The following is a 72,089-nucleotide window of genomic DNA, read 5'->3' on the forward strand; positions in this document are numbered from 1 at the left end:
GCGCGGTTCCGGACTGCGCGCCTAGAACCGCTAGACCACTGCGGTGAGGTTTGTCGACGACATTATAATTCTGTTAGAGGCAGCGAGGCACTAGGAAGAGCAACTGAACGGAATGGACAATGTCTTGAAAAGAGGATATAAGATGAACATCAACAAAAGCAAAACGACTATAATGGGATGTGGTCAAATAAAATTAGGTGATGCTGAGGGAATTAGATTAGGAAATGAGATGCTAAAAGTAGTTGATGAGTTTTACTATTTGTGGAGCAAAATAACTGATGATGGTCCAAGTGGGGAGGATACAAAATGTAGACTGGCAATGGTAAGAAAAGCATTTCGGAAGAAGAGGAATTTGTTAAAAGCGAGTATAGATTTAAGTGTCAGGAAGTCCTTTCTGAAAGTATTTCTATGGAGTGTAGCCATGTATGGAAGTGAAACATGGACGATAAACAATTTAGACAAGAAGAGAATAGAAGCTTTTCAAATTGCTGGAGATTAGATGGGTAGATCACGTAACTAATGAGGGGGTACTGAATAGAATTGGGGAGAAAAGAAATTAGTGGTACAACCTGACTAGAAGAAGGGATCAGTTGGCAGGACACATCACCAATTTAGTACTGGAGGGAAGTGTGGGAGTTAAAATCACAGAGGGAGACCAAGAGATGAATACAGTGAGCACATTAAGAAGGATGTAGGTTGTAGTAATTACTCGGTGATAAAGAGATTTGCACAGGACAGAGTAACATGGAGAAATGGATCAAAGCACTCTTTAGACTGAAGACCACAACAACAACAACATAAGGTTTCTTTCTTAGGAAGTTTCCCAATAGGACACCTGCTCTACTAACATTTTCCAAGTATGTTATCAAAAAAATACCACAGAAGTCAAAATGTTATCTGCTGTAATCATTTGTAAGGTTGTAAACGTGATCATACTTTGACAAGAATCTAGTACTACATCTTCATTTCTTAGAGAAAATTGACACTGCCTGATTTCACCAAATAACTTCTGTTATTTGATTAAAGTTTGTTTTAATTGGACCTGAATTGAAAAAAAAACTCGATGTCGCCCCTTATCGATTCAAAGTATTTTTTTCATCTACACATCGTTCTTGTCCTAAGGTTACATGATTGCTTACTGTTGGAGAAAAAAGAAAAACAGTTTCTGAAAGTAGATGTTTGGCAAATCGTCCCATGCATAAGGAAACGACGATTTCGCCGGTAAGCAGTAATTTCCTCAAAGCAACAATGGAGTGAACATGGTAATTTAGAACTGACTACGACTTTCAACCCTGGCATTTCGTGCAGTATTGCTTTCCTCATCTGAGAATCTGTACACGTCCATCCGTTACGTAATGATGCCACTGATGCTTCAGCCGATGAGTACTTTGGTGTCATAACGAGTTTTGACGTAAACTGGAAGCAGTTGAGTGCCTAGTGGGAAAAAGATACATACTCACGCTTATCTGCCTGAAACATTTTCGTGTATTGTCCATCAATAGGGAAGAGTTTTAACGTTGAATGTGCACATAACATCTGTTTACATATCTTATTTTGTCATTAGTGGTCTTCCGAAATTCGGCAGTGTTTCTCGAATGTGCTCTTCTCTGAATGACTAAATACAAAAACATAAATATTTCACTAATACATCGACGGACGTGTGACACCTCGTTTCCATTAAATGATTGTGTGTTAATGTGAACCTGCTACTCAGCCAATGGAATTAGCTCTTTAAAAATTGTCTAGATACAACCACTGACAATTAATCGTTTGTTTCTATTGCAATTTATGTGCTCTTTTATTTCTTTTATCTCGCAGCAAGTCATCAATCTAATCATGTGTTTTTTTGTATGTATGTTAATGAAAAGATTCACTGCACTTACCAATGGGTAAAACACGTAGCCGGCCGGAGTGGCCGTGCGGTTCTAGGCGCTGCAGTCTGGAGCCGAGCGGCCGCTATGGTCGCAGGTTCGAATCCTGCCTCGGGCATGGATGTGTGTGATGTCCTTAGGTTAGTTAGGTTTAAGTAGTTCTAAGTTCTAGGCGAATGATGACCTCAGAAGTTAAGTCGCACAGTGCTCAGAGCCATTTGAACCATTTTGAAACACGTAACTAATTGGGTTAACAATGCATCGTGCTGCAATAAGGCGCGTCGAACTATTTTATCTTACTGGAAATAATGCTGAAGTCAATTAGGACGATTTTTTGAGGCATTAGTATTCTGACTGATTTGATGCGGCCCGCCAATGATTCCTCTCCTGTGCAAACCTCTTCATCTCAGAGTAGGACTTGCAACCTACGCAGTCAGATATTTGCTGTATGTATTCCAGTCTCTGCCTTCCTCTACAGTCTTTGAACTCTACAGGACCCTCTAGTACCATGGAAGACATTCCTTGATGTCTTAACAGATGCCCTATCATTCTGTCCCTTCTCCTTATCAGTATTTCCCTCTCAGATTCTGCGACAGATCCTCCTCATTCCTGAACTTATCAGTCCACCTAGTTTTCAACATTCGCTTGTACCGCCATATCTCAAATGCTTCGATTCTCTTCTGTTCTGGTTTTCCCACTCAATGTTACACTACCAAACAATGCTGTTCACTAAAAGTACATTCTCAGAAATTACTTCCTCAAATTAAGGTCTATGTTTGAAACTAGCAGATTGCTCTTTGGCACCAATGCACTTTTTGCCAATGCTAGATTGCTTTTGAAGTCGTCCTTACTCCGTCCGTCATTGGTTATTTTTCTGCTAGGTAGCGGAATTCCTTAACATCATCTACTTCGTGACCATCGGTCCTGATGTTCAGTTTCTCGCTGTCCTCATTTCGACTGCTTCTTTTGTCTTTCTTCTTTCCTCGATTAACTAAAAAAAAATAAATGTGTGTCAAATCTTATGGGACTTAACTGGTAAGGTCATCAGTCCCTAAGCTTACACAGTACTTAATCTACATTATCCTAAGGACAAACACACACACCCATGCCCGAGGGAAGACTCGAACCTCCGCCGGGACCAGCCGCACAGTCCATGACTGCAGCGTCTAGACCGCTCGGCTAATCCCGCGCGGCTCCTCGATTAACTCTCAGTCCATATTCTGTAGTCATTAGACTGTTCATCCCATTCAGTAGATCAGGTAAATCTACTTTTCTTTCATTCACGATAGCAATGTCTTCAGCAAAACGTATCATTCATATCCTTTGACCCAGAATTTTAATCCTAGTTGCCTTTTTCTCTGCGTCGAACACTCTTTTCACAAACACATCACAAACTTTACGTTCTTTTGAATACATTGTGGGAGTGAACAGTGATCAATGTGTTACAAATATCTATTATCAAAAATAGTCTTGATCACAATTTATCTATTACGGTGTCTTGATTTTTCTTTTTCTTGCTTCCATTATCAACTACATCAGAATTGCCTCTCTTGTGCGTTAATAATAAGAGTGGACGACGAAGAACGAAATGCTTGGATTGAAAAGGATGTAAGACATTTATGTAATCTTTCGCCCCTACCGCTCAATCTGTACAACGGAGAAGCAATGATTTAAGAAAGGTTCCGGACAGGAGTCCGTTTAGAAGTTGTAGCGAATCCAGTGTTACAATCGGAATTTAAGAGAGCAACACTGTGGAATGTCGGAATTGTGTGGATGATATTTTTCGGAAAATCAGGTGGTATGTCGCCAGACTCATATTCTAACCACCTAAGTCAATAGTCGTTTTGTGGCCACTTCTCCAAATGATTTTAGAAATTCTGATGGTATGTTATCTATCCCTTCCGCCAGGATAGTGTAATGCTCACAACTGCACGATCCCATTATTGGTGACAAGTCGGTAGAAACAGTAACCACCATTAAATATAGAGGAGTAAATGTCCGGAGAGACCATAAGTGAAATGACATCAGAAAACAAACTGTCGGAAAGACAGGTACTATTGGAAGCGTCTTGAGGTAATGTAATTCATTCACGAAAGCAGTGGCTTGTAAAACATTCATTAAATCGATTCTCGGGCACTGTTTGCCACTCTGTGGCCCTTAAAGAGTTCTGTTAGTAGAAGAGGTAGAAAATAGTCAACGAACAGCGGCGCGTTTCGTCAGGGTCCCGTTTAGTCTGCACGTGAGCGTTACGGAGGTGCTAAACAAACTCGAGTGGCAGAAACTACGAGAGAGACGTTGAACATCACGGAAAGGTTTGCTAGTGAAGTTTAGAGAGAGTACGTTTTGGGAAGAGTTTGGGAAGATATTACGTTGTCCCGCAGACGCCACGCGAAAATACCACAACGAGAAATTCGAGCTAATGTGGAGGTTTACTATCAGTCTTCCTATGCGCCATTTGCGAATTGAAGATGAAAGAGAGGGAGTGGAACGGAGTGGTAGGGGGTAGGAGGGACAGTGTGGGGTTACTCGGATCTCCAGGGTGGCCGTCACAGGCATTCTCCTCCACAGTGTGATCTCCTTTATTACCTTAGTACAATGCGCCACACACCTTGCCAGAGAGGGAATTAATAGTGGCCCTGTTACAAGGCTTCGGGTAACACTCGAATATAATATAAACAAATTTACAATTTGTGTTGATCTTCATATCAAAGTCTGAACAGCGAAGCTGCATATATAGTAACGTGTTTGATTATGGATGTTCCATGAGGCACAATAAAAGATTTGTTAGCGGTGAACAAAATGCATTTTCATTACTGTAAGAGAACGGAATGCCAAAGGAAGTTTCCCACTACGATTAACCTAACACATTCATACCTATTCATATGCTACTCCTGTGATTACCTCACTGGAAACCACATTTAATTAATCCATATGCTAAAACACAAACTATATGTGTGTTGTGTGTTTCAGCATATGGATTATTGTATTATTTAAAAGTTGTTGACACTGAAGTATTCTCAGGAGCAGCGTATGATTAAGTATGAATGTGTAACATTAATCGTAGTGGGAAACTTCCTGTGGCATTGCGTTCTCTTACAGTAATAAAAATAGATTTTGTTCACGGCTAACAAATATTTTACTGTGCCTCACGGTACGCCCACAATCATTATTACAGCGCCATCTATCACAAAGCGAAAAAAGTGGTCCTACTGAAACATTCATATTTCTTTAAGTACTCCACGAATATGTAATAAAAATGGGGATTCCTATTTAAAAAAAAAACGCAGTCGATATCCGTTTGACCTATGGCAGCGCCATCTAGCAGGCCAACCATAGCGCCATCCGGTTTCCACTTTCAAGCTAGACAAGTTTCGTTCTTTGTAGTTTTTTTGTTTGATGCTTATTTCGTGAGATATTTGGCCCGGTCACTATAAATGGACCACCATATATATATATATATATATATATATATATATATATATATATATACTCCTGGAAATTGAAATAAGAACACCGTGAATTCATTGTCCCAGGAAGGGGAAACTTTATTGACACATTCCTGGGGTCGGATACATCACACGATCACACTGACAGAACCACAGGCACATAGACACAGGCAACAGAGCATGCACAATGTCGGCACTAGTACAGTGTATATCCACCTTTCGCAGCAATGCAGGCTGCTATTCTCCCATGGAGACGATCGTAGAGATGCTGGATGTAGTCCTGTGGAACGGCTTGCCATGCCATTTCCACCTGGCGCCTCAGTTGGACCAGCGTTCGTGCTGGACGTGCAGACCGCGTGAGACGACGCTTCATCCAGTCCCAAACATGCTCAATGGGGGACAGATCCGGAGATCTTGCTGGCCAGGGTAGTTGACTTACACCTTCTAGAGCACGTTGGGTGGCACGGGATACATGCGGACGTGCATTGTCCTGTTGGAACAGCAAGTTCCCTTGCCGGTCTAGGAATGGTAGAACGATGGGTTCGATGACGGTTTGGATGTACCGTGCACTATTCAGTGTCGCCTCGACGATCACCAGTGGTGTACGGCCAGTGTAGGAGATCGCTCCCCACACCATGATGCCGGGTGTTGGCCCTGTGTGCCTCGGTCGTATGCAGTCCTGATTGTGGCGCTCACCTGCACGGCGCCAAACACGCATACGACCATCATTGGCGCCAAGGCAGAAGCGACTCTCATCGCTGAAGACGACACGTCTCCATTCGTCCCTCCATTCACGCCTGTCGCGACACCACTGGAGGCGGGCTGCACGATGTTGGGGCGTGAGCGGAAGACGGCCTAACAGTGTGCGGGACCGTAGCCCAGCTTCATGGAGACGGTTGCGAATGATCCTCGCGGATACCCCAGGAGCAACAGTGTCCCTAATTTGCTGGGAAGTGGCGGTGCGGTCCCCTACGGCACTGCGTAGGATCCTACGGTCTTGGCGTGCATCCGTGCGTCGCTGCGGTCCGGTCCCAGGTCGACGGGCACGTGCACCTTCCGCCGACCACTGGCGACAACATCGATGTACTGTGGAGACCTCACGCCCCACGTGTTGAGCAATTCGGCGGTACGTCCACCCGGCCTCCCGCATGCCCACTATACGCCCTCGCTCAAAGTCCGTCAACTGCACATACGGTTCACGTCCACGCTGTCGCGGCATGCTACCAGTGTTAAAGACTGCGATGGAGCTCCGTATGCCACGGCAAACTGGCTGACACTGACGGCGGCGGTGCACAAATGCTGCGCAGCTAGCGCCATTCGACGGCCAACACCGCGGTTCCTGGTGTGTCCGCTGTGCCGTGCGTGTGATCATTGCTTGTACAGCCCTCCCGCAGTGTCCGGAGCAAGTATGGTGGGTCTGACACACCGGTGTCAATGTGTTCTTTTTTCCATTTCCAGGAGTATATATATATATATATATATATATATATATATATATATATATGTGTGTGTATATATATATATATATATATATATATATATATATATATATATATATATATATATATATATGTGTGTGTGTGTGTGTGTGTGTGAGAGAAGCTGGACCAGATCACTAAGGCCTAATCCTTGTTTTGAAGAAGACGCAGAAGAACTACAAGATATACTCCTAACCTTCAATGTAAGTCCTTATATTTCCTTTCTCTTCTTTTATATATTAAATCTTATTTCTGACTATGATAATTACTATGTTAATTACTTGTTCCGGTCCCACAGTTAAATTGTCCATTTGAAAAATTTCCTCTTCTCGACGGGCAACAGGTGGGAGAAATTGTCTGCCTGGTCAGCAACGGCTATCTCAAGAAAACCACCTGCGGAATGCCCTGTATCGGTATCGGCCGCAAATTCCTTCCGCAAGAATGGCGTCATAGCATGCCCCAGGAAAATCCCGCGACCTCTTTACCAAAAGTACTCTCCGCCATACAAAAGAAGATGGCTTGCGAAATATAGATCTAGATGCAGATACAGATGCAGATGTAGATGCCATTACGTCATACATTTTTATGATACCTAGACAGAAGCTTGGGGCACCCGTAGCTGACCGGCAGACTGGGAGCCAGGCCTAAGGTCCCTCCCGCAACTTCATTGCCACCCGTGGCCATTGTCTGTCGAGATTTATTCCTTCCTGTCTTCAGGGTCTCCCCATAGACGCATTACAATGGCCTCTCCTAATCAGACCGTTCTTGAAGACGCAAACTGTAGTTGTAGGTTGCCACGCCCGTCCGCGCGTACGGCAGTTGGCGTGCTCGGCCTCTCCTCGCCTCGGCTCGGCTCGGCTGCCAGACTACCCTGACACTGAGAGCTGTGGCTGTAGCCGGCCCGGGGCCGTCCAGGGAGGCGGCGGTCAAGGCCGGGCTGTCGCCGCGCTGAGCTGCGCTGACGCCCTGTCGCGACCGCGCCTAACGAGCTGAGCCGACGAAAAGGCAAGGCGAGGCAAAGGGAGAGAAGGCAAGGCGAGGCAAGGGGAGAGAAGGCAAGGGAAGCCACGCAGCATCCCAGCCCAGCACGAGGCTGCGAGGTCCGCTACTTCCAATTAGAGCATGTCGCTCCCGAGAAACACGCTTCAATTGCCGAGGTCAGCCACCAGTGCAAATCCACATCTCATCCTTTAAACCGTTTTGCAAGGACGGGACGGTGGTGCGGCAGACGGAGTATGGTTTTCCTTACAATTCGGTAACTATACAACATTAAGGACCTAAGTATACAAGGGGCTTTCAGAAAGTCTTAAGTATCACCTTATGAACTGGAGACTTTTCTAGCTTCTTCAGACACGTGAAGAGGTCCCAACGGATAGTTCATCAAGCCCTTACTAGGGAGTTACTAAATACCGGGTGATCAAAAAGTCAGTATAAATTTGAAAACTTAATAAACCACGGAATAATGTAGATAGAGAGGTAAAAATTGACACACATGCTTGGAATGACATGGGTTGTATTAGAATAAAAAAAAAAAAGAAAAAAAGTTCACAAAATGTCCGACAGATGGCGCTGGAGAGCAACTGCTACCGTGACGGGTGAGAGGTACGCCGATATGTTACAGAATCGCATCTTCCCCAGCCTGGATGATAAACACCTGCTGGAAAGTACGATGTTTATGCAGGATGGCGCTCCACTCCATATTGCTAGACGCGTGAAAGATTTCTTGCGCACGTCGTTTGGTGATGATCGTGTGCTGACCCGCCACTTTCGTCATGCTTGGCCTCCCAGGTCCACAGACCTCAGTCCGTGCGATTATTGGCTTTGGGGTTACCTGAAGTCGCAAGTGTATCGTGATTGACTGACATCTCTAGGCATGCTGAAAGACAACATCCGACGCCAATGCCTCTCCATAACTCCGGACATGCTTTACAGTGCTGTTCACAACATTATTCCTCGACTACAGCTATTGTTGAGGAATGATGGTGGACATATTGAGCATTTCCTATAAAGAACACCATCTTTGCTTTGGCTTACTTTGTTATGCTAATTACTGCTATTCTGATCAGATGAAGCGCCATCTGTCGGACAGTTCTTGAACTTTTACATTTTTTTTTTTTGTTCTAATAAACCCCCATGTCATTCCAAGCATGTGTGTCACTTGTACCCGTGTATCTACATTATTCAGTGATTTATTAAGTTTTCATATTTATACTGACTTTTTGATCACCCGGTATACTGACGTGACGAAAGTCATACATACCTCCTAATCCAGTGCCGGACCTCCTTTTTCCCATCATAGTGCAGCAGCTCGGGGTGGCGTGGACTCATCAAGTCGTTGGAAGCCCCCTCCAGAAAAACTGAGCGATGCTGCCCTGCTCCCTCCCCCCCCCTCCCCCCCCCCCACCGCTGCCTCCACTACAACCCCTCTCCTTAACAAAATTCTCAAGATATGGTATCCGGTGACTAATTCCTCAACAAATGAAGAAACGAAGCATTTCCCGAAAGCCTTGATTTTTGAGGTAGAGCGACTCCCGAAGAGCCAAACTGTGAGACTTCTGCAGCCAAAGTCCCAATATACTCTTCAGCCGTTGGGAAAACTGCTACGCGTGTGTTTCTAGATTATAATTGAAACTTTTTGACTGCCCCTCATAGATCTTAAGAGGGTACAGTAGAGTTAAAAACTTAGTTACACCTAGGTATCAAGCCCTTAGAGAAGGCAAGGGCATACAGGAGCCAATATAGTTAACCCAAACAAAGGCTTGCAGCATTCCACCTAACCTTGAGGTTGATGTCAGCTTTAGTTTCTAACTACAGAGAGCTTCACATACCTAGCACCCTTCCTAGAAAAGCGATTGTTTTGCATTATAAACGAACCAGTAAGTGCCAAGAGAATTATAAACCTTACAATAGCCATAAGATGCTTTCGAGTGCCCCCAGTAACGACCACTCTAACACGATTCTGATGAGTGATTGTCGGCACTCTTTTGGTTGAGTTGCGGTGGTGATTAGCCGGTGAACCCCAATGATACAATGATGACCGAGAGAAATATTTTATCAACTGAGCAGTTAACGATCGTGGAGTTACAACGCCTACTCCACTCACTGTCAGCGCCTACCATCATGGTATGAGGGTCTGAGGATGGTTAACAACGGGTCGAAATCGTTTACCATCAAAATAAATGTTTTTGCTGTCGCGACTGTTCGTGTTAATTAAAAAAAAAGGAAAAAAGCATCATGTTGTGGGCCACTCCGGCATTTACTTCTAGCCTCGTGAGGAGCTGCTCGAACAGGCGCCGTGCAATGCTAACGTCAGATTGACTGATGGCTGACCCGACAGTGGGCCACGGCAGCGATGTTAGCAGTGCACTCCGCGTTGCGCTGCGGCTGCATTGTACAGCGTCAGACGCTTGCACTGGTGCGACTCAGGTCCGGCTTGTGTCCACAGCGGGACCGAGGGAAGCCGGACGGTCGCAGCGTGAACGGCAGGTCAACGGCGCTGTGTCACTAAGACCCGCAAGGAGACTCAGTATAGGCGGTGGCTGGCACACACAACGTTCGGATGCACAGCTGTTGGTGCCCAGTGGTCTCGACATCTGGCGTGGACCTGGACTACGCATGAACCTGCCTCAAAATCCGTAGTTATTTAGGCTCTGAAACGTTTCTGATGCACTAACACCACACGCTCAGGTACGTAGCTCACAGCTAGAGTCTTGCCTTAGTGCGGTGACATCGTCCTGCCTGCTGGAGGTATTACTGTGGCGCGGTGTATTTTTCCGCTGTGTCTGGTTCAAAATGGTTCAAATGGCTCTGAGCACTATGGGACTTACCTTCTGAGGTCATCAGTCCCCTAGAACTTAGAACTAAGTAAACCTAACTAACCTAAGGACATCACACACATCCATGCCCGAGGCAGGATTCGAACCTGCGACCGTAGCGGTCGTGCGGTTCCAGACTGTAGCGCCTAGGATCGCTCGGTCACGTTGCGCGGTGTATTTTTCCGCTGTGTCTGGTTAGCCCGTTTCGCAGTCCTTTTGCATAAATGTTATTCTGACCAACATGTCTCCACACTGTGCTTTGTATTGTATTGTGTGTTAACCGGGGACCTAGAAACGACGGAGAGGCTCCGTCACCGCCGCAGACTCAGTGGTCCACAACCCCACGACGAGTACCGCAGTCCACTTCACCCCACACCGACCCAGGGTTACTGTGCGGTTCGGCCCCCGGTGGACTCTTGCGATTGACCAAAACAGGTATATCGTACATTATTTACTGGCTGAGAGACTGCTGTTTCTTTCTTCTTCTAGACTTGTCCATCCAGTAGTCAGATACATAGTTGTTCATCCCAGAAAAGATCAGTCCATTTCCAGTGTCCCAGGTAAGAATTCGCTAACATATCCGAATAATAACTCACCTTCAGAAATTCCTCATTCCGTTTACTGGAAATTGTCGTTTCACACCAAAAAAATAGCGGCACAAAATTTATAGAAACTGCTACACCGATTCTCAATTAAACTTTCACGGTGTCTGCTGAAGATATGCACAATATTCAGAAACCTTCACCGGAGGCAACATATTATCGCCGCGTATAAGAGTTTAAAAGTTGCTTACAATCACCATTTCCCGCGAAGGGGCGAAACTTGAAACATTCTGCAAAAGATAGTGTGTAATTTTCATGTTGCTTTTCAGGAGCCTTGACAAACAAAGAGTTATGTACAAGAAACTGAAGGTGGCGTGGCGAGAAAGGACAGGCAGGGAACTATTGATGTCAGCTTCATTGGGAGTTTGTACGGAATCAGCGGCGAAAAGTGAACGTGTATGCCAGACAGGGATTCGAACCCGGGATCTACTGCTCACTAGGGAGTAGCGTTAACCACTACGTCACCAGGAAACAGTGTTTATCACAACTACGCGGACTCTCTTAGTACGCCCCTCAGGCGACCCACATTCCCACCTAGCGCCTCCAATCCGTCGTCCCCGTCCATATCCTTCTTGCTCGATGCTTTGATATTCCCGCAGAAGGTTGAACATAATAGTGTGATTTGTTCCCCATCGAGGCAAATCAGTTACATGAATGCAAGGACCTGTTCTTTCGGACTTCATGTAAATAAAGGGTTAATAAACGATCTAGATTTTTCCTTAACAGCAGCCTGTGATAGCAGGAAACAAATCTGTGTTTTTATTAGTGTCTATGTCGCGGACTGATAACATTACAGGTGGATACTGTAGAGCGCAGTTACTGTCACAAGCTTTTTGCCAGATTCGGAAACCCGTCCCGCTAATTTCACACTACTGGCCATTAAAATTGCTACACCAGGAAGATGACGTGTTACAGACGCGAAATTTAACCGACAGGAAGAAGATGCTGTGATATGCAAATGATTAGCTTTTCAGAGCATTCACACAAGGTTGGCGCCGGTGGTGACGCCTACAACGTGCTGACATGAGGAAAGCAGTTGACCGGAGTTGCCTGATGAAACGTTGTTGTGATGCCTCGTGTAAGGAGAAGAAATGCGTACCATCACGTTTGCAACTTTGATAAGGGTCCAATTGTAGCCTATCGCGCTTGCGGTTTATCGTATCGCGACATTGCTGCTCGCGTTGGTCGAGATCCAATGACTGACAGCAGAATATGGAATCGGTGGCTTCAGGAGGGTAATACGGAACGCCGTGCTGGATCCCAACGGCCTCGTATCACTAGCAGTCGAGATGACAGGCATCTTGTCCGCATGGCTGTAACGGAACGTACAGCCACGTCTCGACCCCTGAGTCAACAGAGGGAGACGTTTGCTAGACAACAACCATCTTCACGAACAGTTCGACGACGTCTGCCGCAGCATGGACTATCAGCTCGGAGACCATGGTTGCGGTTACCCTTTACGCTACATCACAGACAGGAGCGCCTGCGATGGTGTACTCAACGACGAACCTGGGTGCACGAATGGCAAAACGTCATTTTTCGGGTGAATCCAGGTTCTGTTTAGAGGATCATGATGGTCGCATCCGTGTTTGGCGACATCGCGGTGAACGCACATTGGAAGCATGTATTCGTCATCGCCATACTGGCGTATCACCCGGCGTGTTGGTATGGGGTGCCATTGGTTTCACGTCTCGGTCACCTCTTGTTCGCATTGACGGCACTTTGAACAGTGGACGTTACATTTCAGATGTATTACGACCCGTGGCTCTACCCTTCATTCGATCCCTGCGAAACCCTACATTTCAGCAGGAAAATGCATGACCACATGATGCAGATCCTGTACGGGGCTTTCTGAATACAGAAAATGTTCGACTGCTGCCCTAGGCAGCCCATTCTCCAGATCTCTCACCAATTGAAAACGTTTGGTCAATGGTGAGCGAGCAACTGGCTCGTCACAATACACGTCACTACTCTTGATGAACTGCGGTATCGTATTGAAGCTGCATGGGCAGCTGTACATGTATACGCCATCCAAGCTCTGTTTGACTCAATGCCCAGGCGTATCAAGGCCGTTATGACGGCCAGAGATGGTTGTTCTGGGTACTGATTTCTCACGATCTATGTACCCAAATTGCGTGAAATTGTAGTCACATGGCAGTTCCAGTATAATATATTTGTCCAATGAATACCTGTTTATCATCTGCATTTCTTCTTGGTATAGCAATTTTAACGGACAGTAGTGTACTTTGTAATAGAAGTGTGATACGCTTGTATCAGATAAGCGACGCGGCTGTACGTCGCGGTGACAGGGGTTTGTTCCGGAGGTGTCGGACGGCGAAGGTAGAATCCAGCGGGAACAAGTCAATGCAGCATGCTGCTAGGACCTAATGAAGAGAGGGGTGATGGTGGGGGCGGGAGAGGAGGGGAGCTGTGTCGCTCGTCAGTTTTCATTCCTGTCATTAAGCCCCATACAAGACTGAGTGCGCCCCTCGGCACATCCCAAGAATTTAACCTCATCCACGTCTCTTTTTTTCTTGCCGTCGATGGGGAAGAGGGCTCTGATTTATTGAGTGCCTCGTCTTTTGTGGGTATCGTGTTTCTGTTTAGTATGACACGCAGCGTGGCCTCGGGGGAAGGGGATCTAAGCCGCTATTAAGAGGACTACGGCATGGACACGCGTCACGACTTGTCCCTCTCCGCGGTGCCACCCCTTCCCACCGGAACCCAACCCCCCTGCCAGCGCTCATTTATCTGCCGCGCGGCCGTCACGAAAAGCTGCTCCGAGCCGCCTCTTTAACAGTCGCAGCAGGCCGGAACAGTTTCCACAATGCGTGGGGCGCTTGCTTCACGGCGAGGCGCCAGCCCCGCTTCACGGAAGCGGCGTGCCTGCGTCATTAGGCCCGCCGGGGCGCAGCCGTCGCCGCACAGCGCCTGTGGACGCGATTACGGCGGCGCCTCTGATGGTTCCACAGGGCATCACTTACGGCCCTCTCCAACGTCTCTGAATCCTCTCCGAGCGTGACGGCAACGCATCAGTTCCATTTCTTCAACCAGATATGATTTATTGTAACGACAAAAACTACAATGGTGATACTTGTACGCTTCTTCCAGCACTCTGTTTATTCCGAGAAGAGCCGGGGCACCTCATATACCACGTAACAACCGTGCATCTAGAACTGTGATCAGCATTTTCCGTGGTTGCTACTGGGAGTCAATAGGTGTCTATCGAATTACTCATCTTTTGTATTTGGAGCTCTTGTACTTTTTCCTGTTTGCAGTTAAACCTATTGGACAGAATCTCCGCCTTTTATGCAAAACACTGTTTTTTCTAGTTACCCAAATGTGTTTCGGCATATCTGTGCCATCATCAGTTGGTTTTGGGAGTTTATTGAATAACTGTGAAAAGTGAACATATTTTACACTGTGATTGAGCCAGCAAATGACGCATAAAGAGAATTTTTGTTCTTACCTTGGTTTTACATTTATGGCTTTGCAGGACAATCTGTATGGTGACATGCATTGATAGCTTGTAATCTGCAAACCAAACGATGCAAATGTGAATTTTATCCGCGAGCTAACCAAAACTTTGATTTTTAAAAACGTGATTTTGGCGTGGCAAAAGGTTTTGCGTATATATTTTGTTGTTACTCACGTTTTGTTGTGACGGAACCTCCTTCTTCTGTCACGTTCTGAGGGCACTGCACACACACATTAAACGTACTTTGTGTCTTTTCGGTTTTACAAACGCCTGTTCACTTTTTACAGTTGTTCGGTAAACAAACCCCACTGGTGATGGCACAGAGGTGCCGCAACATGTTTGGATAACAAGGAAAAACAAGAGTATTGCATAGAAAATGTCAAATTTGTTTTTTAATTCCTCTGGGACGAAACTGCTAAGGTCATCGGTGCCTAGGCTAACGCACTATTTAATTTAGCTTAAAATAACTTACGCTAAGGACAACACACACACCCATGCCCGAGGGAGGGCTCGAACCTCGACGGAGGTAGCCGTGCGGACCGTGGCAAGGCGCCCCACACCGCACGGCTATCCCGCGTGGCTTTGCATAAAAGACGGAACCTATATCCAGTAGGTGTCTATCGAGTTTTCATGTTTTATGTCCGATTAGCTTAGTGACCGCTCGTGTAGACTGGATGGACTGCACGCCTTGTTTTTCTTTAATCGAATTTTGATGTTCTTTAAAAATTGCAACGTCTTCCAAACTTCTCACACTAATTAGGGCCGTAGAAGAATGGTCTTTCCGGTATGTACCGGGTACTTCTGACCAAAAAACGATTCTGGTAGCTGGAGTCGGAGGTACGTATTGACCCTGCCTTTTGAGTACTTGTAGTGATATCTAGATAAACAATTTCATCGTCTCGTCAGAAGTCAAATATTAGCTTTCATAATTTATATTTAAAACGGTTTTGAGGCAACAAAATACCTAAAAAACTTTTAATCCACTATTTTACCGTCTTAGGAATTGAATTTCCAAGAAACAATGAAACACGTATTAAATTTCCATCCGAAAATTCGGATACCACAGATGTAGCTTTAAAAATACTTTAGCAGTTCTTTAATATGTATTTAAAAAAGAAAGGAGGAAGAAATCTTTAGTCAGGAATCCAATTTCGCGGGGTTAAATGTCCAGAAATGATCAATCGTATTTCTTTATTTGGGACCAAGAAATGAACTGTCAAATTTTCGTTGTTGTAGCTTCAAAATTACGTTAATAGTGACGTATTTTTAAAAAATGCTTCAAACCCCATTTCCTCTCTTAGGGATGGATTGTCGAAAAACTCGTTTTTAAACGACGTGTAGAGTATAACACCAACACTCTCTCCAAATTTCATTTTCATCCTTAGCGGTTTGCGCTGGGCATTGATGAGTCAGTCAGGACATCTCCTTATGTAGAGAGGTTTAACAGCGCTATGGCTATAGAGAATGAAGAATGCAACCTGATAATGTTTATCGTTTGGTCCCCTTGTTGGGTTCAAAACTGTGCATTCCCTGCGTGTGGTAGGGCGTGTCGAATCAAGCAAAAGTTTTCCAATAACCCCAGGCCACAAATGCCCCATTGTGGAGCTTTGGCCATAAAACGATAGCCAGTCGGAGACCACCAGGCCGCCGTCGCCAGCCGTGGAGAGACTGCTGCTAGGATGTTTGAGGCCGTGACCATCATTCGCAGCGTAGGGTAAGCGGGCGCAAATGTGCGCACGGTGCAAAGATCCGAAACTAGTGTTTTTCCTACTTCTCAGTGTAGTGTGGCAGCCCTGCCTCTTCAGGTGAGAGCTTTCACGATAGAAGAGTCAGGTATGTCGTATTAGTGGCTTGTATTTGCAGCTTCCTTCCTTCCTTCTATAACAAAATCCCAAAGAATTACCAATACCTCATATGTAAGTACACAACTAACTCAAACTTTAAGGTTAGTTGTTAGTGCAACAAATTGCCGTCTATAGCAGCTGACACCAGAGGTTCAGAAATTAGAGCCACGGGGCAAAGACCCTACAAACCAGACGGGTCAAACCTTCACGTGCGTACATTCTTTGGTTTTAATAATGAATACTTACGTTTATTTAAAATACTTAGTGTATCTTAATTTATAGATCTTAGTTTATAGTACACTACTTCATGTGGATCGATTCGTTATTAATGAGAATAGTTCAATTTCATGTTACAGAAACTACGAGAGAAAAACGTACTCCACTCCGTTGTTAGGGGTCGCTAAGAAGCTAACACGAAATGTATATTCCATTAGAAATGCAACTAAAAGACTTGGATGTAATGAATACACATTACGCGGAAGACTTAAACAGGCTACGGAGTTGCATCATTGGGGCGTTTCAACAGAATGTTTTCTGAGACAGAGGAAACTGAATTATCGGAGCACTGTATCAAAAATGGTTGAAATGGCTTATAAAATAAATAAAAATAAAATGGAATAAAATATTAATGATTAATTATTCTGTATGTATGATGATTGGTTGTAATTGGTATTTGCTTATCTGGAACGTGGACGTTTAATTATTCGGTATCAGACGCTTGACAATGGCTATTTGGAAAAGGCAATGTAACTCGTAGTTGACCGTGAAATAAAACTGAAATAATCGGACTTCGTAATTAAATCGTTTCCAAAGACTGCTGTGGTAGGTACGGACTCATGATCTAATCTCAATATTACAATGATTTGCCAGCCATGCCAATACGTCGTACAGAGGTGATTGTCTACTAAACATAAAAAAGTTACACAGTTAGTTAAATCAGATATATTCAATGAAATAGCCTACAGTTCATAATCCTACTTACTTTTATAAATATAAATTCATTACAGAATCGAGTGCCTAGTGTGGTTGCAACTCGCAGTATTCTTCTATAACATGAAAATATGGCGGTGTGCCAGACAATAAAATAAAATACGTGCTTCTCGCACCACTTCTACCTGAGCTCTCCCTTTCTTAAACAGACATAAGAGTAACGTAATTATTCTTTTGTCTTTATCAGCGACACAGCGCTGCAGTTGTGTGCCATAGGCTTTATTTATTAGTCACTGATTATTTATTTAATTAATATTTCGCGTTTCCGCGGAAACTCACGCTCGGCATGCAAATGTGCCTTTATATTGCCCCCTGAATTGCGAGGCGAAAGGACACACCTGCAGGCGAGCAATTCACCTAAAGGCACAAGAAAATCTAAGTTATCTACAACTATTCACATGACTTACATTACACACATTATACACATTATATACAAAATTTGAATGACGCGGGTGCGCCGTAAAAGTTCTTATGTTGGCAGATAGAGTGCGCGCATGCGCAGAAGCGTCTGTGTGACTCCGGCAGTGCCGTTATATCATACAGTTAGATCACGCGGCACAGTAATGCAGTTCATATTGTTCGTGTGCGCGCGTATCTTAGTCGTTGCACAAAGAAAATATTCAACCAAGATTACATATGAAGACTACATTCTATAACAGGTAACTTAGTTTTAAATTTACAATATTTGTTATATCACAATACAACTCAGATTGTTGAATGTTCTTAGTTACATAGTATTGTTTTGAAATACTTCAAAGAAAAATGTCCGTATGTTTCAGGTGCGTCGACCTATTCACATCGTGTCGTTATTACAGTTCATATTCATCTGCTGCACAATAATTTTTTCACAGGTTAGTATCATCGTTGTATAACAACGTGATTAAAACATAAGCGTGTCCATTTCCATTTCCATTATAGTCGTTGTGATGCAGTTCGTTGTGACTAAAAAACATTGTTTATTACAGATCTGACGTGACCCGTTAGTAATTGGTCCACGTGCAGTTCGTTTTTTACATTCCGTGGAAGCTTGGTTGCAGAACCTCGGACGGTACATAGCTGGCGTGGATCCTTGGACAGTCCAGGTAAGAGTGTCCGTCACATTTCGAGAACATTTCATTCCCTGGAGTTCCAACCAAAATTCTTCCACCCGTCGTGTTGTTTTCTGGACAGGCACTTTGTGTCCGTTTAATCCAGTTAACATCTTGAAGTTAGGTACTGTAGTATTGTCACTAGACGATGCACGAATTATGCACTTCACATTTTCAGTTTTTTGCTGAATATAGCTCACCTAAATGTTCGTAGTTATTAATCAAAGAAATGGTTCATCGCGTTTAAATAGGTACGATGCATAATGAATGTCATTAACAGTTTCTTTCACATAGGTTTCTGCGTAGTTGCAGAGTTAGTAATGTTCATTAATGTCCGTGAACAATGGTTCACTATGCAATGTCCTTTTGGCACTCGTTTTGTTCAAATTTCTTTTACATAGTAACAGTTACATTATACATCATTGAAAGAGAAGCAAAAAAAATATAAGTAATCATACATACACACGTCACATATTTTCTTAGCATAAATATAATACAGTTGCACATAAACATGTTTACATCATTATTACATAGCTATGGGTTATTACATTGTGTCACATTTGATTACATGAATTGCAGATAATTACGTCCTCTTTAAGGGTTTTGCTGGGATTTTATCGATGTTTATTTTGTGATGTCATCTGAAATTAAGATAGGTTAGACACAACATTCATTACATCAGTAGGCAAGACCAGGCATTTTCACTACTCAATAAATATTCAAAATAGTAAGAGAGAAAATATTTGATTCCTCGCGTTTTGTGCGTGTGTGTATAGTGTCTGTGTGGCCTTGACTACTGATAGATGCTTTTCGTGTTGAGAGATGTGCGTCTAATCTATTTCTCAAAGTAAAAGTTCGCTTCACAGATGACGTCTGTCGGTTCGTCAGGTGTCACACCAAGTCAGTGATACCTACAGTCACAAATGTTCCGTGAAAAAATTAATATATCATTCACTGCTACGTAAACATAAATTTTATTTTAATATTCCGTCTTCCAGGTGGTGGCGCGCGCTGAAAGAAGAGTTCTTCTGCCTTCAACTGCGTCACTGGAACCATTGAAATGAAAATTTCTATACTACTTACTATCTGTGTTGTAGCAACAGAGTTTTTTGGAGTTGCTTAGCAATGTTTTGATGGATGTGACTTTGACATTATTCCGCATGAAATGCTCTAAGATCTCGGTGTGCGTATAGCCCAATAATTTTGTTAGTTCTACGATGTTGTAACAAATACGCACCAGGATGCGGTATGTTAACAATTATATAAGGTCCTTCATATAGCAGACGCCACTTAGCGTTGCGTCGTTTGAGTGCTACAGATTTATGATGAGTACGAAGTAGTACAAGCATCCCTACCTCGAATTTTTGTTTTCTTTTTATTATGTTTCTGTGATGTTTGTTTCGTATCTGTGCGTGATGTGTCAGCGTAGTCAAAACTTCTTTTATTTTCTGTTCAGGTGTGATTTCCTTGTCTGACAACTTAGGTAATGGTTCTATCCACTGATCGTTCTGTTTGCAATTGAACATGATCTCGTTAGGTGTGTAATTTGTATCGTAAATATTTAAGTTATTGTGTACGTCTTCGAAATGACTTAGGTAGGACACCCAATTAGTATGTTTTGATGAAATATAGGTCCTCATGAATCGGTTTAATTCTCGGAAAAGTCTCTCAGTCGCGTTACATTGTGGACTAAACTTTGAAATAGATATACTTTTAATGTTATTGTCCTTCAAGAAATTTCTCCATTTGTACCCAGAGTAGTATGCTGCATTATCTGACAGAATTGCTTTTGGTTTTCCCACGTGCGTCAGGTAATCACTTGAGAATCTTCGTATTACAGCACTTGCAGTGGCGGATTTTAACTGCTTTTTTAGTTCGAGGACTAGGAAAGTTTCTGATAGCATCTAATTTACTGGGATCAGGACGTATGCCCTGTGAATTAATGATATGTCCTAAATATTTTATCTCACTGCAACCAAACTTTGATTTTCTAAGATTGGCTGTGACTCCAGCTTGTGCAAATTTTTCTAAAATTCTTTGAAGTGTGTCAACGTGTTCATTCCAAGACTGTGTAGCTATCAGTATATCATCAACATAGTGTGTGACTGTCTCAACTAAATCATCGCCAAGCACGGTATCCAGGGCTGTAATGAATACCCCAGAACTGACATTCAGTCCGAAAGGTAGAACACAAAACTGATAGGTTCGCCCCCCGAACATAAATGCAGTATATTTCCGAGAATCAGGAGTGATACTCACCTGCCAAAATGAATTAGCGAGATCTATTGTGGAAAAATACTTTGCATCTAGAAATTTCTGTAATTGCTCTTCTAAATTTTCGGGTTTTGTGTGAACTGGTAACATTATTTCATTAATTGCTCGTGCGTCTAACACTAACCTAATGCTTCCATTTGATTTTTTGACAACAAGTAGAGGACTACAGTAAGGTGAGGTGGATGGTTCAATGACCTCCCAGTCTAACATTTGTTTTAATTCTTGCCACACAGCAGGTCGTTGAGATAACGGTACGTTATATGTCTTGTGGTAGAAGATCTTGTGAGGCTTAACTTCAATCTTGTACGCATATGTGTTGATAACACCTATTCGTTTGGCAAAAACTTGTAAATATTTGGATAACACTTCCTGTAGTTTTATACGTTCATGTGCACTGAGAGCTGTAGCTTCATTTATCTTATGATCAAGCAATGTTTTCAAGTCCATTAGCTCTGTGTCAAATGAGTGTGTGTGCGTGTCTTGAATGTCATTGTCAAGTACTAACTGAACCTTGTACCCTGTACAGTGTTTGTCATGCTTTAGAGTTCTCCTGTCCAAATCAATAATAATTACACTGCCTCTATCATTTAAAATACATTTACCTTTGGAGAAGTCTATAATGCAGTCCTTCTCGCTCATAATATCTATTCCTAATATGCAATTTGTCACAAGGTTTTGTACAACCAGGAATGGCCATTGTACGGTTCCATTACCTATTTTAATGTTTACAAAAACTTGCTTCGTAACCCTACATGACTTATTACCTAGTGCAGTAGTTATTTTACAGTTTTGGGCAGGAAACTCAGGCACAGGTTCCAATTCACACATCTTTTTATAGAAATTAAAAGACAAAACGCTCACAGCTGCACCTGTATCTAGAATAATAGTAGTTGGAATCCCACCTACTACACCAGTGGTAGATGCTAAAACAATTTCATTTGTGTTTGAACGACATTGTGTACTGTCTTGTAAAAGTTCATCTGATATATTGTTATTGTGGTTGTATCTTATAAATAAAACAGGTAATTTTTGTTTAGAATTATTCGGCATATCATTATTCTGATGTTCAACTGTGGTGCCAAATAACTGATTAACATTGAAGTCGCCCCCCAAGAATTCCTCAGCCACGACCTGGGGCATAGAAGTGAGTGTTTCTAGTTTGTTGGATTAGCATTTGTACTAGGTACTGACACAGATTGAGGTTGTGTGTCAGGTGTCATTTTTATTATATTCACATTCGGATATTGCCTATTGTGATCTCCAAACTTTTGCGGTTGTTGTTGCTGTTGCGCATTATAACTTACCTGTCGGTCATAAGGTATGCTCCAATTTTGTCCTGGTGGCTGCTGTGGTAAAGCAGTGTTTGAATGAAAGTACTGATCGTTACGAGTCCAGCCTTGACGCTGTCTTGGCTCGTAGTTATTATTATTTCTGTTTCTGTTTGTGTTTTTGTTGTTGCCTATGTATCCGTTGTTACCGTTGTAGTTATTACCGCGGTGCCTTTTGTATGGATTGCCGCATGAAGTGTTATTACTGTTGTAACTATTGTTTGTATTGGAATACGCGTGTTGATTTTGATTTCCGTATTGAGACGGCATGTGAGTTTGCTGTTTTTGTTGTACCGCGTATCCAACTGTGGGCGCGCCAGAATTGAGTTGGCAAGCCTGCATGTTTTGCATTCCACTAGTGTAAACATTGTGGCTGCTGTTTTGCCGCGCGAAGCGCTGATCTTCAAGTAACATGTCAACCGAATCTAAAGCTGTTAAAAAATAATCTGAATCGTCATCCGGGATATGTAGGAGTTTTTCTTTAATGTTGAAAGGCAATTTGGCCTTCAACGCACGGAGTATATCGCGTGTTGCGACTGGTTCGTCTAAAAAGTGTCCCATGTTCAAGTATTTTTCAAAATATCTGCGTAAGTTGCCATTTTTACTGTTAAAAGTTTCAGGTTCTAGGATTTGTCTTCTGAGTCGCTCCTGGACGGATTGCGACCAGAATTTGTTCAGAAAAGCACGCTCAAACTCACTGTACGTGGTACATACGTCAGCTTGACTGTATGCCCAGACAGCTGCATCGCCTTGGATGTAACCGACAATATATGAAATCTTTTTCCGGTCACTCCAAGTGCGTGGAAATGCGTTACTAAAAGATTTAAGAAAAATCACCGGATGAATGGTTCGTTTTTCTGGGATAAAAATCTGAAATTGCCTGTGTTTCATTAAGCTTTCTTCTTCCTTCGCATTGTGATATGGATTTGTTCCACTGTAATTACTGCAATGTTCAGCTGGCGAGTAATTACAATAATGTTGCTGTGGTTTACCATGATAATAGCTTGTGTTTGTGTTTGCACCTCGTGGTATGTGTTGTAGTCGTGGTGCGTTTTGTTCTTGTGTGTTTGTCGTGTGCGGTATGTGTGTGTCATACTCGAATGTATATTGGTTCCTGAACTGTACATTTTGACTGATATTTTCGTTACATTCAGACTGTGGTCGATCGGTGAATTGTGTCATTGGTCCAGTGACGGATTTTACTGCGTCACTGATCAGCTGTTTGTTATTAGTAATGTATTGCGCTACGGAGTCGTGCACAATTGTTGGTAAATTTTCACGTAGGCATCTATCAAAATGTTTGTCTTTGTTCACTACCCAATCATGAAATTCTTTATTAATGTTTTGAAAATGAGCTGTAGCATCAGATTGTAAGATGTCAGTCAGGTGTTGTTCAACATTGTCAAATTTATTCTGTACGTCAGTAATTCGTTTTTCAAGGTTGTCGTGTACTGAAGGATATGTTTGAATTTGTTCAGTAAGAACTTCACACGTGACATTAAGATTTTTTACTTGTGTCTGTAAAAGTGCTACGTCAGTTGTAGTCTTTTCTTGTGTCGTATTAAGCTGGGAAAATTTAGTACTGAGTTCAGTCATCTGTTTGGTCAGTGTGGCGTCTATAAGTTCCACACGTTTACATAAAGTGTCATTACTCGTCTTGACTGCTATGATGTCAGATTTAATTTCGTCATTTTGTGTCTGTAAGGTTGCCATGTTTTCGGCGTTCTGTTTCATTATCATTTGTAACATGTCGGCAATGTTTACCGTTTGCAACGTCTGTGCCCCCGCCGCGTCATTAGACGTGACGTCATGCATTAACATGGGCTCTGACTGAGACTTTGAAATTTTTGTGGTGGACGGTCTATTGTCAAAATTTCCGTCAACACTTGCGTCAATGTTTGATAAATCGTCACTACCGGTTGCTGTCGTAAAGTCATTTTCTAACATTTGTCTCTCGTCCGAGTCGGATTGTGTCTGAATAGTACGTCTTTGCTGTTCCATTTTTGCGTATTGATTTCTAGTCATTACCATGCCACACGTGATTTATGTTTCAAGAAAATATTTGACACTGATTTTAAAATGAAATGCAGTTGAGCATGAATCGCTCGTAGCAACAATGGCTGTCCCGTTAATTTAAAAATATAAACTGAATTTGAGATTATTGGTAATGGCTGCTGGCCATGTTACATCATATCGTACAGAAGTCGGCCATATTGTACACTCGTGTATTGGTATTGTTGGATACGTTATTGTTTAGGGAAAAGTGCTAAGAATGAAATTTGTTACTGAAAACTGTTATGCGCGAAAGAAACACTACAGAATTTACTGAAAAGCTAATACACTGAATTATACGTCTGGTCAAGCCTGCTGATGCAAAGATGCTGCGTCTTACCTTATTTTGATGGAAGCTTCATTGCGTCTTCCGGCAAAACTTTAGAATTGGAAAATATCTTCAGATTTTCATTATCTCTCATACATTCACGTCCAGGTCCAGAAAGTTGATTTTTGACATGAAACAAAAAGAACAATGTAACAAATGACAAAATAACAAGTCCGACACGCAGTCGCCAATATAAAATAAATAAAAATAAAATGGAATAAAATATTAATGATTAATTATTCTGTATGTATGATGATTGGTTGTAATTGGTATTTGCTTATCTGGAACGTGGACGTTTAATTATTCGGTATCAGACGCTTGACAATGGCTATTTGGAAAAGGCAATGTAACTCGTAGTTGACCGTGAAATAAAACTGAAATAATCGGACTTCGTAATTAAATCGTTTCCAAAGACTGCTGCGGTAGGTACGGACTCATGATCTAATCTCAATATTACAATGATTTGCCAGCCATGCCAATACGTCGTACAGAGGTGATTGTCTACTAAACATAAAAAAGTTACACAGTTAGTTAAATCAGATATATTCAATGAAATAGCCTACAGTTCATAATCCTACTTACTTTTATAAATATAAATTCATTACAGAATCGAGTGCCTAGTGTGGTTGCAACTCGCAGTATTCTTCTATAACATGAAAATATGGCGGTGTGCCAGACAATAAAATAAAATACGTGCTTCTCGCACCACTTCTACCTGAGCTCTCCCTTTCTTAAACAGACATAAGAGTAACGTAATTATTCTTTTGTCTTTATCAGCGACACAGCGCTGCAGTTGTGTGCCATAGGCTTTATTTATTAGTCACTGATTATTTATTTAATTAATATTTCGCGTTTCCGCGGAAACTCACGCTCGGCATGCAAATGTGCCTTTATAGGCTCTAAGTTCTGTGGGACTTAACATCTGAGGTCATCAGTCCCATAGACTTAGAACTACTTAAACCTAAAGACATCACACGCATCCATGCCCTAGGCAGGATTCGAACCTGCGACCGTAGCAGCCGCGTGGTTCCGGACTGAAGCGCCTAGAACCGCTTGGCCACAGCGGCCGGCTGCACTGCATCAATCTGGATTCTATGTTCTATGGTCTTACGTTTAAACACTTCCGACATTTATGGTATCAGTTTGTTGAAAGGATAATGGCGTAAATCACCAGTTTAATATACAAATCCACGTGACCAGGGAAGACTAGGCACTCCAATTTGTCGCTGGTCATAATTAAAGTTTGAGACAACTAGATAAAATCAGTATCGGGAGGATAATGGCGTTCAATAAAGCAGAAATGGAAATTTTTTCAGCAACTTCGAAACTTTGCAATCTAAGTATGAATATCCACCCCATCGAGTTTATAATGAAGACGAAACAGGAATATAGACTGTACTGGTAAAATAGCAGAAAAGTGTCGTAAAAATATGTTGATTAACAATAATACAATGTGTTCCCTTGTGTTAAATTGTTCTGTATTTAAATTAATGACAAATGTTCAAATGTGTGTGAAATCGTATGGGACTTAACTGCTAAGCTTACACACTACTTAATCTAAATTATCCTAAGGACAAACACACACACCCATGCCCAAGGGAGGACTCGAACCTCCGCCGGGACCAGCCGCACAGTCTATGACTGCAGCGCCCGAAACCGCTCGGCTAATCCCGCGCGGCTAAATTAATGACATTTTAGTGTCATGTTTTAATAAAGTTCTGAACATGGCTGCGTAGTCAGCAACCGTTTACAAAGTAATATTACCAGTAATAGCAGCCCTCGGTCGCAAGAGAGGGAAGTCTTTTGACCCAGATTTCGGCACTGCTATGAGTGCCTTAATCAGAAATAAAATCTCTCAGATTGGCAAGTCACGTATTAAACTAAAAATCAAGCGATAAATCATTAGTCACAAAATTTTTAACAGAATTCATCAAGTGGTTTGCCTTTTATGTATTCATGTTTTGATGTTAAATACAATCTCACATTGATGGAGACAATGATGATGATTGTTATGATGGTGACGCTTTTGATATACTAAAGCTTTATAGAAGTTAATAATGCTACTACCTGCCAAATACTGTATTACTCCTTTACTCTCTTATACTTGCAAGAATTGCTTTTCGTGTGGAGTATTGTCCCATAACAACAAAATGTTTGCCCTGGGCCTGGAGCAAATTTCCGTTTCCTTCATGTGTAACATTTTCTTAAAAATAACTTTAATACTTCATACAGGCAATCGTAAACTTGTGGCTTAGTGTAAAGTATGGACCGAGGTGTACTGTGTACAATTTTCATTTTCATGTAACCAGAAAGGGAAAAATAGAGACGTGTTAAGTGTGCACACTTGTGGCTTAGTGTAAAGTATGGACCGAGGTGTACTGTGTACAATTTTCATTTTCATGTAACCAGAAAGGGAAAAATAGAGACGTGTTAAGTGTGCACACTTGCCCGCGCGTACCCTACCGAGAATTTGTGGAAGCGTACGCCAATCATGTCTCCCATGGCGTCACATTCCTAGGAGCCAAGAATTTGAAAAATTTTCTGTAAAAAGTGTGATTTCAATAAACAATGTTCACTGTTGTCAAAGATATTTATCGTCTTTGATTGTCAGAATAAAAGTTCATTGATGTTCTTTGTACATTACCAAAAATGAAAGCATGTGGCCATTACATTCATTATTAACGTTGGTCCTTACAATTTCTTATGTCAATTATTTTACTTAAGAGGTGTTTCTGCAGTACATCTTATTACTTTCACAAATTAATGACAATACAATATTTTCCATAGTTGCTTTAATAGTCGAGCTGTAGCCAGTGAAACCCACAGAAAAGTAGGGTCTAACATAATCACCCAGGGGAGCAACACTAAGCTTGCGTAGCTTTGACTGTTCAGCCGAAACCATTACTTAGTGTTGAATGAAACTGTAACTGTGATCTCTAACATTGTAAATATTAAAACTTTGCATTGTTAGTTTTTACGTCCTTAACAAGTGACGACACGGCAATCGGATTTTTGGTGAGATTCAGAAAACGATAAATTATCCTGCACATTTCAGCGCAGCTCTCAAAAACTCTCTAACAAAACGTATTTAATACCTTAAAATCAGGCCACTTTTGACCGGCTCTGCGGGAGGGTTTTCGCCTGCCACGTGGGCGGCCTGGATTCGATTTGTTGCCAATGCAAATTTTTAAAGAAAGATGCATGTTCTACGTACATTTCCGTGAAGCATAAAGTACATGAAGAAGAAAAAAATTAATGATCTTAGTTTTTGAACTCAATCAATATTTACTAACATTCTTGTATAAAACATATATTTGCAGCGGTAACAGAAACCCGTTACACAAAAATCAGAATCAGGTATTCATAACTTGAAGTTAAGAACTTAAATGTCCGTAAGTAATGTTATATGATTGTAATATTACGGCTGCGAGTACCAGCGATGATGAGCTACCGTAATTTGATATGACAACGCTCTTTGCTCTGACGACAAGGCTCTTTCTTGAAATAAAAAGAGGAGCACCTATGTTTTCTTGTAATTGTTGGAGATAAGAAAAGCTGATTGGACATTGTGCCTTTTTAAGGTTAGATAAGTTTGCATCTAGAAGTAATATGAAGTTCAGAGGTCAACATGTAATCGCGATTATCAAGAGTAAAAATAGAATTTATGGAAAGAAGGTAGGTAAATATCTCTACGAACCTTTATTCGATGTTGGTTCCTCGGACCTTCACAAAAACTATTAGTATGTTTAGCAATACAGTGCATAGTGATTTCATGGCGAATTAACAATACTGGGCGAATCTACTAGTATCACGGTCCGAACGACGCGCAATATTTCGCCGTCAGCTTGTATGTTCAAGACGTTCCCTAAGCGACCAGTTTGTTAGTCAAAAGATATCATATCGCCACTGTTGTTCGACCTTATATTCTCAAAGTGTTTCCAGAACAGAAAATCTTACGGCGACTGTGAATATTGTAGCTGCTTAGGGAGACGGCGTCTTCATCGCGAGTTGTAGCAGTTTTCTTCGACTTTGCCTGGCGTTCTCTGGGAACCGGAGAAGCAGAAACCTCCCAACTGCCAACTTATCCGGTACCTCACCCGTTCTCTCCTTACAGCAGCCACGAAGAAAAGCACATTCATCTATAGTCAAGTTTTTTTCACAGATTGTTCGTATTAGATAGGTCAAAATTCTGTAATGTATCCATCTAGGCAAAAATTTCAAAAGAGTTTTTTTAATGCAGTACCTGTCTTATCTTTGTCAAAGACAAAAGTCAAAGAGCAAGTTAATTCATTAATAATTTTCGTTTTAGTACAGCAGTTACATTCCATGACATACGTATTCGAAGTGAAAAAAAAATCCAGACACAAAAAAATTAAAGACGTTAACTTTCAGTGGGCGTTGATTTATATCAATGGGACAAATTGGAAATTTGTGCTGGACTGGGAATCGAATCCGGGTCTCCTGCCTACTAGGTAAATGCGCCGATCACTGTGCCACGCGGACTGACTTAGAACCTCTCCCGTTAGAACCAAGTTCCCAGTTTATCCTCAGGCTACTGATGTAGCGTCACTAGCTCATTATGCTCATTACTCACGGCATTTTGCCGATTCCTGTAAGAGTTCGAGCGTGGTGTACACCTGCAATGACGTGGTCAATTGGGCAAGGGGCACTACACCAGTAGTGTGTGGAAAGCTGAGAATTCGGGTCTGACTGGAGACTATGGTAACCTGTGCAGCTACGATGAACACTGTGTCTGGATGGAGCAGTTGTCAGCGCATTAGCATAGCAAGCAGCAGACCTGGGCTTGAATCCCAGTCCAGCATAAATTTTCCATTTTTCCCATTGATTTAAAGAAGTTCTCAGTCGCATCCTGTGTCTGTGATTCCTTTGTATCTCAGATTATACCACATAATACTGATGCAGTGTTCGTGCTCATTAGCCTCATTACTTGCAGCACCTCGCCAGTTCCCGTAAGAATTCGAGCTTGGTGTGCATCTAGGTTAAAGGGATCATTGGCGTCGTCGCCTTGATTATGTATGAGGTGTCTGTTCCTTTGGACATCCTCGATTCAACATCGGTTCCGACCGCATTATCATGTTATTTTTCTCTACCCTTTAAATGCATTTGTTGCGAAATAATCGGCAAGTATGACTTATGTTCAACGGCGCCGCAACACGATTTTCACCGGATCGAAGAAGCGGCAGTGTCTTATTTCTAGCTTTATAGCCATCATTTTCGGCTACGAGAAGCTCTTCTAAGAGCAGCTAAGAAGGCAGCAGTGGCAAGATGACGTAAGGTGGAGTGAGGTGACAGATGGTTTGTTCGGTACGGATAACGTGAGAAAGAACGCCTAATTTTTGGTGCTTCTCCGTGATTGGCTGCTGCATTTGGAAACGGCGCGCCAAAATGATAATTTTCTGTTATTAATATTATACAAACTGCACAGCGTATTTACTTGCATTTAAGATTTAAAGCATCTCTCAATAGCGTGCTGTCATTCCATTATTTCACAAGTATTAATAACCAGCAAATAACAAACAACTGCCAAACGAAAAGGCAGACGAACCACTTCGGTGATCTTCGGATCGTGCCTGACTCGGATGGCGGGCGAAGTGGTTCGGCTCTAAGGTCAGAGCTGGTTCGGCAGTATCGGAGGACAGACATGTTGCCTGCCGCTGTGTCAGTTACGACTCAACTTGCAATGTCCACTTTTTAAATGTGAGAGCTTTAATTACGGAAATACGAAGTTCATTAATTTGTTGAGGAATAGAAATTATTTGTGATTGTAAAGTGGAACGTAATTGTGAAGTATCTCGCGTTCTGCCAATAAAAAGAGTGGCATCCCGTATAGAGTAACTGATTGGAACTTTAATTATGTCTAAAATAACAGTTCCTCGCTAAGAGTCTCTTACAGCCTCAAGATAACGGATTGACGACCTACGTGCTGTTTTCTGTGCAGGGGACAACTGCAGAAAACTGCACGTTGGTGAACATTTATCAAAACTTATGCAGACCACTCAGGGTGGTAGAACAAATAGGCGCCTCTCGTGCACTGCAATCTCAGTATAAAGGTGTGGATTTCACTGTAATTTCATAGTATAAATGAGATCAGCGACGCGTCATCTGTGGTAACACGGAGGAGGCATGAAGAAGAAAAATGTTTTGGGGGGAAGTGGTTTAAAATATATATCCCCACTCTCTCTCTTTCTACTTGCCGTAGCAGACTGCGCTCACGGAAATCCCACACTTAATTTGTTCGACAACAGCTGCAAATTATAATTGCAACATTGGATGGTTCTCACTACCGGGTAAATAATTGATCGGGTCTACGAGATTCAATAGCGAAATATGGACCCGAAAGTCATTCACATAAGAAGAGTAAGCTATTGTACCAGAAAATAGCTCTTTCTTGAAGAAAGAGCGCTTTTTATTTTCTGCGTCTGACGGAGTACATATCACGGCTTCTTTTCTACTGTTGGTTAGTTGATTTGGGCAGGGGACCAAACAGCGAAGTCATCGGTTCCATCGGATTAGGGAAGAATGGGGAAGGAAGTCGGCCGTGCCCTTTCAAAGGAACCATCCCGGCATTTGCCTGAAGCGATTTAGGGAAAGCACGGAAATCCTAAATCAGGATAGCCGTATTTGGGATTGAACCTTCGTCCTCCCGAATGCGAGTCCAGTGTGCAAACCACTGCGCCACGTCGCTCGATTTTCTATTGTCTGAAGACATTCTATCCCATGCAGGGTGCAACACAAGTAACAGCGTGATACTGTTTTCAGCATTACGTAAAATTAGCTTATCAGCTAATGGAAAGGCAACTTACATTCACCATAAGATTTTTCATTTCTCTTTAACTATGCAGTTAGTGAAAGCGAATAATTTCTTGAGAGAGGTGTTACTTCTCATTTATACTGTCTAGATAACACGCAAACTTCTCCGTAGACAAGCTGGTCTACCGAAGCAGAATTACAAGCGTAATGATTTGTTTTATTGGTGATGAATGCACCCTTGAGAAACGGAGTAGTTTATTTGACAACCTCTGGATAGATCCTTACTGCTAATCACTTCCCCAGAACTCACTTGTAGTAGCTTTTCATTTCTTATGTACGACTTGCACATGCCTTAGCAAGTCACGAATGTTGTACATCCACTAAGAGAGATGTCACATCAATCACGTGTAATGGCCTGACGTGCAATTACGAAGAGCGTCTGGCTTGCCTGCCTCAAAACTAACGTTCATTACCTTATCTGAGATGTTCCGCATATTCTAACATTTATATATTTCACTTCCGCGGTGATACTCACTTCTGAGGCACTAATAGCTTAAACAGGAGAGAAAGGACGTCATTTCACAGACAAGCCTGTTTCTTCGTAGTCTGCAGAAATGCTTAGAACGATGTAACAGTTAACTGTTTTGCCGGCCTCTCTCCTCGTGATTCACCACTTGCTCGACATATCAGAACCACGTCCGAATACTCGAATGATGACATTTCCAGCTATCTTGCCCAGACATTTTAAGACAGAGTTTCATTCGATCTGTTGTGTAAAGGTATCGATACAGGACCCATCACAAGAGCGGCACTATTAAACCGGAAAAGGTAACTCTCTTGCATTTATTGTTTGACTGAATGGCTACGTGGCAGTCTACAGTCAAAACGTTTGTTATTCTCTTTCAGTTCCTGAAATATTTTCTTCCGCTTGTAGTTTCTCTCTCCTTAAGAGTGATCTGTAAATGTAAAGAACGCTATGTTTCACCTTAATTGGTGCCGACTTTGAACTGTATGTCGCCATATAAATGGGTGGTCTATGCTTTCCGACTACATATCAAGCCGAGCATGATATTTCCTTTACTTGTGTGATATACGCTCAGCTTATATTTTACTACTGACCCCGAACCGGTTTCGCACGGGTAGCGCTAGGTATCAACGGCTACACGACTTCTCTGGCTTAGCGGTAGTAAATTATGGACACAAAGCTTTCTCATTAATCAGTCTATTTGCAGAAACTGTATCAGAAACACTACAGTACTTCCTGAGATAGCGTTTATACACAGGCCTTAAGACTATAATATGTATAGATATCCTTCAATTTTTAGAGCGCTGTCTTTTCCTGGTTAACGCATAGTGTTTTTACGGACCACTCCGTTGGTCCTTGGAGGAATATGTATTAAAATCTGAAATACACAGAGTTGCACTGAGATGACAAAAGTCATGGGAGACCTCCTAATATTGAGTTGGTTCAAATGGCCCTGAGCACTATGGGACTCAACTGCTGTGGTCATAAGTCCCCTAGAACTTAGAACTACTTAAACCTAACTAACCTAAGGACAGCACACAACACCCAGCCATCACGAGGCAGAGAAAATCCCTGACCCCGCCGGGAATCGAACCCGGGAACCCGGGTAATATTGAGTTGGACCTCCTTTTGCCCGGAGGTGTGCAGTAAGCAGACATGTCATGGACTCACCAAGTCGCTGGAAGTCCCCAGCAGAAGTACTGAGTCATGTTGCCTCTACAGTCGTCCATAATTGCGACAGTGTTGACAGTGCACGAACTGGCCTCTCGATTATTTCCCGCAAACGTTCGGTGGCATTCATGTCAGGCGATATGAATGGCGAAATTATTCGCTCAAATTATCCAGAATGTTCTTCAAAAAATAGCGAACGATTGTGGCCCGGTGACATGGCGCATTGTCATCCATAATATTTCCTTCGTTGTTTGGGAACGTGAGGTCCATGGATGGCTGCAAATGGTTTACAAGTTGCTGAACACAACCACTTCCTGTCAATGATCAGTGAAGTTGGACCCGACGACCCAGTTCCATTCCATGTAAACACAGCCCACACGATTATTCAGCCACCACCAGCTTGCACACTGCCTTGTGTACAACTTGGAGTCATGGCATCGTTGAGTCCGCGCTACACTCGAATCCTACCATTTGTTCTTACAAACTGAAATCTGGACTCAGCTGACCAGGTCAGACTTTTTCAGACGTCTAGGACCCAACCGATATGGTTACGAACCCATGAGAGGCGCGCAGGCAATGTCGTGCTGTTAGCAATGGCACTCGCGTCGATTGTCTGCTGCCATAGCCCATTAAAGGCCAACATTCGCCACATTGTCCTAACAGATACGTTCGTCCTACGTCCCACGTTGATTTCTGAGGTTATTTCACACAACATTGCTTGTCTGTTGGCACTGAAAACTGTACGCAAACGTCGTTGCTGTCGGTCGTTAAGTGAAGACCGTTGGCCACTGCGTCGTCCGTGGTGAGAGGTAACGCCTGACATTTGCTGTTGTCAGTACACTCTTGACACTTTGAATCTCAGAATATTGCGTTCCCTAACGATTTCGAAAATGGAATGTCCCACACGTCTAGCTCCAACTACCATTCCGCGTTCAAAGTCTATTGATACCGGCCGTGCGGTCATAATCAAGTCGAAGCAATTTTTACGTGAATCATATGAGTATAAATGACAGCTGCGCCAATATACTGCCCTTTTATACTTGTGCAGGCGATGCTGTCTCCATGTGTGTGTACATTTCGCTATCCCACCTCAGTGTAGTGTTCCACAACAATATTTATTTTGGGAAGCGGCTTCCGGCTTTCTATTCCATTATGAGACAACATAAGACTGAAGAAGCAGTCCATATAAAGGAGGTACTGACAATCGAACCTTACATTACTTGGTCCTCAAAGAGTGAAAGTACAGGAGTATAATGGCAGAAACAGTACTCGAAGTGATTACTATGTTATATGGACAAAATTCCTAGCGAATGTGATGACAAAGCAATAAGGGGAAGGTTGTGTATGGAGGGTAAGAAGGAATTAATTGAATGTTTGGAATTTTGAACATCTACACATTTTTGAACAAGCAAAGTATGATGAGAAAAAATTCTCTCTCTCATTTTTTTCCTTTTTTTTTTTGAGTCGGCAGTCTTCTGACTAGTTTGATGAAGCCCACCACGAATTCCTCTTTAGCGCTTACCTCTTCGTCTCAGAGTAGCACCTGCACTCTACGTCGTCAATTATCTTGATCTGCAGGATGTAAACCAAACTTTGTATTCCCCAGCTGTTTTTTACCTCTACCGCCCCCTCTGGTACCATGGAGGTGATTCCCTGATGTCGTAACACATGTTATACCATTCTGTCTCGTTTCGATACTCTTTTTTTTCGATTTTGAGTCGCTATCGTAAAATGCTGTGCTCCAATCTTTACAGAAATTTCTTCCTCAAACTAAGATCTATGCCAGTAAATTTCTCTTAGCCTGTTTGCTTTTCATGAACTCCTTACTTCGTTCGTCATGGATATTTTGCTTCCAAGAAAGCAGAACTCCTAAATTTCGTCTCCTTTCTGATCACCAATTTTGATGTTAACTTCCACATTATTTTTATTTCTGCTACGTCTCATCAGTTTCGTCTTTATATCACATCACCGAAGAGACTAGATGCCGAGGGGTGAAGTAGTGGAATAAGACACAAGGAGATGAAAGATCAAGCAATAGTGATATGGAAGTTAAAAAGTTGTAAATAAAAAAAGGAGCAACAATAAACTCATGATGACATTTACATCGTTTGGAATAAAACGACCTCCTAAGCGTAATACTTTTCTGCTCCGTATGGAATCTGTTCATGAGTGAAGTTACAGCATCCAGGCATTACTCAAGGCTCTAGCGCTCATTATTTAACGCTTTACGCGAGCTGTTGCAAACGTAAACATCATTATTTAGAGAGGTACTTCAGATTGCTTGATGCATCGATCAACAGTTACTGAAGGCACGAGCTAGCAAAGAAGACGCCATTTCAACAACTCAGTCTGTATACACAATACGTCTTCATTAACAGCAAACGCGAACGTCATTTCAGTGTAGTAGAACTGACGGTAATTACAGACAACGTATGTTACAATTATCAAGAACTGTATGATCTTTCTCGACAACCTTTCCTGGGGGTTGAGTTGCTGTGATTTGCATGAGGGTAATTTAGATATATGTCTGCAAATTTCATTTAATTAAATGCCATTCTTGATTATCTTGCTTCAAATTTAGAGTTGAAAGGCGTTTGATAAGCTGTAAATAGGAAAATACACTGAATGTAATTTTACTTTTTTCTGACTATGTCTTCGCTTCCCTCAACTTCGCTCGCCAAGAGACACTGAAATTCAACAGAAGAATTTTGATGACGCATTACTCTTAATTGTCTACATTTTTCAATAAACATTGCGTTTATCCAAACTAATGTTACAGAAGTTAAAGTAATTACACGATCTTTTCATGATTGTTACTGATATTAAACATGTTTGTATCCGAGGCGACCATGGGACGGCAATGACACTACGATGTTCCTGAAAACGTGAGAATATTTTTCATTAATTACTGCGGGTCAGTAACGGACGGTCTTCGTAATTAAAAAATTGCATATAACCTCTGCATGTGAGACCACACATTTACTTGAAGAGATGCACCAGCTAGGTGAAGCAGAGCCTGGCAGCCTAACATCCGGGACTGGTTCCTTCAAAACTTTTGCAAATAGACCCAGTTAGATGCTAACGAAAAGTAGTGCTACCCTCGTCAGTTGCTTTTCTGTGGCCCTGAGTTTTCTAGTAGGACGCTTCAAGAACAAACGCTCTCACTTTCTCGTGGGACTTCGTTTGGACAACACGGGCTTGCACACCGGCCACAAGGACCTGCAGTATGAGAGGCATATTGGTAGGCGTTTTCCTGAGTGATGAAGCTTCAGAAGCTTAGAGAAGTTACACTACTGGCCATTAAAATTGCTACACCAAGATGATAAACGGGAATTCATTGGACAAATATATTATACTAGAGCTAACATGTGGTTACTTTTTCACGCAATTTGGGTGCATATATCCTGAGAAATCAGTACCCAGAACAACCACCTCCGGCCGTAATAATGGCCTTGATACGCCTGGGCATTGCGTCAAACAGAGCTTGGATGGCGTGTACAGATACAGCTGCCCATGCAGCTTCAACACAACACCACAATTCATCATGAGTAGTGACTGGCGTATTGTGACGAGCCAGTTGCTCGGCCACCATTGACCAGACGCTTACAATTGATGAGAGGTCCGGAGAATGTGCTGGCCAAGACAGCAGTCGAACATTTTCTGTATCCAGAAAGGCCCGTACAGGACCTGCAACATGCGGTTGTGCATTGTCCATTTGAAATGTAGGGTTTCGCGGGGATCGAATGAAGGGTAGAGCCACGGTTCGTAACACATCTGAAATGTAACGTCCACTGTTCAAAGTGCCGTCAATGCGAACAAGAGGTGACCGAGACGTGTAACCAGTGGCACCCCATGCCATCACGCCGGTTGATACGAATACACGCTTCCAATGTGCGTTCACCGCGATGTCGCCAAACACGGATGCGACCATCATGATGCTGTAAACAGAACCTGGATTCATCCGAAAAAATTACGTTTTGCCATTAGTGCACGCAGGTTCGTCGTTGAGTACACCGTCGCAGGCGCTCCTGTCTGTGATGCAGCGTCAAGGGTAACCGTAGCCATGGTCGAGCTGATAGTCCATGCTGCTGCAAATGTCGTCGAACTGTTCGTGCAGATGGTAGTTGTCTTGCAAACGTCCCCATCTGTTGACTCAGGGATCAAGACGTGGCTGCACGATGCGTTACAGCCATACGGATAAGATGCCTATCATCTCGACTGCTAGTGATACGAGGCCTTTGGGATCCAGCACGGCGTTCCGTATTACCCTCATGAACCCACCGATTCCATATTCCGCTAACTGTCATTGGAGCTCGACCAACGCGAGCAGCAGTGTCGCGATACTATAAACCGCAATCGCGATAGGCTACAATCCGACCTTTATCAAAGTCGGAAACGTGATGGTACGCATTTCTCCTCCTTACACGAGGCATCACAACAACGTTTCAGCAGCAACGCCGGTCAACTGCTGTTTGAGTATGAGAAATCGGTTGGAAACTGTCCTCATTTCAGCACGTTGTAGGCGTCACCACCGGCGCCAACCTAGTATGAATGCTCTGAAAAGCTAATCATTTGCATATCACAGCATCTTCTTCCTGTCGGTTAAATTTCGCGTCTGTAGCACGTCATCTTCGTGGTGTAGCAATTTTAATGGCCAGTAGTATACTTGCTTCTAGGAGCCATCATTTCGGTGGTATTATTATTTGCAAGTCTTTATAAGTCATTGGCTAATTTAAATATGATAGCATGAATGTATGATCATCATACTGTCACTGGGGTAACGACATCCGTTGCCGTTGTATCCTTGGCGATCTCTCTCCTCTCTGTCTCTGTCTCTCTCTCTCTCTCTCTCTTTCTGTCTGTCTGTCTCTCTTTTCTTCCGTCTCTCGTTGGGCTCCTTAAATTATGTTCATATTACGTATGTTTTCCATTATCAGATTAACCAAGCAATTTTGCGTTCAGATTCAGTTGTATAGGTCCTCGTTCCTACCTACTTCTCTACTGTTTTAATATTGTTTTTAGCATGCCTTATTTGTTTTTTACTTTTGAATCTGTTGCATTAGAGTATTGTTCGTACCGATGGTGGTGGTGGTTAGTGTTTAACGTCCCGTCGACAACGAGGTCATTAGAGACGGAGCTCATGCTCAGGTTAGGGAAGGATTGGGAAGGACATCGGCCGTGCCCTTTCAAAGGAACCATCCCGGCATTTGCCTGAAGCGATTTAGGGGAATCACGGAAAACCTAAATCAGGATGGCTGGAGACGGGATTGAACCGTCGTCCTCCCGAATGCGAGTCCAGTGTGTTAACCACTGCGCCACCTCGCTCGGTATTGTTGGTACCGAGATCGCGGGATATGTTTAGGAATAGAAAGACAGCTTTTACCCCGTTCTAGTGGAAGCAGTTTCTGGACATCTCCAGGGCGGCACACTCCTGAGCAGCGATTCTCGAAACGGCTGATGCTGGACAGGTAGGCTATTCCTGCCACCCGCTGTTCTCGAAAGTGAGAATAGTTTTGAAGTGCAAAGCGCAACTGTGGGACCGTACCACTGCGCATAATCGCAAGCTCTTAAAGTAAGGACATCACACACATCCATGCCCGAGGCAGGATTCTAACCTGCGACCGTAGCGGTCACGCGGTTCCAGACTGAAGCGCCTAGAACCGCACGGCCACATCGGCCACGCGCCCCCTGCTATGTTCGTTAAGAACGCAGCAAAGGTTGATACTTTAACCCTTCCGTTAGTTCTAACGAAGACAACGGAAAACTGAGAGAGACGAACTAGTGAAAATGTACGTACTTCTCGTTACTGTTCCCTATATTAGATCGATCTGCAAATATCACCCAAGCGATTAGCAAAACGTGGATTTTCCGCGTCGTAGAAGACCGGCGGCGCCGTGGAGATGTAGCGTAGCGTCCAGAAAATAAATACGGCTGCACAATGGACGTGTTATTTGGTCTGAAAACTCCTGTGGTTGAAGATATTTATCGCAATCGTTTACAAGAGTCTGCAGTCTGTTTGCCTACACTGGCCAGGACCAGAAATGTGTCTCTAATGCACGAGCGTGTATGATCATTTTTGAATACTAAAAGCGCTACAATGAAGTACAAACTTGTTCCTCTCCCTACAGAGGAACAACTTCAAGTGATGCAGTCAACACTGTACTAATAAGACAAAGACTGGTCACTGACACGTTGCCAGCAATGTCTCAGAGCAGCCTTGCTCCGTGACTGTCCTGCTTGCCTCCTCTCATTTGACTGGACTGCGCACTCGCTTGCAACCCTCCGTTGCTCTAGTGTTCAGTATGGACCCAGCCAACGACGGCTCTCCTTTCGAGGTGATTTCCTCCCACCCTTGTAGGATGTGAAACCGCTCGCCGGCCTACACAGAGCTTCCAGAACCTTCGAGATATTTCTCGAAAGATTCAAGTAAACGCATGCTCAAATCTTCAATACAATGGCATCGTTTCACAGCCTCACTTTGGTGCAAAAACGGCCAACGGCTACACAGTCAGCGAACTATAAATGTAGCCTCGCCCTGGTCCAGATTCGCTGGGGCGGCTGTCACTACCAGCTTGGTGCGGGGGGGGGGGGGGGGGGGGGGGGGCGGCTTTGTGTGCCCACAGCACCTGATTCTGCCATTTCGTTGCTACGGCCAGCGAAAAATTTGATTTTCCCAGCACACGGAGGTTTATTGCTTTAGAGAGAAGCTAGGCAGTATCAACCCTTTCCGGTAATAAAGTGACTACTCTCCTAGCTATCGATCTCTCTTGAGGTAAAATCTCTGTATTCACTGACATAATTGATGACCTTTAATAAATAATTCTAATATGTAAGGCGACCAAAATACCGGCGCATTACAAGGGTTTTGGCACTCACGGACGAGTAAATTGGTTTAGGTATGTATATGCATATACGTTCATTAACTTATCGTATTTGTAGAATGCTTTTGCCAGTAAGTATTTAGTTATAGGAGTAGACTGTATAATTGCGATTCTCTTAGGCTAATAGTAGACGGGAACATTCGATTATATTACTGTATGTGTTTTAAAGCAACGCAGTAACAAGACTCTAGAAGTGTAGATTCAGTGTTGGGATTCGGATATAGAAATCATCCGAAATTTTTTCATTCTTTTCTAAGTGGTATGCCCTATTGGCACTCTTCCATACGTTTGTTAATTTGTTTATATTATATTCCAGCATCACCAGTTGCATTGTAACAGGTTCACAATCAGTTCGTACGCTCGCAAGTTGAAGGGCAGTGTGCGTGGCATGTAAAGGAGCTCAGATAAGGAGAGAGCGAATGAAGCCCAGGGATATAAATATGATTAACGTTGTAGAACTGGTCACTTTTCCTAAAGCCGTGTCTCATATAGAATCTTTGAAGCCTTTTTGCAATGCTTTTGTTTGATAACAGGCGAAACGCTTATTTCATGTTCTACAACGGAACAGTTGACACAAGGAAAGTCCCATTTGCTAGAATGCATACACTGTTTCTTCCTGCTGGGACTGAAATCAGTGGAGGAACATCTCGGACTGGCAGTCCGACTACTATTCGAGCACGTCACTAATGCTTGATAGTGCCTACCGCGAAAACACATTTTTATCCCTGTCAGACGTAACTTTGCGCTTTTTTTTTAATCCAAAGAAAGAGTTGTTAATGCGTCCAGCACAGCGATCTTTTGAGGAATGTGGAAGATTCTGGCAAGGGGTCAACCGCAGTTAGCACCGAGTGACAGGGAAATGAGCAGCCTGCAGATTCTGAGAAGCTGCTGTGTGGCCACCTTACGGTGGCGCTGCCCCGTCACGGAAGTAAACTCTCGCGGGAGTTAACGACCGTGTGTACTTCTGGGCATAAGTGACAGCATGACTTTACTCTTTTTCCTTGCAGTCCTAGCGATACAATCTTGCACACTAAGAATGCGAAGTAGTGTCTAATTGGGTGGACTGCTGAATTTAGAATATTTCTAAGAAATGACGGAATTAGCAGTTAATCTTTGTAACTACTGAGGATCATGACTCACGAAATTGAGTTAATGTAATTTGTTTCTTCTTTAGTGTAGCACATATTAGTTCTACAATCTTAGACGTTTTTGGGCCAATTGCTTTGATGCTCAAGACAGTTTGAATTTTGTAATGCATTATCACACACGAAATTAACTTCATAGCATGTGCCGAACAAGCAGCAAATTTTACGACGCGCTTGAAAGTGTGTTAATCCCTCGAAAGAACGTCTCAAAACCTAAATCTATAACTGTCTTCCTCGTTTAGTTGGACAGACACTGACGGGGAAAACGTCGCAACACGAAAAAGGAGTTGTGCGACATAAAGGAATGTTGGTAGGCGTGGCGTGTTTCTACATCTGAAAGATGATATCTATTCAGATTTCGAGCCGGTCGGATAAGAGTCGCGCTAGTAGTGCCAGTATTAGGATACCAGTCCGGATTGATTTAAACACGCACTGTAACACCAGTGACCGTTGGTCACCTTTGAGACTGGGCGTCGTGAGCTGATGTTAGTCAAGAACGTCTTTAAGGCGGCAAAAACGCCATTACCAACACCTCGCCGAGTTTGAACGAGAAGGTGTAATAGGGCTGCGAGAAACTGGACATTCCTTCTCCGATATTGCAGAAAGACTTGACAGGGATGTAGCCACTGTACATGATTGCTGGCACCGTTGGTCATGACAGTAAACGGTCGCAAAAAGACCGGGCTCCAGATGGTCATATGGCACTACCGAGAGGAAAGACCAATGTGTTCGGCGTACAACTCTGGCGCATCGTCAGCACTCGGCACCGCAGTGACACAACGAACTGTCAAACATCGGTAGCTTCAAGGACAGCTCCTAGTCAGACGTCCTCCACCGTGCATTCAGTAACCCCAAAACACCGCTATTTGCGACTTCGGTGGTGTCAAGCGAGAACTCATTGGAGGGCAGGGTGGCGGTCTGTTGTGTTTTCTGATGAAAGCTACCTCTGCTTTGGTGTCAGTGATGGCCGTATGTTGGTTAGGAGGAGGCCAATGGAGACCTGCAACCAACCTGTCTGCGTGCCATACCCTGGACATACATCTAAAGTTATGCCTGGGGTATGACCTCGTGTGGCAGCAGTACTCTCGTGATTATTACATGCACCCTGACTGCAAAGTTGTACGTCATTCTGGTGATTCGATCTGAGGTGTTGCCATTCATGAGCAACATCCCAGGGGTATTTTCCGACACTATAACACTCTCCCACATACCGTTGCTGTAACCCAACGTGTTCTACGGAGTGCGATATGTTTCCTTGGCCTTCCCGATCCAAATCGGCCTCCAATCGAACACATATCAAACATCATCAGATAAAACCTCCAGCGTCATCCACAAACACCATCAACGGTCTCTGTATCGACCGAACAAGTGCAGCAGACATGGAATTCCATCCCACAAACTGACATCCGGCACCTGTACAACGTAATGCTTGCACGTTTGCATGCTTGCATTCAACAATCTGGCGACGAAACCTGTTATTAATTCACCTTCATACGGCATTTTCAGTGGCTTATCTTGTGCTTACATTAACCTATTATTCATTTGAATATGTTACCTAGACAAAAGCTATCCCGAAATCTCATTACTCTACATTAATTATTTTCTGGTCTTTCGATTTTTTTCTGTCAGTGTATTTTGATATTTTACAAACAATTCTTCTTTCTTTAAATGCCTCGTCCTACAAAACCATTGACAGTTACCAGCCTGATCTGCTCTTTGTCCATGACTTCTCGGAACAGCTGTCCTATGAACAGGATTATTGCAGTCTTTCAACGATTCTCTTTGAGCATGACATCTTGTATGGAACCCTTGTTCACTTTATTGCAACCCGTTGCTTATTATTGACGGTGCGGTGGTGCACCGTTCCATACAACAAATAGATGTACAATTATAAAGGCCGCACGGACAGTCCGTGATCAATAAAGAGAACAAAGGTTACAAGTGAGATGTCATACTGAAACAGCATTATTCAATGACTGAAATAATTTTTCTGCCAGAATTAGATTTTAAATTGTTTCATAAGCTTGTTGAATTTTGGGTACTAGTGTGTGCCAGAGTTGCGAATGCCTTCATAGAGAATATGTCAGTAAACATTACTTACTGTTTTAATGGTTCAAATGGCTCTGAGCACTATGGGACTTAACATCTAAGTTCATCAGTCCCCTAGAACTTAGAACTATTTAAACCTAACTAACCTAAGTACATCACACACATCCATGCCCGAGGCAGGATTCGAACGTGCGACCGTAGTGGTCTCGCGGTTCCAGACTGTAGCGCCTAGAACCGCTCGGCCACCCCGGCCGGCCTTACTGTTTTAATTGACTTTACTGTATGTATACTTAAGTTTGACGTCATCGATGTTTGTTCATGGGGTGTGTTTGGAATTCAACATAACATTGGGTCTGATGAATGAGAGCCTCAACTTACTTCAATTTTCTATGAACTTCCCTGTCACGATTGATGTACGAGGAACAAATTGAATTTACATCGCCGAATTATCAAAAGATATGTATATACACTTTCAGAAGTTCAGTTAGCAGTTGTCAGAGATTCACGTGCAGGCAGTAACAGCTCACAGCAGCTTTTTCGGAATAAGCCGATGTTCCATTTACGTGCAGAAGTATTTTGATATTCCAACGTAGTTTTACATTCGTAATTGAATATGTGGACTGCTAAACCATATACACTCTAGAAGTCTACAATTTCATAATTCTTTGACATTAGACAGGTAATTACTCAGGCATCATTATAAAATAATAAATTAGTGACAGGAAAGACAGATATGATTCCACGTGGAATACGTCCGGTTCACTGGAATAACTTTATAAGCAACGAAGGTCGCAGTCATATACCGGAAGGCGTAAATACATTGCGACGTCTTCTTCATCGTTAACATCGTTAGGAGGGAGGAAGCAACTCACCATTCATTCAATGTCCGTCTCTCCAGAAAAACCAGCCTGTCAGGTTGTCTGACTCCGAGTGACATCCCATCCACGGAAATGTCAAGTTTCCCACAAGAGCTATCTACAAATCGGTGGGCATAACACGTGTTATTACCAAGCCGGGGAAAAAGTTTTAAGAGCTCTTACAAGGAGGAACACAATGACGTTCCAAGAATTACGTTTCCAGTTACTATCCAATATAAGCAATCGACAACGAGAGAAAAATCTTCGTCATAAAATCTGATATGTACCTTAATTCATTCGCTCCTCACTAAATTGGAAAATTGAGGAAAAGTTGCCCGTGATTTATTACAGCGGGTCTAAAAAGAGTAGACATAAAAGTCAATGACTTAGTGAAACTGCTATTTGGATGCTTCCTTCACGCTCGTATTTCAAAAAGATGCGTTTGTACTGGTTTTACACTCATTTTAGCTTGAGTTTTCAATAGCGTTTCAGTGACTGCCTTTCGCTTACAACTATTCTAGATGAAACACCAGTCGCAGTCTTGCAGGTCATCGGCACTTTTTAATGGAGTACTAACATAAAGCAATATTTTTGTCTGACTGAACATATAATATTTCTGTAGGTTAAAAGACGTGTCCACATCTCCGGCTGCAACTTACGAAATTACTCACGTGGACACAAGCGTATGTCAGTAGCATTCTAGTCCACGGCTTGATTCTTCCGCATATGTGTATCTCACAAACAAACAAGATCTAGTACCACCACATTTCTCCATGTATCTCAGATTTTTATACGGAATCCACGTCACAGAAAATTAATGGTTCGTGTCAGTGTCTGAGGAACGAAAAAATGGCACTAGTGGAAAAATAGAACTGTACACATGCTCTGAAACTCCATATTATAATTGGGACGTTCTTAGATCACAGTAACAACACTAGTTATCAACACTGTGCTGCAGTTGAAGCGCTAAGCTTGTAACAAGTGCGCTGGAGTTGCTAAAGAGCGTCGTTTATTACACTGGGCATCGTTCTTCATCGGTTACATGAATCCTCCCACTCCATGGCTATTACGCTGCAACGTGAAACCTTCAGAAAGAAAAACAGTCGAGGTAACGAATGCCAGCAGAAGCTCTATTTACGCGCTTCGCCGTTTTGTTGCGTCTTCAGAATTTGTTTGGTAACTCGGGTTAGCACATTGGTCATAAATAGCCAAAAGTTTGCTATGTACCTTCAGCGAAGGTCCTATCCTATAGTTGCTGCAGGCATACCCGCATTTCCCAAATAAACTTTGATCCCTCAAAAAGGCGAAACGTGTAAACGAAGATTCTGCTTTTTACTGAAAAAATTCGTCGCTAACAATTTTATATTTACCAGAAGAGGCGTCAACGAGGGCAATTTGTGCAGTCATCTGAACTCAGCGCTTCAAAGTAGCAATATAAGTAGTTCCTAATAAGCATTTGTCATATAACGATTATGCCAGATGTCATAGGCACTACTTTCAGTAATGGCACCTACTGGCGAAATTTTGTTTTTACCCACTGTCGAACTGCGTAAGTCAGTTGGGAAATGGTGATGCTTTGGAGTAAAAAGGCGAAGACACTCTGAGATGATTTTAAAAGCATGTTCTCCGCTATTACTACGTCTTGTTCTATTTGTCTTAAATCTATGTTTTGTGCCACGGATATGATGATGGGACTGTGCTGAAATGCGTCACGAGACGTTCGATAACACCATTTCGGCGATTAGGACAAGTGTTTTACCGTATAGTACCAATATCGTCGCAGATATGCTCAGAGGATTTTTGACAAAAATTATTATCTACTCACGTGGTTGAGTTTTTTGGCTGCGACCGGGTTCACGGATCGCTGTCTGGCGTCACATTGTTGCGTTTGATGTGCAAGTCCCGCTGCACAACTTTTAGAACACGAGCCGCTTCTGGGTCGTTCGCGAAGAAAAGGGCCTAAAGGAATGGCCCACTAAACTGAACGGAAGGCGCGAGGAGCATCTTTGAAAGAGCAGTCGTTCATCATCCTCTTCACGCCACTCTCGTTCCCACCTCGATCACGTTTGCTCAGCCTCGTTCTTTTCCAGAGACAGGCGTTTCTCGCTCCAGGACCGCCGTTCCTCGATCCCGCCTCTGTCACTGGTTCCCTTTGTCAGGTGGACCGTACTAACTGGCTCAGTACTGGGTGTCATCTCATTGCGTTAATCCGTCCTAGTTTAACTTTAAATCCTTCTGGAAATCCCAACTTGTAAGAATTTATGTACGCCGTTCAGCGTCCCTAGCGTAATTAAATATTAAAACTAAAACAAGAAGTTCCGGTTCACTGGCACTGGTTTTTTGATATTCTAGTCCATGTTTTTGAAAACAAAGTGCCCATTACTCCGAATTTACTTTCCACAAGTATATTTATCTACGACAATACTTAACGTAGTGTATACATGCTGTAATAGCTGTTAAAAAATAAAAATTGAAATTACAATAATTTGTCAGGACAGTTCCCTGTATCATTTCCACTTTCCCGCTTCTGAGACAAGGCTGATAATCCTTTGAAGGGAATAACAGACCGCTGAATTATCACAGAGTTCTATTGTAATCTCTGTTTCCTTCGCTAAGGGAACTGTAATATCACATTTTATTAACAAAATAACTGTGTCAGATACAGAGCTGTGTGTTAGAACCAAAGACGTTACTCGTTGCATAAGAATGAACATAATATTAATAACTCCGACTTCGTACTCCCTCTGATAAAAGCGAAGGGAATTTTTAATTGTGAATACTACGTATTACTACTCGATAGTAAAGGTAAGAGATGTATTCATGGAACAAATAAACGAGTGCCCAACTCTGATACATGATTCAATATTACTCTTTTTAGTCATTCTACTTACTACAGGAAGTTTCAGCTACACAAAGTCGATGTGGAGTTGGAGAGACGCTGGGGAGATTTGTGAACGAACCTGTAAATAAACAAGGCGACTTTCAGTGGACTCAAGAGCACGTAACAAGAAATCTGCAAAAAAATGGTTAAATGACTCTAAGCACTATGGCACTTAACATGTGAGGTCGTCAGTCCCCTAGGCTTAGAACTACTGAAACCGAACTAACCTAAGGACAACACACACGTTCATGCTCGAGGCAGGATTCGAACCTGCGACCGTAGCAGCAGTGCTGTTACGGTATGAAGCGCCTAGAACCGCTCGGCCACAGCGGCCAGCAAGAAATCTGCCACAGCTTTTTACCAACTTATTTACCACACGGCAAAACACACACATAGGGACTTCAGCTTCAATGGACATTTCAATACATCATTTGAAAATAAAAAAATACATGCTAATCTTGTCTACAAAAACATAAAATGCAATAAAATAACAATATTCTAACCAATTTTACTCGTTCGAGTTTCAAGAATTTTTGGTCCATTTGAGTTTGACATGTATGCGATAATTATTTATCGAAATATTTCAACTTTTAAAATACAACTTCATCGCTCCTGTAACGTCTGCACATTGCCTACAGATTGGGCACACACTCATGCATTTGTATGTCCACACAGCAGCAAAAAATTCAACGCATTCAGGTATGGTGAACACCCGTTACCTTATCTCAGTCCATCGTGGTGTAATGTTGAGGTACTATGGCACCATCCATAGAAAATGTGGGAGGGGGGGGGGGGGGAGGGAAGAAGTCGTGTCACGTCATGCCCAAACCACATCTGTTGTTTTTCTGCAAGGATAACGTTCTCCAATAATGGTGGTAAACCGTTACATAGAAATCAGTAACATACAGCATCTTTTAATTTATTTGAAGTGTGTGGTCCCTATGAGTTTTTATTGACAGTTGCTGCCCAAACACAGATACCGAAGCAATTCTCATGCCTCACCACCACGAGTGCTAGAGTATTTGTATCTGCCGATACGTGCATATTGTGATCATTTACCATGGCATTCCTTGTAATGGCTTACAACACCAAATGCTGCATATTGCTTGTCGCAAGTAACACGACAAATACTTTAACAGGTACTCATTTCCAGACATACAGCTATAGGAACTTTCCTTCTACGGAGGAGGAGGAGGTTAGTGCTTAACGTCCAGTCGACAACGAGGTCATTAGAGACGGAGCGCCAGCTCGGGTTAGGGAAGGATGGGGAAGGAAATCGGCCGTGCCATTTCAAAGGAACCATCCCGGCATTTGCTAGAAACAATTTAGGGAAATCACGGAAAACCTAAATCAGGATGGCTGGAGACGGGATTGAACCGTCGTCCTCCCGAATGCGAGTCCAGTGTGCTAACCACTGCGCCACCTCGCTCGGTTTCCTTCTATGTTTGACCAATACCATGATCTGTTGCAGTATGTGACACTTTTTTAAACACCCTGTAGATATTTTTTACCGAAATGCACCGCATGTCACGAGATTCGGAGTTTTCACCACTAACATTTTATGAATTTTCATTTTCGAAATATTCTGCTTTAATTTTGATCAAATAATGTAAAATGTGGCTACCAGGGTGTGAGAGTGATCAGAGTCTATTTCTGGGAAAACGGTAAGTGACCGAACGGAGCGAGTGGGCCACAACGAAAACCGTACGCAAATTCCAAAGGACAAACCTGGGAAGATACAAATATTAAAACCACGAACTGTCACAGCGTAGAAGGCCACAGTAGCAATCCTAGAGAAAACCTAAGAGCATGTGCGAAAGTAATGTCGGTTACTGGGAAGATTCTGAACGCAACACAACTGGACGAGGAAAGCTCGCTCACTTTCCTCCAAGCTTGTGGCGTCAGAGAATCTTGCCAACTGACGCGAAGTTCACGCCACTCACGTCGCAGGCACGATACCAAACAACTCTGCATGACCAACACTGGTGCGTCCAATTCGATCTCGATATCAGAGTCCTGTGAGAATATTATACTCTTGTTATTCGGCACACTACTTCAGAGTTTGAATTTTGACTTTTGGCAAACCCACACAGCCGCACATAACTGCATAAAGAATAGGAACAGTAAACGAGTAAAAATGACTCGGTTCCAATGACGACTGGTCGCCTGTGAACTATAAGAACTATTTCTTTTCAAAGTCCGATCGGTAGCGATATAAACCCCTTGTGCAAATGCAATGAGGCTTTGCACAGCTGTGTTGCACACTGGCTCCATTGTCACCATCGGCTGCTTCACGTTGCGCTTTTAAGTTATGAACGCATTTAAAGATGACTCTAACAATAGATCTCCCGGCCAGGACTGAAGGGCGTGCTTTCATCCCGTACGTTCGAGCTCACGGGTTCAGCCTGATTTTATGCAGCCCACGTAACGTAAGTCCCATGCGTGACACCAAAGTGAGGCATTGGTGCAGAAACTTTGAAGTAGGATGCACAGAACTTCATGATACAGTCGGACAAGGAAGGAAGCGTGTGTCAACCGATAATTTTGTTCAGCCAAAGAATAAGAGAAAATCGTCTACGAAGAGCGATACAGAACGAGTGCAGAGGAATGGTGTCATCAGGCATTGTCTAGCTTCATGACAATGTTTGGCCACTGTGTGCAGCTACAACAAAGACGCCTACTGGAGCGTTTTCGATTGTAAATGTCTGATACCCACCGAACAGTCTAGACTTGGCTCTCTCTGATTTTCATGTCTTTGCTGGTATGAAATGTTGGCTATGAGAACAGCATTATGAACCAAGCTGGAGCCAAGCGCAGAGAACAAGCACAAAGCACAGGCGGCTGCGTTCCATGACTGGAGTATTGGAAAGATCGTACAAATCTGCGAGAAATGTCTAAGTGGGGCGGCGACAGAATAGAAAAGTAGCTGAAAGGCAAACGCGAATGCATTGTGGGTGTGGTGGAGTGGAGGGGGGGGAGGGGGAGGGGGAGGCAAGAAGGGGAATTCCTCCCGTCCGGGAATCTGGATGATGGCTTTACATTCATTACACAACTGTTTCCAATTTACAGCAATCATTGGGTGCGGTACCACTATTTCATCTTAGATTTTCTCAGTTCTCACTCTTTTTCAGATTCTGCATTTAGTTTTACATGACAGAGCTGCGGTAGGACATTAGAAAGAACACAGAAATGCTATATTGTACGTGTGCACATCGATACTTCATTGCAAATACTTCCGTAAAAAATATTTTTCTACATCTACATCTACATCTACGTGACCGCAAATCAAACTGAAGTGCATGGCATCTTACCACCTTCACACCGATTCCCTACCGTTATTCCACTCTAGGAGAGTGCTTGGAAAAAACGACCGTCTGTACCTTTTCGTGCGACTCCAGGTTTCCCTCATTTTATTGCACCTCTAGACTGTTAAAAATTATTTCTACCAGCCACTTTGAAGTTGGCCTTGGGAGGTTTCCCACATTCATGTAGTCATATGATGCAGTGGGCTACATTTAACTTAACCAACCCCAATAAGTGTGGTTTTCAGAACACGTCTTGTTCAACTTCGGTTATGACATTCGACACCAAAAGATAGGAATGAAGAAACTAGTGCTATATATCAACTGACGTGAATATATATGTGAACGCCTGTAAGCAAACAAAGTTTTATAAGCTTTTTCTAAAGTTTACTCGCTGTTACTCCGCTCGCCGCCGTGGTTAAAGTGTACTGCACGTGACGAAATGGCGCTATCCAAAACTGGCGCCGAGGCAACTGTGGCGTACCACTGGCCGTAGATGACTGGGGAGAACGACGGCTGTAGAAATGTATACGGACGAATAGACGTGCAACTACCGAACAACTGACCACCCAGATGAACCATGGGGCTACCAACGGTGTCTGCTTTAAGACCGTTCTGCCAACGTTGCTCTGCAAGGGCCTCCGCGGTAGGAACCTGGTTCATGCACCCGAACTGACTGCTGTTCATCGACGACGAAGGCAGGAATTTGCACGCCAGTACCGCGACTGGACATCGCCCGAGTGATGACAGGTGGCATTTTCGTATGACAGATTGTGAGGGGTTCACTTGTACGTGGAGGCCGAGTTTGTAACATAATTCATGAAAAATGACCTGAAACTAATGACATATGTAGAAGAGATTGTATTTTTGACACCACTGAACCAAAGATGTTGCCCGAGTTGAGGATCGATTGTAAGTAGAGCCGCGCGGAGCGCAGTAGCAGTTGCCGTTGTCATAGGTAGGATGTAAGACTTAAAGCTAACGGCTAGCTGGGAGAATTTAGTTGCTGGTCTATGGACGAATGATATTGTTTATACTCAGACAGAGCCAGTAAATGTTAGGTCGTAGTTATTTCTATAAAAGTGTAAAGTATGTTATTAATTTTTGAGGCTGTAAGATTATCAGGAAATGAAGTGATACTGATCGTTATAAAATACTGAGCATTGCCCATGGCAACTATAGAAGAGCAATGAATTTATACTGTAACTGAAAGGTAAGACAACTGCAACAAATTTGTAAGGAAATGACATTTTGTATATTTAGTTTTTAAGTATGCAGCCACCCAATGTTGGCTCTGAGCACTATGGAACTTAACTTCTGAGGTCATCAGTCTCCCAGAACTTAGAACTACTTAAACCTAACTAACCTAAGGACATCACACACATCCATGCCCGAGGCAGGATTCGAACCTGCGACCGTAACGGTCACGCGTTTCCAGACTGTAGCGCCTTGAACCGCTCGGCCACTCAGGCCGGCGCAATGTTGATTTCGCTAATTTTTACAGTACTGACCCTTAAATGTAGGAACCACGTATTTTCCATCAGATTTAATGTATGGGTTGATTAAAAATATCCGAATTGTAACATTCTGCGTATTTCGTAACCCTGATACAGAGATGTTACATATTGTAATCTATTGTGTCAAACGATGTCAGACTTTTTGTCACGTAACAATTCAAGTGTTTTTGAGTACGACGGTAAGTGAGAATTGGAGAACAATTGAGAAGTTCATTGATTTTGAAGTTAATATAAAATGTTTCATATCGGATTTTGTGGGGGAGAAACTTTAGTTTGAAAACATCTTTCAAACTTAAGCATTTGGTCTTAGGATATAGCCCGTGTCAGTATCTCATCCTCTTCCATGTCGTGTTTATTTGAACCCAATGAATAATTTTTTAAAAAAAATCATTTTTCAGTCAAAGTCACATTAATATTAACGTGTCAGAATCAGATAAGTTTTAATGTTTGTAACAGCTTCAATGCGGGCAGCATTGAACAGCGCTGAGTCAACATCCGGTATTTTAACTGAACATTTGCAAGGTTATTCGCTTATCAAACACTCTAATGATATTATTTGTATGAAGTTATTTTACGGCCGGCATTGCGCTTCGCCGTGCCGAGATTGAATATTTTGTGTGCCAACTGTGGAGAGAACAAAATACCAAGATTACGTACGTTGCGACTCCAGACCTAAGGAATATTTATTGAATTGTTTATTTACGTAGGGAATTTTATCAGTTTATTTCACAAGGTCACAGCACTCGCTGCTTACGAGACAGTGTATTTTAGAGGGCTTTGCATACGGTTTTCCAGATTAAGTTGTTTAATTGTTTTTGGATTATATTAAAACTCATATAGCACACCACTGCTCAACAACACATCACACAGTAAATATGAATAACACAAAATTATGCATTTCATATTCATTAGCAAAAAAAAACCGTTAAAAGATGGACTTTGGCGTCTATGGCTTGAAACCTCTGAAAGCAAATATTCCGCGACAGTTGTCGGAACGGTCCAGACCGGAGGAGTGTGCGTCATAGTCCGCGGAATGTATTTGTCGCCCTCCCTGGGTGATTTCGTCATTTTAGATGGCACATGGTACCAACACATGTGTTTATGTATCCTTGGAGACTAGGTCCACCCCTAGAGGCTGTTCGTTTTTCCTCGTCACAATGGCATCTACCAGTATGACAGCGCAATGTGTGAGCCGGCCGCTGTGGCCGAGCGGTTCTAGGCGCTTCAGTCTGGAACCGCGCGACCGCTGCCTCGGGCATGGATGTCTGTGATGTCCTTAGGTTGGTTGGGTTCAAGTAGTTCTAAATTCTAGGGGATTGATGACCTCAGATGTTGAGTTCCATAGTGCTCTGAGCCATTTGAACCATTTACAATGTGTGATGCAGCTAACAGTTCACGTCTATGATTCGAAAATCAACAGTATGGGCTTACCATACTCCCCTGACCACCATCTGCCGGGATTTAAATCCAATCCAGAAGTTGTGGGACCACCTCAGTCTGCTTGTTCGCTCCATGGGTCCTCAACCGAGAAATCTGGATCAGGTGGCCACAGCACTGGACTCAAGATGGCTCCACATCACTCTTGGTACCTTCCAGGACCTCACCGACTCTCTTTCTGCACGTCCCGCAGCGGTTCATGCTGTGGAAGGCTCCTGACAAGTGATCATCTTGGTGTGACTGGACCTTGTACCCAAACTGGCAAGTTTTAGATCTTGCCCCCACTTGGAAAAATTTAAGCAGTTCCCCAAATTGGAGGGTGTAGCTAAATGTCGCAAATAAATTGTTCAAATGTGTGTGGAAGCTTATGGGATTTAAGGGGCGTAGGACGTCAAACGGGCCGACTTGGAGCAGGAGAGGCATCTCAGGACATTTTAATTTCCAGTGTCTATACTTTTATAAACAAATTCATTAAACTTCGTGAGCATCACCAGGAAGGATTCAGGATTCACACTAATTGCAGTGGAACTTCGAAAATATAACAAAATAATTTTTTTCGTGCGAAATTTCATCATTTTTTCACTTCCTAATGGCTGCATTTGTTGCTATAGGTACACCTTTCATAAGTTAGAAAGATTCTTCGATGAACTTTGCACAGCATACATACCATACTCACAGGTGTATGAAACTCTAGAATTTATTAAATTTTTGAAAAAACGAATGAAGTATTATATTTTAAATTTCTTGTTTAGAGAAAACACAAATTTTGTAGTTAGTTACCTCAATTTTTACCACAGTTTTTAATAGATTTGGAAAATTCTAGAGTTTCATACACCTTTAAGTATGGTTTGTATGCTGTGCTAAATTCATCGAAGAATCTCTCTAACTTATGAAGAAATGTGCACCTATAGTAACAAATACTGCCATTAGTAAGTGAAGAAAATGATGAAATTTCACACGTAAAAAAATTACTTCGTTATGTTTTAGAACTTCCACTGCTATGAGTGTGAATTCTGAATCCTTCCTAGTCATGCTGACAAAGTTTAATGAATTTATTTGTCAAAGTATAGACTGCGGAAATTAAAATGTCCTGTGGTGCCTCTCCTGCTCCAAGTCGGCCCGTTTGACCTCCTACCCCCCTTAACTGCTAAGGTTATCAGTCCCTAAGCTTAGACACTACTTAACCTAAACTATCCTAAGGACAAACACACACACCCATGCCCGAGGGAGGACTCGAACCTCCGCCTGGACCAGCCGCACAGTCCATGACTGCAGCGCCTCAGACCGCTCGGCTAATCCCGCGCGGCGACGCAAGTAAATCTTTTCATTTTGAGTTTGGTTTCCATTTCGTTACATATGGGGTCTCGAAAAAGGAAATAGCGGTCATAGATTCCAAAGATGAACAGTTTGGCCCGTCTCCCAGTATCCGATTAGACCCGAGCCTCGCTCGCAAGGACGGCGCGGCGGTAGACGGCGGTTACGTGAGCGGCGTATCGGGTGCCGTGGCGCCTCGCCTCGCCCAGCTGGCCAGGTGGGCGCCGGGCGCGAGGTCCTAGCCGCAGCCGCAGCCGCAGCCGCAGCCACGGAGGGCGCCGGCGCGTGCCCGCGCCGCGGCAGCCAGTGAGTCGGCGATCTTTCCGGCTGAGCGGCCGCGAGGACCGGCCCCGCTGAGCCACTCAAGGGCACCGCCCGACCGCGCGCGCAGCGCTAGCCGCGCAGCGCCGGCCGATAAATCTCGCGCCTCCGCTCAAATATTTAACCTTTGCGCCGCGCCGCCCGCGCCACCTCGAGGGGGACACGCTGCGCGCGCACGATCGCAATTAACGTAATCCCCCACCCACATCCTCCTCCTCCACCACCTCCAGTGTACTGGGCTATTTCCGCGACCTGCCGCTGCCGTGCAAAGTGTCGCCTCGGTCGCGGCGCAGCTGGCCTAGCGAGAGAGACAAGGACGCGGGCGTGAGCTCTGCCGAAATGAAAAGTCTGCTCCGAAATTCGAGGCGGCGGCGCCAGCCTGCAGCGCCAAGGGCGCCGGACCGCTACTCGAGGAAGGCCTCCGCGCAGTCCAGAGGCACCACCACAGCGCTGCCGAGCCCTGCATTCCATATTGCTCTCATATCGGAGTGACACAACAGTCTGCAGGGTCCAGCTGCTTACGACCGTCTTGCTACTGCCAGGAACATAAGTTAATTAATGAATGACTGCCACAGTTCATCAGGACGGATTCCATTCGCAATCGTTGTGCTCAGCGTCTGTGACAAAAGTCATGGGATACCTCGTAACATCGTGTCGGACTTCCTTCTGCCCGGCGTAGAACAGCATGGATTAGGTTTGGCGTGGACTCAAAAAGTCCTTGGAAGTGCCCTGCAGAAATGTTGAGCCATGTTAACTATACAGGGTGAAAAGTATTTAAACCGACAAACTCTGGGAGGTTGTAGGGGACATCAAAACAAATATTTTTCCCTAATGTCATTTTTTCCTTTGAGGAGTATTTAAACCGATAGAGGAAGATTTCTCTGGCGACAAATTAATTAAACCAACAAAAAAGGCCAGAGGGGCATATCTGGGGATCGAGCAGGCCATGGTACAGGACCACATCTGCCAATCAAGTTTCTGGGAACCGTCGGTCCAGGAATCGACGCACACGAAGACTGAAATGTGCCGGCGCCCCGTCATGTCGGAACCACATGCGTTGTCTTGTAGGGAGCGGAACGTTTTCCAGCAATTCCGGCAATGATCTGGCGAGAAAATTGTAATAGTGCATGCCATTTAATGGCCTTGGTAGCAGATACGGCCAAATTAAACAGTCCCCAACCACACCGACCCACACATTAACGAAGAACCGCACTTTATGAGCGCTAGTAACTGTGGCATGTGGGTTATCCTCACTCCAAACATGTGAATTGTGCATGTTCAAGGCTCCATCACGCCCTAACGTTGCTTCATCGGTAAACAACACAGAGGATGGAAATGTAGGATGCATTTCACAGTGTCCCAGGTTCCACTGCGAAAACTGTGCTCCAGGTGGATAACCAACTACTTCCAGGTTGTGAACACGCTGTAAGTGAAATGGACGTAACACTTGCTCTCGAAGGACTGTTCTTTGCACGAGTGCTGATTGAAGGATCCCGCTCCACATGCAGCAAGACAGCTTCCTCAAATTGCAATGTTCTTACCGTGCGACGGCGTCCCTGTCCAGGTAATCTGCTAAATGATCCGGTCTCACACAGGCGTTGATACACAGCAGCAAATGCCGCATGATGCGGAATACGGCGATTACGGCCGGCCGCGGTGGCCGTGCGGTTCTGGCGCTGCAGTCCGGAACCGCGGGACAGCTACGGTCGCAGGTTCGAATCCTGCCTCGGGCATGGGTGTGTGTGATGTCCTTAGGTTAGTTAGGTTTAAGTAGTTCTAAGTTCTAGGGGACTTATGACCTAAGATGTTGAGTCCCATAGTGCTCAGAGCCATTTGAGCCATTTGAACGGCGATTACGATATTGTTGTTGATAAACCCGCTGCGTAGCCCGTCCGTTGTGGTGCGCTACGTAGTATGCACCAAGCATGTCAGTGTACTCACTCCAGGTGTATCGCTCCATTAGTAAACAGGGACAATGCACTACTAGACTGGTGCACAGCAGTTGTCTACAACTGAAGAGCGTACTACGCCCTCTAACTACTGAAGATCGTAATACGGCCTCTAACAAGTGAAGAGCGTAATACGGCCTCCGCCGGTTTAAATAATCATCATAGGAAAAAATGACATTAGGGAAAAATATTTGTTTTGATGTCCCCTACAACCTCCCAGAATTTATCGGTTTAAATACTTTTCACCCTGTATAGCCGCCCATAACTGCGAAAATGTTGCCGATGCGCTTGTGCGAGAACTGACCTCCAGATTTTGTCCCATGAATGTTCTATGGTATTCATGTCGGGCGACCTGGGTAACCAATCATTCACTCCAGTTGTCCAGAGTGATCTTGAAACCAGTCGTGAACAATTGTCGCCTGGTGACATGGCGCATTGTCGTCCATAAAAATTCTATCATTGTTTGGGAACAATAAGTACATAAACGGGTGTAGATCGTCTCCAAGAAGCCGAATATAACCAGTTTCGGTCAATAATTGGTTCAGATGTACCAGAGGACCTATTCCATTCTAATCAAAATGGCTCTGAGCACTATGCGACTCAACTGCTGAGGTCATAAGTCCCCTAGAACTTAGAACTACTTAAACCTAACTAACCTAAGGACAACACACACATCCATGCCCGAGGCAGGATTCGAACCTGCGACCGTAGCGGTCGCGCGGTTCCAGACTGTAGCGCCAGAACCGCTCGGCCACCAGCGGCCGGCCATTCTAATCAATTATTCAAAATGACAGTCACAATCGCATTATTTATTTTGCCGCCAACCGGTTTCAACCCGCGACGGGGTCATCTTCAGGGCAATTGACACCTTTTGGTCGCTCGCTGGAGTTGTCACTCTGCCTGTGCACGGTTGGTAACTATCCAACCGTGCACAGGCAAGTGAACCCGGTTGGCGGCAAAATAAATACTGCGATTGTGACTTTAATTTTGAATAATTGATTATAAGTAAATTAATCGCTGCTATCTCCACACAACTATTATTCCATTCTATGTAAACACAGCCCACACCATTATCGAGCCACCACCTGCTTACACAGTGTCTTGTTGACAACGTGCGTACGTAGCTTCATGGGGTCTGTGTTACATTCGTACCCTACCATCAGCTATTACCAAATGAAATCGAGACTTATCAGGCTAGGCCACGATTTCCAGTCATCTGGGGTCCAAAGAATAGGGTCCCGAGCCCAGGAGAGGCACTGCACGCCATATCGCAGTGTTAGCAAAGGTATCAGTGTCAGTCTTGTGCTTCCATAGTCCATTAATCCCAGATTTTGCCGCAATGCCCTGACAGATAGGTTCGTCGTACGTCCCACATTGATTTCGGTGGTTATCTCACGTTGTGTTGCTCGCCTGTTAGCACTGACAACTCTATCCAATTGCCGCTGCTGTCGCAAAATGAAATGATGTGTGGCAACTTTCGATGGATTGAGGACATAAGCAAAGAGTGTAAAGAGCAATTTGACTGATCTAGCACGTTTGTGGACTGTACGTAGTCAAAGGCCCAGGAGGGGCATCACAGTCTTACTCGCCCTAATGAAGCAAATGAATGGCAGACAAAAGCAGCAGGTCACTAGATATGTATTTTGTGTAGGTAAGACATCGCTAATGGACGGTAGTTTTCCTGTGGCCATTTGGTTATTGGAATCCTAGTCTTTTGGAGGTGCTGACTGTTTCATCGTTATGAGGCTCCACTAATATACTGTCCATTCACAGTAATGTAACAACCCTTCTAAAGTATTGTAGCGCGGGCCGCTGCTGAACGTGCAAGTAGAAACTCAGTGAGGTTCTGGAAGGTACAAACAGGCATGTGCAACCAGGACTACTCCAGTGCTGTGGTCAGCTGCACTGGCTTACTCCGTTGAGGATCCATGATGCGAACAGTGCGCCCGAGGTGGTCCCACAGATCTTCGATTGGCTTTAAATCCGAGGAGCTACGAGCGTACGGTAAACTCGACCTGCTGCTCTTCGAACCACGCAAATGGCCTGCGAGCTCTGACTTATTGCATTGCCCTGCTGGTAGACGCCGAGGAAGAACTTAGTGCATGCAGGAGTGGACATGATCTCCGAGGTTACATAAATACTTGTACTGATCTGTGCTGCAATTCCAGAAAGACAAGATTACCAAGGGATTGCTCTTCGCCCTGGACCCTTCGAACGTTTCACGCCTGTACATGCCAACGGGGTCCGCCCCCGGTAGCTGAGTGGTCAGCGCGACTGATTGTCAATCCAAAGGGCCCGGGTTCGATTCCCGGCTGGGTCGGAGATTTTCTCCACTCAGGGACTGGGTGTTGTGTTGTCCTAATCATCATCATTTCATCCCCATCGACGCGCAAGTCGCCGAAGTGGCGTCAAATCGAAAGACTTCCACCAGGCGACCGGTCTACCCGACGGGAGGCCCTCGTCACACGACATTTCATTTCATGCCAACGGGCACCTGTCCCATGGAGCATATCACCTGAAAAGGCCACCTGTCGCCAGTCAGTAGACGTCCATTTGCTATACTGGCGTGCAAATTTCAGCCTTGATGCCCGAGGAACAGCTATCAACCCGGAGGCATGAACCGTCCTATATGCAGTAACGTTCGCAGAACGGTCGTAGAGGAGACACTGTTGGTAGCTCCTTGCTTGCTCTTGACGGTCAGTTGTTCAACAGTTGCTCATCAATTCGCCCGTAGACATCTCCGTAGCCGTTGTTCACTCCTCTCATCTATGGCTCGTGGTTCACCACAGTTGCCTTAGCGCCGGTTTCGCATAGCGCCATTTTGCTATTCACGGTATACTTTAACTATGACGGCACACGAACAGTGTCCAAACTTAGCCTTTTCGGAAATGCTTCCATTCTTGGCTCGAAAGCCAATGATCATGCTCTTTTGGACGTCAGATAAATTGCTCCGTCTCCGCATTACCAGAACGGCTGCAGTATTTCCGCGTCCCACCGACACGTTTTATATACGCTCCATTGCTAGCTCTACTACCTGCCTTCTGTAAGTGGTTATTGCACTTTGTCATTTCTCGTTGACAGTTGCCACATTGATATGACTGCACCGTGTATACGGCATTAAAAAAAAAACAAAAAACAAAAAGAGAACAGTCTATCGCTTTCATACGATATAGCCTGACACAATGACTCAAGCCAGACTCGCCACGTGTTGTGACGTGTACTTGTGCATTCGCGCGAGACATCAGAGGAAGAGACCACGAGTAATTAGTATTGCTTACATATCACTGCAAACTGTGCAACTGCTTTTAATGACGAACTCACTGATTAACTCATTATCAGATTACCAGTTGTATTCTGAGGTTGCTTACAGTTGAATACAAATTTACGTTTGTGATGACCTCTCCTCTTGTCGCGGCAAGACGACGCCACAACACGGCTGATCAAACGAGAAGAGTTCATCACGTCAAGAAATCCTGCTTTCGCATTTAAATGTACCCTCGTTAAATATTTAGCGATCACGACCACAGAACTCGTTGAGATTCCTGACCTATCGAGGAACAATATCTTGCGCTCTTATTTCGAATGCGGGCATTTTGGGAACAAAAAAATGGTTCAAATGGCTCTGAGCACTGTGGGACTTAACTTCTGAGGTCATCAGTCTCCTAGAACTTAGAACTACTTAAACCTAACTAACCTAAGGACATCACTCACATCCATGCCCTAGGCAGGATTCGAACCTGCGACCGTAGCGGTCGCGCGGTTCCAGACTGGTGCGCCTAGAACCACTAAGCCACTCCGGCCGGCTTTTGGGAACATTTAACTATTTGTCGAAGATGGTGAAAACCATTTAATTTCAGATAAAGATCCAGACGGTCCATTTCTTTTTTCTGAAAAGTTACAGTGATGCAAGAAGGACTGCGTTTTGACTGCAGGAGAGAAAGCAGGATGTGCAACCTTTGCGAGCAGGAAATCATTTTCTGCTTTGCGATTCTCAGGTGACAGCCCTTGTCCTTGTTCATCCGAACTGTGTATAGTTTTGAGGTCAAGAAGCTCACTAAAGAGAGTATACTTCGAGGTCGTAAATCCCAGGAGCATAGCCTCTCGAGCTTCATTTTCTGCCAGCTTCACTTCTGGCCAATGGTTGCAGCCACTCACTCTTGGCACTTAATGCCTTGGGTAAGATTACGGTCTGACTTTAGCACCAGATGGTAATATAGGCGTCACAGTTTTCACTAGTTGTTTCATTTTTTCTATGGAATGACATCTCAGCTACGTGATAAGAAGCTGGTCCATCTACCTACTCATGGTCCTCCGTATTCCTATTTTCCTTGTGAAATCACTAATAGAAATAGTACTCTGTTTAGTAAATGTACGGCAAACATATAACGAGACATCCTCTCAGTAGCGTCGTATCGAAGTGTCTGCATTAATTCCCTCGTGCATTTGATTAATCTACAGGGTCGCTAAATAAATCGAGGAGGGACTTTGCATCCATTTAAATAAACTAAACTCTACCTAAAGGGTTACATTTTGAGACATAACCTCGTTGGTACACTCAACAAATATCCTTATCAAATGTTTACATTAATGTGCATGTGACGATAACTCATATCACGATGGCAGCACGCTGTCGAAACGCGTCGTGCTAATAAATTTTAGGAAAAAGTGATTGAAGCAGTAAAATTTATGTCATAAAAATGAAATATGTCGAAATTATAAGAGAGTACGCAGTGAGACAAGAACAAAACAAAGGAAACCGTACGAGGTAAGGGATTCCCAGAAGGTTCTAGTAGAGCAGAAAAGCTTTAGCTAGTGCACTGAAAAAAGAAGAAGAAAAAATTCGAAGTTAAAAGATGAAAGAGGAATCATCTCATTACAATAATGAGTAGTGCAACTGCTGTTCGGAAGCCATAAAGCAAGAGAGATTGAGCAGAGGTCGTTGCAAAAACCAGAAAAGTGATAGGCCCTTAATGATTACAAGATCCTTAGCTGAAGGGAAAATGAAAAATTTGGGGAATTTCCGTTTTCCTTTGTTTCGGAAACTTGTGCGTAGATTTTGATGTTTATTAATTTCACTCAGTGGATCGTCTCTCGAGGTAAAGGGAAAGTCCTTCCCGAGATTTCCATAAGGAAAATCGGAGGCGGGCACTACGAATCCGTTACCACTACACGACAGAGACGGCCAATGGAAGTGACTGTAGTGGTGAACTGATCTAGTACTTACGAAATTCATCCGAAAAACTCACTTGAATGTAGTACTAACTGAATTTTGAATGAGGGTAGTGCGACAGACCTCTACGTCAATACGCGCTGATTCTTTATAAGTTTAGTGCGAATGCCCACGTGAACCGTATGCGAGAAAACTCTGATCTTGACAGGAAGGGTGAATAATACCACACAACAATTTAATGATAAAAAGCTTTGGTGTGAATTAAATACCTAATTTAGTAACAAAACCAAAATCGTATTATTCGAGACAAAAATCACAGAAGTTTGCCCTTAATATAAAAGGTGAAACTCATTTGCAGCAACAAAAGCGAATCTGAAGATGCGAAACGAAAACTTACATATCGAGAAAATGGCCAACCGCCAACCCCCATGAACTTGTTACATTCGTCATGACTGCAGAGTAGTAATACCCCCCCCCCCCCCCTCCTTGATTATCGATTAGGTAAACTGCATTTCACGCAGGATAAGGTGAGAATTCATTTCGTTAAGTCCGCATCTAACAGAGCTCCCGGCCATGTCTTCTCATATTTGGCAGATCCTTCGAGGGAACAGTAGCCTGTCGTCACCAGATGACATTTTTAAACCAGTTTGGCTGCCAGAGGACAAAAAGACCTGAAAGTGCAGAAATCACGCCGTCAATCAACTGCCTGACGTCAGACGCTTGTTCAAGAAATATTAATAGCCTGCTTTCCTGAGTGTTGAAGTAACTTTCATTATAATTCTTGAATGGCTGCCAAGTAACTGTGAGATGTTATTAACGCCGCGCCTTAATGAAATAGTAATCATTTGTGGTCGCCCTTGGATTGGTTCCAGCGACAAACCGAGTTAAATCTGTTTCGGCATCCGTCAGTTAACCCCGTAAATAGTCTGTCAATTTAGAAAAAGTTAATGAGGAAAGTCAGCAAGGCATAAACACTTTCTGAATCAAGAATTCTAATGCTTATATTAAGCAAGCATTTCGTAAGTGAATGCTTACATTTTAAACGCATTACATCCTTTTACGGTTTACTTCGAATGATATACTACACAAAATTATCTTTTCGTCATCGCCCAATTTACATTTTCTGAGATAATATCGCAAAGTTGTTAAATAAAGATCATCTGAAAAAAGAAGTAATTTTCGAACATTTTGTGTTGGTATCTATAAGTAGTAATGATGGCCAAACTAAGAGACAGGAATGGGAGTAAAAGTGCAAAGATTCATAAGCAATGTTAAGCTTCTGTGACAGGAAATGGAAGGACGTGAACAAAAAAACCACTAAAAATAGAATCTGGACTATAGTTCACTCTAATGACGACAAGTTAGACAAGAGTACATGTGAAGGATAAAGTGATCAGGTGAACGACACCGCAAAAAGAAATTAATAAATATAAAGGTACGAATTGTGTGTTAAACTTGGAAACATTTCTGGTAACTTTCTGACACACTTACAGTTCGATTAAAGTGTGCCTCAGTGGTCTCCAGTTCTTTAATAATTATTTTTGGTAGTGGCTGACGGTATACTTTAGATTCTGGTGACCTTTTTCAGTGTTATAGCAGAAGGAGCGCGAAGATTCACTCTTCAGTAAGTTCAGAGGTTGTGGCTCCTAGAGACGTTCCTTCACGTGTGCATCACATACACTGCCGGACAGTCCTAACAGGTTAAGTATGCTATCCCCGAAAGCTCTATTTGCCGGTAATTAAACTTCAAACTTCTGTCGGTCTCTGGTTTTACTTTTAGTTTTCTATTATGTCTCCCTCACTTTTATACAGTTTTTGGCCTGAATACAGTACCGCCTTGGCATGGCGCCTGAAGAGACTGCAATTTTCGTATCTGTAATGTTTCATAGATATATGTTTTCTAACTTCTCATATCATAAAAGTGACTGCTTCACAAGATGGTTACAAATGGAGCATAAGGACAGTTCCTTACCGCACACGTTTGCTGACTGAGCGGGTTTGTTGTCAGTGGCGCGGCCCTATTTCGGAGTTCCTGCTCGTACCGCGCAGCTGATAACACAGTCCCCAAGGACGCAAGCTCCTGCTTCCTGTCCCAAATCTGCGGTTCCGCTTGACGAAAAATCGACCAACAAGCAACGCGTTCACGCAGAAGCCGAGGTGAGGCAAACACCCGACGTATGAATCATTTGGTCACACACTTTGCTGCTACTTACTTCCAGGTAACATAGATACCTCTTTATAGAACTATATGATTTGATTAAAATAATCGATCTGTTCCCAAGGTTCAGCATGTCGGAGACGAAGTTATTTTTAATGTTATTACGATTGCTATCATTATTGCATCACAGATTTTGAACATTGTGTTGATACAGAAACATGGAATAAGTATAAAAACTACAACTAAAAAAACAGAACTGAACATAATAATTTCACTTATAAAATATCCTAATATCAAATAAACGGACACGCAGTGAGTATGAGAAACAACAAGGGGATCCCGGTTATTGAATACGGATTTTAATGAAAACATTATGTATGAGGGGCAGTCAACCACTCAACAACGACACCTTCCCGTGCACCACGGCGTCATCACCGAACAATCACAGACCTGCCCACCGTGTCCATCATATCAGTTACGATTCCAGAGATTAAGAGCGGTCCTATCACATGTCCCCCAGCCACTCACGCCGATATCATTGTCCTCGAATCTACTTGTTGCCCTTCTTCTATGGTTTGCAGGATATCATGTGCCAAAAGGAAAAACTAAGACTCGCGGTAGCGTTGGTTTCTAAATCGGTGCTGATTTGTAGACAGAAGCTTTTGTGTCTCAAGGAAATTTATTATATGCTCGTCCCATCACACGTAAATTCTTACATTCCTTCATTTGCTGAAGTTGCTGCAGTCACTAAACATTTTATGCACTTAGAAAATGGCACATTACCGCTCGGTGAATCTTCGCGGAACTGCAACCGTTGATACGATTTTCAGACTCGCGAACCGAGGTAACGAATGTTGCTGAATTGCATTCTTTTGCTAGTGACCTCCAGAGGCACGCAACGCGCTCTTCTCGTAGCCTGAAACAGGTGATGCCCACGCGGGAAGACTCTTACTCTTGCCCATTTAAATACCTTCACAAATGTTGTCGCTACCGTCGGTTCTTCAAGTACTTCCAACCTCGCAACAACGTGATTCTTCATAAGATTTTACACAGCGTCAATTAACCATATTTTCTAGTGGCTCCACAGATGTAAATATAATTATTAAACACCACTGTGTAAACTTCAGATGATTCAGTTTCATTTATTTTCGTCCATATAAATGAACCATTTTATCATATTTTGTCTGATAATACATGTAACTCCCCGGCATTAGCGTTGTGTCATTATTTCCTTGTTGATACCTTTCCTACTTCTTTTACCTCGCTATATAAATGAAGAAGTTGTGCAATATTGGATTTAGTGGTTACGTCTGTCAGTATACAGATTGTTCGGAAATTCCCGTTACAAACCTCTAGGACTTCTAGAGGAGGTGAGTACACAGTATTTTGAATGGGAACCCATGTCCGAAAACGTACCGATTCCGTTCTAAGATGGTTTCATTTCAGATGTTTAACTCATCCACTTCTGCTTGGCATGACACAGTACATTAAAATTGCTACACCACGAAGATGATGTGCTACAGGCGCGAAATTTAACCGACAGGAAGAAGATGCTGTGATATGCAAATGATTAGCTTTTCACAGCATTCACACAAGATTGGCGCCGGTGGCGACACCTACAACATGCTGACATGAGGAATGTTTCCAACCGATTTCTCATATACAAACAGCAGTTGACCGGCGTCGTCTGGTGAAACGTTGTTGTGATACCTCGTGTGAGGAGGAGAAATGCGTACCATCACGTTTCCGACTTTGATAAAGGTCGGATTGTAGCCTATGGCGATTGCGGTTTATCGTATCGCGACATTGCTGCTCGCGTTGGTCGAGATCCAATGACCGTTAGCAGAATATGGAATCGGTGGGTTCAGGAGGGTAACACGGAACGCCGTGCTGGATCCCAATGGCCTCGTATGACTAGCAGTCGAGATGACAGGCGTCTTATCTGCATGGCCGTAACGGATCGTGCAGCCACGTCTCGATCCATGAGTCAACAGATGGGGACGTTTGCAAGACAACAACCATCTGCACGAACAGTTCGACGACTTTTGCAGCAGCATGGACTATCAGCTCGGAGACCATGGCTGCGGTTACCCTTGACGCATCATCACGGACAGGAGCGCCTGCGATGGTGTACTAAACTACGAACCCGGCTGCACGAATGGCAATACGTCACTTTTTTCGGATGAATCCAGGTTCTGTTTACAGCAACCGTGTTTGGCGACATCACGGTGAATGCACATTGGAAGCGTGTATTCGTCATCGCCATACTGGCGTATCACCCGGCGTGATGGTATGGGGGCCATTGGTTACACGTCTCGGTCACCTCTTATTCGCATTGACGGCAGTTTCACAGTGGATGTTACATTTCAGATGTGTTATGACCCGTTGCTCTACCCTTCATTGGATCCCTGCGAAACCCTACATTTCAGCAGGATAATGCACGACCGCATGTTGCAGGGCCCGTACGGGCCTTTCTGAATACAGAAAATGTTCGACTGCTGCCCTGGCCAGCACATTCTCCAGATCTCTCACCAACTGAAAACGTCTGGTCAATGGTGGCCGAGCAACTGGCTCGTCACAATACGCGAGTCACTACTCCTGATGAACTGTGGTATAGTGTTTAAGCTGTATGGACAGCTGTACCTGTACACGCCATCCAAGCTCTGTTTGACTCAATGCCCAGGCGTATCACGGCCGTTATTATGGCCAGAGGTGGTTGCTCAGGGTACTGAGGTCTCAGGATCTATGCACCCAAATTGCGTGAAAATGTAATCACATGTCAGTTCTAGTATAATATATTTGTCCAATGAATACCCTTTTATCACCTGCATTTATTCTTGGTGTAGCAATTTTAATGGCCAGTAGTGTACTAAGTATCAGTTCGGAAAGAAACATAACGAAAAATCCATTTACCACTTCAGCACCTTAGTTTGTGTTAACACTTAAACATTACATGTTTACAGTAATCCAAAAAACAAAGAAACAAACAAAAAAAGTAGCATATTGTACGCACAGAACAGTACTGATGCATTACAACAGCGTCTTGATGAGTCGACCACGAGCTTTGTTGCAGGGTTTGTTCCTATGAAGGTCTACCCTATTGCACACCAGGACAAGCATCTCTGAGACATTTCTCTCTCCCTTAGACGATGTTGACGCAATACAAATCTGAATTAAACCGTCGTAGAACGGAAACGGTTGATTTCCGGACATGGGTTCCCATTCAAAGTATTATCAATTCACTCACCTCTACCACTCTTAGAACCTTGTAACGGAAATTTCCAAACACCTTGGATAGTTACAGGGCGACATACAGAAAACTAATGGGTTTTCAAATGAGCAGTAGTATGTTGATCTTTAAGAAATCCTCTACGTCATATACATGGTCTCTTACGAATAATTATGCCATCCAAGTGGGGTCCATTCTCTCGAATACATTTCTCAGCTCTCCGCCGGATTGTAGGTTAATGAAATCCACCACTTCGTTAATTGCAGCTTTCAACTCCTTTAAATCTCGGTGGTTTTGAGCATGGTTAAGCCTTTCAGATACCCCGACGAGAGATATCCCGAGTGGACAAGTCCAATCATCATAGTGACCATGATATGTCAGTACAGACTCTACAGTTAGGACAGATGAATCTTACGTGAACAAGCGATGTTGTATGGTCCAATGTCTCATTATCACTGAAACTGCGGACTGTTCTGAAATGAATAACTTATACGGCGCCTTCCTCACAACATTGAGAGCTATGCAACAGCCAATCTTAAAACGTCACGATGATAGTGATATGTACATATACTGATCGTGGTAGTATCCCGTACACAAGGTATGAAAAGTCAGTGCATTGGCGGAGCTGTCACTTGTACTCAGGTGATTCACGTGAAAAGGTGCCCGTCGTGATTATGGCCGCTCGACGGCAATTAACGGACTCTGAACGCGGAATGGTAGTTGGTGATAGATCGTTAGGGAATTCAATATTCCGAGATCTAGAGTGTCAACAGAGTGGCGAGAATACAAAATTTCAGGCATTACCTTTCACCATGGACAACACAGTGCCCTAGGGCCTTCGCTTAACGACTGACAGCAGTGGCTTTTGCGTAGGGTTGTCAGTGCTAACAGACAAGCAACACTGCGTGAAATAACTGCAGAAATCAGTTGGGGCGTACCACGAACGTATCCGTTAGGAGAGTGTGGCGAAACCTGGTGTTAATAGGCTATGGCAGTAGAAGACCGTCGTGAGTGTCTATGCTAGGAGCACGGCACAGCATGCAAGGTCTGTCGTGCGCTCGTGATCATATCTGTTGGATCCCAGACAACTGGAAAACGATTTCAGTTGACAAGAGCTGATGGTATGGTTTGAGTGAGGTGCAGACACCACGAAGCTATGGACCCAGGTTATCAACGGGGCACTGCGCAAGCTGGTGGCGGCTCCATAATGGTGCGGGCTGTGTTTACATGGAATGGACTCTGTTGTGTGATCCAACTGAACTGGTCATTGACTGCAAATGGTTATGTTCGGCTACTTGGAGACCACATGAAGCCATTCATAGACTTCATGTTGCCAAACAACGATGTCATGTTACCAGGACAGAATAGTTCGCGATTGAAGAACATTCTGGACAATTCGAGCGAATCATTTGGCCACCCAGATCGCCCGACATGAATCCTATTGGACATTTGGACATTGGACATTTATGGAACATCGAGGGATCAGAACGTGCGCAACAACTTGGACCGGCAACACTTTCCCAATTATGGACGGATATAGAGGCAGTATGCCTCAGTATTTCTCCAGGAGACTTCCAACGATTTGTTGAGTCCATGCTACGTCACGCTGCTGCATTACGCCGGGCAAAAGGATGTCCGACACGATATTTGGAGGTATGGTTCAAATGGCTCGGAGCACTATGGCACTTAACATCTGAGGTCATCAGTCCCCTAGAACTTAGAACTGCTTAAACCTAACTAAGGACATCACACACATCCATGCCCGAGGCAGGATTCGATCCTGAAACCGTAGTGGTTGCGCGGTTCCAGACAGTAGCGCCTAGAACCGCAAGACTTGGAGGTATTTCGGGACTATTGTCACCTCAGTTTATGCGCTCTAAGCCAGGATACAGCAAATCGTACAAATATTATCTACTTTCTTTTGGTTCTACAGCTTCTCCCGGCATAATTAATGACAAATAGTTTGTACAACTGACAAGCGACCTTATTGGCATCATCAGATTCACTAACGAACTGAGTTTCTTAAAACAGCAACGTGTCGCTCGCGGAAGAATTGTGCCTTGTTGGTTACAGCCATTCGTCTGATCACCCGCGAAATCTATTGTCGTCTATTTTTTTTTTCTTTTCCATACACGTATTGAGCGCATTGTCTGCCGCCATAGTTCAGTGGTCAGCATGACTAACTGCCATGTTGATGACCTGGATTCGATTCCCGGTACTGCCAAGGGATTTTTCCTTGGTGGGAGCAATGGAACGGGTTGCACTCATCCTCATGATGTTAACTGAAGAGGTACTTGACGTAGTAGTAGCAGTTCCTAGCGCAAGAAACCAGACAACTGACGGGAGAGCGACGTGCTGACCCCATGTCACTCCACACGGCATCCGGCGTTCGGTCGGGCTCTCGTGGCCCGTCTGTTGTCAAAACGTGGAACCTTTAACTTTAGTGAACATATTGTTGCCGTTAAATGTAGTGTAGATAATTGACAGTAGTAATTGTTTCCTGGTACATTAATACAGATACCACTACCTGTGTACCGTGTCTTCTTCATAGTGTTTTCATCATATGTCAGTATTGAGACCTGGTGGTTAAGGAAGGCAGGATTCGGTTACGATTGTGGACGGGGCCGTAATCAGTTCTATTGCTTGGTTTTTCTTTTAATCACACAAAATTTATTAAAAATCAACAACAAATTAAAATAATGGCAATAATTTAACAATTGTTTCACTGCTGAAGGCCTTAGTGGCAATAAATTAAGAATTGATTAAACATCCTGCAACTTACAATTACAGTTATTAAAATATAAAAGACAAGTGACCAAGGTCTTAAAGCTCGCTGCAAAATACTATTGCCAAATTAATATTTTAAGACAAAGAATGACACTCACGGCTCAAGGACTTAATGGCAATAAATTAAGAGTTGTTTAACTTGTTGCAACTTACAAACTACAGTTATTAAAATATTGAAAACAAATCACCAAGATCTTAAAGGTTAACTGCTAAAATACAACTGCCACATTAGAATTTAAAGACAAGTAGCGACAGTCACGGCTGAGGGCCTTTACGCCAAGAATGGCAATTATTAAAAAAATTTAACAAACATACTGTCAAACAACAAGGCAATAGCAAAAGTTAATTTAAAAGACAGGCAACTGGTCACCAAACAGGTGAGACAAAATGATGATAACTTGGTAGCACAATCGTTTAAACTTGCTATATTAAAAAAAAATTAGAAACATATAATAAAACAGCAAATATTATAACAAAGTTAATTCAATGGAGAAGCAACTAATCACCAAACAGGTGAGACAAATGATGGTGACTTGGTAATACAGTAATAAAATAACAACACAGTAGTAAAACACAAGGGCTAGTCACAGACGGAGCACCAGGAATGGACCTCTGAGTAGGTCAGAGCGAAAACACTTTCGCGAGCGATGAGAAAGGCAGCCAAGAGGCATTCAGTTCACAAGATGGTAACTCAGACTAGTGGCAGTCTAATGAATGACTAATGACAATCTGCTAAGGCTATCTACCATCCGATAACCAATGCAACGATGGAACACCACGCCAAAGCCGGACCCGGTGGACAGCACTACGTCCTCAGAATGCTCTGTTTAGAGCGTCCGAAAGGAGAAAGGAACCACAATGACAATCTGCTAAAGCTACCTACCATCCGATAACCAATGCAACGATGGAACACCACGCCAAAGCCGGACCCGGCGGACAGCATTACGTCCTCAGAATTCTCTGTTTAGAGCGTCCGAAAGGAGAAAGAAACCACTACTACCAAAGTAGGCCAACCGACCTACAAATCAAGGAAACTGTCGAAACTACACACCTTCCCATACAGCAGTGGCAAGGTGAGGAAACGTACCTTGCCGTTATATACACCAACCCCCAGGGTATTTAACTGGGGCGTTAGCAGTCATCAGGCAGGTGAAATACCGCTGGTTGAACTTAACAAATAGTAACACACAGAATGCAGAAATAGTAAAAGAAGTCGGGGAAAGCTAATCAGATCCGATTTCTCCCAAGCACTCCACTCGCTGCTCTTTGTCTCGGCGACACTGCGAGCAGCAACATGAACCCAAGTCACTGGAGGTTCTACTGCAAGGATTAAAATACACTCAGCCTAAAGCTTGTTGGATCCGGTTGATGACTGGGTCGTGCACCCTCGGGACCACAGCCCTTCCATCCGGCAGTGCATGCGTGCCGCCAGCGGTCCTGGAGTGATCTCGCACTGCCCTCTTGGCTCTGGAGTCCCCAACCGAATTCCTCACCCACACGACCCAGAAAAACAACGATGTCATCCCAAAGATAGGGCCACAGTTACTACATATCGATAACGCTGCTGCTGCCACTAGCGGACAGGCAACGCTTGCGAAAGCAAATGGCGCCAGTCAACAGAAGAAGAATAAAAACAACCGCAACCACGTCAACAAAACGATAAAGTCTGGCCTCCAACAGAGGACGCAAACCTACAACAGCACCAACGCGAGCCACAGCACGCCTCAAGTATTATTGTGCGATGTCATCATCTGCTAGAATTTGACAAGTACACACTTAAAAAAATAGCGACGACCACTGCTGCATAACAGTGCTTTTGTTGGGAATGTGTAAATTCCCACTATCCTGTTCCATCATTTTCTGGCTGATGTCTTTGCCACATATTGCCAGACCATCAGTCACTCCGCGTTTCTTAGTGTACCTCGTACCTGTATTGAAGAATTTCTATCCTTGAAGAATTTTCTTGTTACCATCGAAAGCTGCTTTTAGTGTAAAATGCTTTATTGCCGACTAGTGGTAGCCGCGCGGTCT

The sequence above is a fragment of the Schistocerca nitens genome, chromosome 6, assembly GCF_023898315.1.
Source record: "Schistocerca nitens isolate TAMUIC-IGC-003100 chromosome 6, iqSchNite1.1, whole genome shotgun sequence".
In the NCBI taxonomy this organism is placed as follows: Eukaryota; Metazoa; Arthropoda; class Insecta; order Orthoptera; family Acrididae; genus Schistocerca; species Schistocerca nitens.